This window comes from Acomys russatus, chromosome 15 (assembly GCF_903995435.1).
Source record: "Acomys russatus chromosome 15, mAcoRus1.1, whole genome shotgun sequence".
NCBI classification, from domain to species: Eukaryota; Metazoa; Chordata; class Mammalia; order Rodentia; family Muridae; genus Acomys; species Acomys russatus.
In genome coordinates, this window is record NC_067151.1 from 35,066,254 (window position 1) to 35,138,342 (window position 72,089).

The 72,089-nt window shown below is 38.4% G+C and overlaps 1 protein-coding gene across 4 annotated transcripts; it reads left to right on the top strand.

Moving 5' to 3' along the window:
* The first annotated feature begins 6,533 nt into the window (after positions 1-6,533).
* Tsc22d2 (TSC22 domain family member 2) lies at positions 6,534-54,760 on the top strand. Of its 4 annotated transcripts, XR_007831924.1 has the most exons (5): positions 6,534-9,088; positions 20,545-20,616; positions 29,954-30,112; positions 52,516-52,567; positions 53,203-53,286. XR_007831924.1 is itself a non-coding variant. In XM_051157192.1 (4 exons), the coding sequence occupies exons 1-4, from the start codon at positions 7,155-7,157 to the stop codon at positions 53,461-53,463; spliced, it is 2,319 nt and encodes a 772-aa protein (XP_051013149.1). In that variant the 5' UTR covers positions 6,534-7,154; the 3' UTR covers positions 53,464-54,760. The 4 variants fall into 4 exon arrangements, 2 of the variants coding, with proteins under 2 accessions (XP_051013149.1, XP_051013150.1); XR_007831925.1 differs by lacking the exon at positions 20,545-20,616; XM_051157192.1 differs by lacking the exon at positions 29,954-30,112 and having other exon boundaries at positions 53,203-54,760.
* Positions 54,761-72,089: the final 17,329 nt, after the last annotated feature.

A 72,089-nucleotide genomic window follows, 5' to 3' on the forward strand; every position in this document is an offset into this window, starting at 1 on the left:
TCAGGAGACAGAGCTTCCTTTTCTCTTTTCATCCAGTTTGGACCCCACCCCCTCACATGCTTTCCCCCACCCCCTATACCCCCGTACCCCATCCCCCTCCCAGTCCATGGAACAGGTGCTGCTCCCATGCTGTGTAGGACTTCCTGCCTCACCAACCTAGAGGCTCCTTCCCAGGCACACACAGAGGTATGTCTCCTAGGTGATTCTGAATTCTGTCAAGTTGACAGTATTAACGATCACAGAAGGTAGAATCATTGTATTGATGAAGGCCCGATAAAAAATATGTTTATAATTTAAAATCTAGAATTAGATATATTGTTGAGTAAATTTCCAAAAAAGAAAAATTACTAGTAAAATCTAGAGAAAAATAGATGAGAAGTAAAAAATCACAGTCATTTAAAGACGAAAATATATTTGTTATTTATATCCAGCGATTTAATGACCCAAATTGAATGGATCTGCTAGCCAATTTTCACCTTGACTTTGTATTTGCCTCTAATATCTTCCATTTTGTAATTTCTTTCTCTTCTTTTTGTTTTTTGTTTTTTCGAGACAGGGTCTCTCTGTGTAGCCTTGGCTGTCCTGGACTCTCTTTGTAGACCAGGCTGGCCTCGAACTCACAGCGATCTGCCTGCCTCTGCCTCCCGAGTGCTGGGATTAAAGGCGTGCGCCACCACGTCCGGCTCAACTTCTTTCTCTTCTAAAGATTCCAAGTTAGTAGCAGGTGGGGGAATGAATATTAATTTCCCAATAAACAGGTTATTATTATATGGCCATTTTAAGTAACAAATATGTGATCATGAATCAAGATTTTAATAAATAAGAATATTTTCAATGTAGGATTTTAAGCATTCTAATGTTAAAAAGCTAAAAATGCTTAGTGGCTAAAGAGCTACTTATTTTGTAACTAAAACATAACTAGAAATACAAGGTTCTCAAGGTCTGACCTAAGTGTCTCAGTCTCTGGCTTCTGTCTGCTAAAAGTGGTACAATCAGTCAAGTTTGAATGAGCTTCAGAACATCACTCAAGACCAGCATCCAGGGCTGGAGGCTTGTCTCAGGGTTACAGTGTTTGCCTAGCACGTGCATGGCTCGAGCTCTATCTCGGCATGTAGGAAAACACTTTTTTAAAGGGTAAGGACAACAGCTGAAACATCTTTTATATTAAAGTGCAATTTGTACAAGTTTCTACACTCAAATATATTTTAAAAACAAAACAAACCAACAACAACAAAACAAACAAACAAACAAACAAAAAACCACTGTAATCTGACAACAGTAATACAGGGAGGTAAGCCAGGACTGGAAACTAGGAATGTCTTGTGAATGTTGAAGTTATGAACTTAAAAGTATTTAAGCGGGCCGGGCGGTGGTGGCGCACACCTTTAATCCCAGCACTTGGGAGGCGGAGGCAGGCAGATCACTGTGAGTTCGAGGCCAGCCTGGTCTACAAAGTGAGTCCAGGACAGCCAAGGCTACAGAGAGAAACCTTGTCTCAAAAAACAAAAAACAAACAAACAAACAAACAAAAGTATTTAAGCAACATATACTTATACTTAAACATACACCTAATTCATATATGTATATATAAAGATGATTCAATTTATAAAAAAGACTATTAAATGTTAACAAATAAGCTACCTCATCTATGACAGAATGTGACTCCTTAAAAAAATATATATATATGTAGTAAACTTTTTTCTCTCTCTTTTTTTATGTGCATGAACGTAGATAAATTTGTGCACCCTGTACTTGCAGTGCCGGTGGAGGCCAGAAGGGGGTGTCAGATCACCTGGGACTGGAGTTACAGAAGGTTGTGATTTACCCTGTGGGTGCTGGGAATGGAACCTGGGCCATCTGGAAGAGCAGCAAGTACTCTTAACCACTGAACCACTTTCCCCAGCCCCACTCCTTTCTTCTTCTAGTTCTTACTTTTCTTAATGATATTGGAAATGCCACCGCCAATAGCAGCCTCTGAGGCGCTGTCATTTCTTTCAGTGTGTCAAAGCATTGCCCTGTTTGTCTTATTCCATATAGTCTCTCATCGTTTTCTGTAGTGTAACTCTTTGCTACTAGACTACTTCTCCTCAGAATTGGGAAAGTGAGGGACTAAGGGGTTTGTGAGCAAGAATAAAGGTAATACAGATGTTATTCATGCTATTGCCAGCGGCCGCATATAACAGAAGAATAAAGAACGACAGTTATTCGTAGCCTTCTCTCCTGCTGCTACACTGGAGCATTTAAGCAAAATGGCAGAGCCACAGAACTAACATTTCAGTTCACTAAGATTACGCTTTAAATTCAGTAATGAAATAAGCACGCCATAAGTAGAGCATTACATATATTACTTCAAAATGCTACATTATACCTTAACTTCAAATGTACTTGGGACTCGAGGAGATGTTCATCATTACAAACTGGCATTATTTCAGTGTATCAAATCCTTGGCACGTCTAAATAGTAACTTTCATAAACGTGAAGATCTTAAGCATCCACGCTCAAGTAAGAATTTGTATACTTCAGTAAAACTGAGCTTTGCTTTACAACTAGCCAGGGACTTCCATTAGCCTTAGTCCCTTTTCAGTGTATTTTTTTCCTTCCTTTTTGGATAATTTCACACAATAATTTCACTCTGAGGATTTATTAACGTGATACTGCTTCAGAAATGAAGCACCAGGAAAACCTTAGTAATAAACCAAAGACTGGCTGCTTAGACAACTGTTTCTTTTTAATTGACTCCTTTTAAAAGCTGAAAAACATTTCTCCATTTCATATTTTTCTAATAATCTTATGATTAGAAACATATTTTTTTTTCAAGACAGGGTTTCTCTGTGTAGCCCTGGCTGTCCTGGACTCACTTTATAGACCAGGCTGGCCTTGAACTCACAGAGATCTGCCTGCCTCTGCCTCCCAAGCGGTGGGATTAAAGGTGTGCACCACCACCACCCAGCCCACAAGCTTCTTCTAAAACCCAGAATCCAATGAACAATGCCATTAGTTTGAGTATCACAGTTATTTTCCTTGGCTTAGACAATTCTTTTTTTTTTTTTTTTTTACTTTTATTTATTTATTTTTAAAGGTTTATTTTATTATGTGTACAGTATGCATCAGATCACATTATAGATGGTTGTGAGCCACCATGTGGTTGCTGGGAATTGAACTCAGGACCTCTGGAAGAGCAGTCAGTGCTCTTAACCACTGAGCCATCTCTCCAGCCCCAACTTAGACAATTCTTAATTTCTACTGAAAGTATAATAGTTTTTTCCTGAGTCTTCAATGTGTCACTGTTGACTGGGAGATAGAGATGTCAGGTTTTCTTGAGAACCTGTTGCTCATATTCTACCTTCTGATGATTGTGAAATGATTCAGCAGTGCACTCATTTGTAATAAGAAGTATGCTGTCTGCCAATGACGACAAGCCCATGGTGCAGCCTTGTTTTCTCCTCAGGGAAAGGGGGCCTTAGTTTTTAGGGTTGGTCTTCCCCCTGCACTGTGCTAAGTGTACTTCCATACGCAGCTGAAAACTGAAGTCTCTGCAGAAGTACTGGACATAAGGCAAATGGTCATGTTGGGGGCGAGGAGAGGAGTAACCAAGGGCTCCCACAGCCTTCACTGCATGGTTTGTGGGTGCAGCCATGGAGGCAGGATAAATGCACTAAAGCCTTTGTCTGGCTCTCCAGGATTTCCCCAATTCCAGGGAGCTGGGGCTGCCATGTTACTTCTTAACAACGCTCTACACTCCAGCGATGGGGTTTGTATGCAGACACTGGATTTGGTTGTTGTTATTTGTAGACTTGTAATTCCTTATGGACAATTATACACTTTTTATGGTTCGGGGATAGTTTGTTTTATCCTCTGTACAGTGATTTCAAATTTTCCTACAATAACTAGGATTTTTTTTTTTTCACTTTTCCCCAACGGTCTAAATTAATAAGTTCTCTTCTTTTTTTTTTTTTAAACCTAGGGGTTGCATGTTTGTTAAAAAACAGGGTCTTGATGAGGTAGTAAGGAGCCTGGCCTGACACTCCTGGGCACAAGTGATCCATCTGTCTCAGCTTCATGAGCTTTACTTTTTGGGGGGAGCAGATACACAAAAGTAGGGTCTTTAAATTTTTGGAAAATGCTATTCTAAACAATCATACACACACACACACACACACACACACACACACACACGCACACACACTTTGTGAACCATCTAAATATTTTTAACTTTATAATCCTAAATGTCTTTTAACATCTTCTATCCCTTTGTACCAGAAATATTATTCTCATTTCTTCAAATTAGTTTTATCTTGACTTTCATTTGATAGTAGACCCGTTACCAGCTGCTTAAGAAGGAATGCTTACAATTGCTTTCCCCTTTACCTGTGTGGCTGAAGACGATAATGGCAATATTCACAAAGTTTGTAAAATATGATAATGCAATGTCATGATCAAGCATAAGCTATTTACTTTTCCACAAGTCATATGGTCAACAACAGAAACTGATAACCAGATTTGTTTGTTTGTTTGTTTGGTTGGTTGGTTTTTCAAGACAGGGTTTCTCTGTGTAACTTTGGTTGTCCTGGACTCACTCGTAGACCAGGCTGGCCTTAAACTTACAGTGATCCACCTGCCTCTGCCTCCTAAATGCTGGGATTACAGGCGTGCACCACCACGCTTAGCCTGATAACCAGTTTTAACATCAAAATTAAAATAAGCTATTATAAATTCACATTGGATGGAAAGTGTCTTGAGAAATTAGTAAAATTATAGATTTAGAACTGAAGCAATCCATCAGCTATCTCTGCCACAATACCAATGGAATGTAAGGCTTTGTTTGTATTCTTCTGGCTCCTTAAGAAACCTGGATGTTATTGTGAGGTATTGGTTTATACACTGACCTCTGTTACTTGGGTTTGAAGGGCAGTCTCTACTGAGTATAAAAGATCTCGCTCCATAAACTGTAGCTAAGTGCCTAAAAAATTTCTGTGCAAATTTTAATTATCAATCCATTTTTTAAATAAAAGAGTACTTCTGTTCTTTGAAGATTAGAGAACTGAGTAAACTAATTCAAATAATTCACTCTGACGTGATCTCACAAAAGCTGCAATAAATCTGGCATCTTGATTTACAGCAAAACTTCTTAGATTTTAACTAACTGGCGGTTGTTTTCCTATGTCAGAGTTCAAGAGTGGTCAGTGTTCAAAATAACATCCTTGCCCTGGAAACTTCATAGTGCAGGACCAGCACTTGGGAGGCAGAGGTAGGAAGTTCACTCATTACAAGTTCAAGGCCACTTCGGTTTAAGTAAGTAGCCTGGAGAGGATACACTGGGTTAAAAAAAAATGTCCTCATGATTTTGGGTTGTGAAGTAGATACAAGATGGTAAATTCAGTGGCACTTTCAGAGCTGCTGTCTGACTTGGTACAGGAAGGGGTATTTTCTCACTGTGCATGCTCTAAGCAAACCAAGTAACAGCATGGCTCTAATAAGAGCCTTAGAACAATCACGAACTACAAGTATTTAACACAGGCTTTACATCTTTCTAGCCTGTAAGCTGATTTCATGTTCAACATCTCAAAGGTTTAAATGAATTCTTCCAGCCTTGAACCACGGAAAAACTGGAATATGTTACTAATTCCTAATCTTTTTCCGTAAACTTTTACTCTGGGAAATAATCATCCCTGATGCTGTTGGTGAAGTCAGAATTTCAGCCTGCAAAATAATCTTTCTAACTTAATCTGGCTTGGTGTTCTGTGTTAGTCGCCCTTGTTCCTCTTAAAAATTTCTTACTATGGTACTCAACATATATTTTCAGCGCTTTTAACGTCTCCAGCCACGCACCTCTTGGGCTGCCGGATCGCCCTAGTTTTCTCCCCTAGCGCCCTGGTTCCACTAAGACTATGCTAAACGTTAGACACACAGCACATGACCTCCAGTCATCCAGAATCTCCACACTCCGGTACTAAACCGTCTTGCAATTTAAAACCGTCCTCTGGCTTCTCAACTCCTAATGAACCCGCGGCGTGAAATTTAAATTTGAAAAATTTTAAATAAAGAACTCGCTCCCCTTTCTCTAACCCTTAGCCCCGCCCACGAGCCCCCCCCTCTAGCCTCCACGCGAAGCTGCAGGAAACCGGAGGGGGCGGGGCGGGACGGTGACGTCACGACGCCGGCGCGTCACGGAACGGCGGCGGCTGCGGCGCTGGCGGTGGCTGCGGCAGCGGCGGCATTTTAGTCTGCGGCGGCGGCGGCGGCTGCGGGGCTGCTGCTGCTCCTCCTCCCAGCATCCCTGGCGCGGCCATTTCAGCCCCATCTTGGCCGAGTGGAGGGAGCTGCAGCCGCTGCTTCAGCAGTTTGAATTTCAGTTTGTTTTTTTTTTTTCCCGGGGTCTGCGAGCCGGCCGCGCCGAGGAGAAGCGGAAGACGCCGCCACCGGTCCCCTCACGCCGCCGAGCGCCTGCACTCGCTTGCCGTTCCTTCAGCCGCCGCCGCCGCCCCTCACGCGCCTCAGAGCCGCGAGGAGGCCGGGCCCCGCCGCCGCCGCGGGGTGGCTCCCTGAGGGAGGCCAGACTGCCGGCCTTCCCCGCCCCCGAGCGGGCTTCCGCCCCCGCCGCCGGCATGGCCCCTGGGCTGCGCTCGGGCTAGAGCCCGGGACGGAGGGCTGCCTCTCGCCGCGGACCTCCAGCCCCGTCAGGAAGCGCCGGTCCCGGCCTCGCCGCTCCGCCTTCTTCCTCCGCGTCGCCGCGCGGGAGCAGCCGCGGGCCCCGGCCAGAGGAGCCCGAGCGGGGCAGAACCGCCCCTCACGCCGCCGCCGCCTCCTGCGCCCTGCGCTCCACCCCCAGCCGGGCCTGCTGACCGCGCCGAGCGCTGGGCTGGACTGACCGGGGCGGCTGAACCCCGTGCGAGCAGCCGGCCCGCCCCTGAACCACGCTCCAGCCGTCACTGACGGGTTGACTTGAGGCACCGGCGGCCCCGGGAGGTGAGAAGGAAGGAAGGGAGGAGGATGTCGCGCCGAGACGCCGGCGCCCAGAGCAGACCGTGACTTGCGGCGTGGGCCGTAGACCCAGGCGCGAACTCGGACTTTGTCTTTGGGGACCCGTGCTCGGCCCTTCTCGGTTTCCGGTGGGGGTCCCAGAGGAGCCTCCGTCCCTCCGGCCTTTTTCCACCATGTCGAAGATGCCGGCCAAGAAGAAGAGCTGCTTCCAGATCACCAGTGTCACCACGGCCCAGGTGGCCACCAGCATCACCGAGGACACCGAGAGCCTGGACGACCCGGACGAGTCGCGCACGGAGGACGTGTCCTCCGAGATCTTCGACGTCTCTCGGGCCACGGATTACGGCCCCGAGGAGGTGTGTGAACGCAGCTCCTCCGAAGAGACGCTCAACAATGTCGGGGATGCGGAAACTCCCGGGACCGTGTCCCCCAACCTCATCCTAGATGGGCAGCTGGCAGCCGCCTCAGCTGCGCCCGCCAACGGAGGCAGCGGCGTGTCGGCCCGGAGCGTGGCGGGGGCACTCGCCCAGACGCTGGCGGCGGCCGCCTCTTCGGTGACCGCCCCGGGCCCAGGTAGTACAACTCCGTCCCAGCCCCCCGCCACTTGTAGTTCCCGTTTCCGCGTGATCAAGCTAGACCACGGGAGCGGAGAGCCTTATCGGCGCGGCCGATGGACGTGTATGGAATACTATGAGCGGGATTCAGATAGTAGCGTCCTCACTAGGTCCGGGGATTGCATTAGACACAGCAATACTTTGGAGCAGACTGCGGAGCGGGACAGCGGCCTGGGCGCCACCGGAGGGTCGGTGGTGGTGGTGGTGGCCTCCATGCAGGGGGCGCACGGGCTGGACTCGGGAACTGACAGCTCCTTGACTGCTGTGTCACAGCTACCCCCGTCGGAGAAAATGAGCCAGCCCACTCTCGCCCAGCCGCAGAGTTTCAGCGTTGGACAGCCACAGCCTCCACCGCCCGTAGGTGGGGCTGTGGCTCCAAGTTCGGCGTCGCTACCGCCGTTCCCCGGAGCGGCGACCGGGCCGCAGCCAATGACGGTAGCCGCTCAGCCAACCCAGCTCCAGGGAGCCGTGGCCGGCGGCGCCCTCCCGGGGCCTATTGGCCAGGGCCTGCCACCGATGAATGTAAACCTGGCGCAGCAGCCCGTTGCCCTGGCAGCTCAGCAGGGCCCGGCGGTCGGCTCTTTGCCACAGCATCATCCGCAGCAGTTCGCGTATCCCCAGCCTCAGTTACCACCGGGGCATTTGTTGCCGGTCCAGCTCTCCGGCCAGAGTGAGTACCTGCAGCCCCACGCTGCCCTGCAGCCGCCAAGCCCTGCGCAGCCCTTGTCCACAAGTGCTGGCTCGACCTCTGCTTCTGCGGCGAGCTTTCCTCTGGGGTCTGGCCCGAACGTTTCCTCCTTGGGTGCGCAGATGATGGGAGCCTCTTCCCAGCCCAGTGAAGCTGTGGCTCCAGGTCCGGTTCCCGGCGGCCAGGCTGTTCCCTGTCAACCGGCCGGGGTGGCCCCAGCTGCTATAGGAGGCATGGTGCAGCCAGGCTCTGGGCTTACCGTGGCTGGGCAGCCCCAGTCCATGCAGCCTCCGTCGCAAATGGGTGGCAGTGGTCAGCTGTCAGCCTTGCCTGGTGGTCCTCACACCGTGGTGCCCGGAGTTCCAAACGTGCCTGCAGCGGTACCCTCTCCAAGCGTGCCTAGTGTGCCCACCACTTCTGTTACTATGCCAAATGTACCCGCGCCTCTGGGCCAGTCTCCGCAGCTGAGCAGCCATACGCCAGTCAGCCGGAGCAGCAGCAACGTCATCCAACAAGTTGGGCCGCCCTTAGTGCAAGGCACACACAGTGCACCAACAAGTCTACCACAGTCTGACCTAAGCCAGTTTCAGACTCAGACCCAACCTTTAGTCGGGCAAGTTGACGATACTAGAAGAAAATCAGAACCCCTACCTCAACCACCACTTTCTCTCATTGCTGAAAACAAGCCTGTTGTGAAGCCTCCAGTTGCAGATGCCCTGGCAAACCCCCTTCAGCTAACACCTATGAACAGTTTGGCCACCTCTGTGTTCAGCATCGCTATTCCTGTTGATGGTGATGAAGACAGGTATGGAACCTTTTATTTTAAATATCTTGTAGAATTGCTTGACTCAAACTGCTTAAAATACAGTTGTGGGAGGTTTCCCTCCGCCCCACCACCACCCCCACTGAGGCCTTAGTTTTAATTTTAAAACTTAGTAAAAAATCAATTCAAAATTTTAAAGTAGAGGTGTAAGAAAAAAAAAAATCACTGTGTTTTGTTTTGTTTTAAGCAATTAAATGGATAGTATTTCAGCTTAACAATTTAAAGATGGGAGCTGGCACCCCCTCCCTCCCCATCAATAAGATTGCCCCTTTCTAAGGTATTAATTACTTTTCTGTACTTATGGCAGAGTTTTGCAGAGTTAGTTTTGAAACTCTGTAAGACTGAAAACCAGAAGACCTTCTGTGGTCCGGGAAGCAGAGGAATAGAAGCAATCTTCATCAGCGAGAATGGAGAGAATAGTAAAACCTGAGATCTGTCTTTGACTCTCCTAAGTCAGCTTTTTAACAAAAGGAGTCCATGAAGGTTCCCAGTAACTTCTCAAAGATACTACTTTTGCTTAAAACAAAAAGGACTGTAAAGATAGATATTCTATCATCAGTCTTGAGTACAGGGAAGGGAAGTGTGAAATGCTTAAATAGTAAAAACTATATGAAATGTCTGTAACCAACTCCTGCTACCTAGAGTGTAAGGAATGTCTTTTTAAAAGCTTAGGTAAAAGTTAGTGTATTGCTACACTATTCTATAGCAGTTTATGTTGGTTATGGCCTGCTTAGGAGTTGTAGTGTTCTTTTTAGGAGCTGTCACATAGACTTGACATTACATAATTCCAGCCTTGTTAAAAACTTAATTGCAGTATTTTAACACTACATTGAAAATAACAGAAAAAGAGTGGGGTATCTTCTTACACTGTAGGTTTTAGAGGTTAGCTTAAAGTGCTAAAAGGATCAAACCTTGATATGAACTTCTAAAATCATTGGTATGTAGTAGATTACCTTGAAATACTAAACTTTTCTTCTATATTTTAGTCCCTCACAGTCTTTTGACTTTTGATTATCTCTGTTTTATTTTATATATACTTATGCTAGTTTAAAAATGCTTACTGGCATTCATTCATCTCTGGTTCTGTAATTCAAAGTTCATGATTTTTGTAGCCAAGTTGTGGGAAGTCTTTGTTACACTTGAGAACTCAGTGTCTATAAGTGAGCTAGTCAACTAGCCAGTCACTGAAATATTTAATTTAATATGGGTAGGATTACCAAGTTAAAAAAAACAAAACAAAACTGATTTCATTAGCAACTCAAACAACAACAAAATCCCTCTATTTCTCTAGTTGCTCCTATTTTTAGGGGTAGGGCCACATTTGACAGGCAGATGGAATTTACCTTTCACCTTGGATGGTGGAGAATAGTACTTTACCGTTTCTAGCTAGGCGGAACCTATATTTTCTAAGTTGGTAAATTATCTTTTACTTACCCTCTCTGATCTCTATATACTGCCCTGCATCTTCAGTTAATGACTTTTCCCCAACTTCCTCTTTTACATTTAAAACCTATGAATGAAAAATACATCTTTCCTCTTCACACACTTTGCAGTGTACAGCATCTACAGTTATATTCTTCAGAACTAAAAGAATAATATATTGAAGCATAACTGTTGACAAATGGAAACTCTGAAACATTCCTTTTGAGTATGTTCTACAGATGCATATATTTTTACCTCATTGCAGTAAAAGTAATCTCAGAAATCTTATTTCAAAATGAATATTTTAACTGCATATAGTGCTATATCATTGTTCCTACTGTCATCAGTTGATTCTTTTCAAGGGTTTGATTGTGAGTAATCACATTTTAAATGTGCTACGTCTTTCCTTTACTCCAGTCTTAAATTCTGCATTGCACGTTACCAGTTTTTTCATTGATTTTTTTTTTTTTTAAACATGCTAGTTTCCAATATGTAATCTTACACATTTGATGTTTTGTCACTGGACCAACACACCTGGTGAAGGAATGAATCCATTAATTAGAAATAGGGTTTGGTCTTGTTTGTTTAAAGAATGTCTTTGTAAAAGAGGGCATTCTAAAGCTTTACACTTGAGAAAAATGTTTTTCCAGGAACATGTTTAAATTACTCAGATGAATAACTTTTAAGAAATAGTACTAACTAGAGACATTACTTTAAATAAAATTTGAGGTTACTTAAAATCTGCAGTATCATTTTTAATCCTTCAAATGTAATATAAATTGGAGAGTTCCTGAGGAATTATGTCTTAAACTTTATAAATAGGTTAATACATTTCTATCTTAAGGAGGTACTTGTACATACTCAGTTTTTGTTTAAACTCTAGATTTGGCAAACAGCTTTTAGTTTTTTTTTTTTTAAACAAAAGGAAGGAAGATGGGAGGTTAACAAAAAGTGGGTTTTAGGTTCTTATTGAAAGCCCCATAGTTTTGGTTCCATACTAGGTAGGGCCTATATTGAATCAATTTTGAGATTGTTTATTTTAAACAGCTACTGTAATTGATACCTTTAAAGGGCTGAAGCAAAGGATCCTCAATTATCACTGCCTGCTGACAACATACATTATTAAGCATCAAGTTGTGAGATTTTCCCAACCATTTTGATAATAAAAATTTATTGTTGCACATTACGGCTTCTCACATTGAATTTGTATAAACTGGTGGTTATACTGATGGTTGATAAAGAATTGTGTAGCCACTTTTACAGTGAACATTACAAACTTGACTTAAACTGCCTGTACATTTTACAGACTTTTTTTTTTTTTTTTTTTTTAATATTGTAAATGAGAGGAGATGTAAACTATTACTGGCCCTAAATGGAGCATAGTACAGATTGTCTTCTATAAATAACTGACCAGTTGAACTCTGAAGGTAGCATTCCAGGAACTCATGAATGGCTATAATTGTGAGCTGTCAACTGCTGGACAGTTGAAAACCTGTTTTTTGTAAGGATCCCTTAGTGGCATATATCTCTGTCTTGTTTAATTTGAATAATTTGCTTATGAATAGTAATGCTAACTGGTATGTCCTATAAATACAGATTTGTTCATATATATATTTAATGGATTTCACATACATTTAATGGACTACTCACTTTTTTAACTTGAACTTTTAAATGAGAGGATCTATTTAAATATATACCAGGAACAACACTGTCCTCTTGTCTTTGTATAAAATGTATAGCCCCCTTTTAAGAGCCTTGTTCCAGAAAGGTCTCTCTGTACATAAATTAAAAAATATGAAAGCTCCTTAACTTGAATCTGTTTCTTTTGGACCTTAACCTTTTTAAATCTATTGCATTCTGGAGGTAATTTTGATCTTCCAGCTTTACAATTAATGAGTAAATCAGCAGCAAGATAACTGTCTTATGCCAGTCTAAGACTTTCAGAATGCATTCTTACCTAGGTATTGGTAGTCAAAGTATAAAATCAGATATGTACATGACATTATTTAGTATAAAAACTGATAATAGTACATTGCTTAGAAATATCTAACTGCTAAAATATACATTAGTTGTAACATGGATCTCAATTAAAAAAAAAAACTCTGAATTTACAGAAAGGCTAATGATTTTCCAAAGAAATTTCTATAGGTGTTATCAGTAGGATTTGGCCTTTTCTATTCACAGGGAGACTTTTTTTAAACTGAGAGCTAGTAACTATGATCCAAATGTTTGTTATTTAAAAAAATAAATGCTTATGTGTATGAAACACAGCCTTAGTAACTATTTTATACAGTTGTTTTTCATGTAGGTGAAAGAAGGGTATGGAATCCTAAATCTGATAAATCACCTTTGTGAGAAGTCATTTTACATAGTATTAGAAATAGGGGTAATATGTCACCCTGAGAATAAATACAGTATCAGGCTATTCTTTAAGGCTCTGACAGCATTTATTTAGAAATGGTTTGACACCGGGATTATGTATTTGGTATATGAGTGGAGCCTGCCCCCCCCCTTCTCTCTCTCTCTCTCTCTCTCTCTCTCTCTTTTTTCTTCACTAGAAGAGAGGTTAGCTGCAGATGTCCTCTGATGATCCATTAAGCAAATGTTCCCACCCTTGATCTTCTTCCTATTAGAGGGAATGGATGGTAGGAAGGTAGAAAAGAGTTTTGGTTTTTCATTTCCCATGATGGCCTGAGTCTTAGGGGTAGGAAGTTACTGTATTGAGTGATGGCAGATAACTGAGTTGAAAGAAAATATAGTAGAGTAACATCCAGTTTGGTCTTAGAAAAAAAGAACTTGTCAATAATGGGTATTAATAGTCTAGTTTTTATGACTTTTTTATTTTGGATAATTGTTTCAGACCATTTTGTATTTGCTTTTCTGAAGAAATACTGTTTACTAATTGTATTATTTAATAAATGTAATGAGAAGGGGCTTCATACAGTCTGTCTAGTTAAATGTAGCCTAAATGTAGCCCTTAGTAGATGGTTATGAAAAAAATGTTTTAGAATAAGAAATTTTAATTATTAGTATTTTATGAGGTATTATGCAGCAAAACATGTATTAGAATAAACCTTTAAGTTTTTAGTTTTTTCATTATACTCAACTAGTGGTTTATTATTTTAGATTATCACAGTACTGATGGGTACATCTACAAAGAATGTACATACATATATCATTGATTATCCCATAGCAAGTAAAAGACACACTAATGATTCAATATTTATTATGTTCTTAGCCTGGCATTGCTTAAAACTAAAATTAGGTGCCTTTTTGGGAGGCAGAGGCAGACTGGTCTCTTAAAGTTCAAGGCCAGCCTGGTTTACATAGTGAATTACAGGCTAGCCTGGGCTACATAATGAGACACTCTCTCAAAAATCAAAATGATACACCTCCCATGAAGATTGACCAGTTCGCCTTATCATTCTACGGCACTAACACACTGCAATGTGTTATAGTTCAAGCTGGAATGATAATATTCAAGATACATATATTGGCTTTTTTATTCCTATAAGTAATTGTATAATAAGTTGGATGGATTAAATTTCATGTACATTGCTTGGAATTTTTCAAATTGAAAATTTTTGATTCATTTTACTTTATATGTATTAGTGTTTTGCCTGCATGTATGTATGTGTATCGTGTGTCCGTTTGCTGGAGAACAGAAGAGGGCGTTGAGTCCCCTGGAATTGTAGTAACAAATGGTGTGAGCTGCCATGTAGGTTCTGGGAGTCAACACATGCTCTAATCCTCTGACCCCATCTCTCCAGTTCACTCCCCTTTCAAATTCAAAACTCCAAACACGCTCTCTTCCTCCCCCCCCCACACATGCACACAAACATACGTGTTTATTGGTAAAGTAAAAATCTGCAGATAATTAAGTTACTAATTTTTACTACTATTCCACCAAGAATATTTACCATTTGTCAGACTAGGCAGGGCAAACAAGTGAGATCTGATGGTTAGTTTAAATTACCTCAGTCTCTTTTTCCATAAGAATTCACTAAAATTTGGCTGGAGTTTTACTGTATAGAAGATAAACTTTTTCTGGTGTATGTGTCAGTTATAAAGAACATTGAAATATTTTAAGTCTGTTGAGGACTTTGTTAACAGCTTATATAAACAGGTACGATGTTTAACACGTGATAAAGGATTTCAAAAGCAAAATTTAAAGCCTATTAGCTTCTAAAATAGAGTTACAGTTTTACCACTTGGGAGGTTACGTGTATTAAACCAAACATCCTTTATATAGTTTAACTCTGCCATGGAAACAGGCAAAAATGAAAATGGCTCTTCTTTTGATTAAATAAAATCAACAGTATGCTTGTGTATTAACATATGAATGACCACTACAGAGAGTTAAATCAAATACACCTGAATTAAAATCTACTGTTGCTATGTATTTGGGATAATGGACTTTAAGCCAGTCACTGAGCTCTGCAAAATTTCTGCTTCTTTATGTGAAAAATGAGGATACTGGATACCTACTTTGATGATCTCAGTCCTAATGCTGCGACTCCTTAACACACTTTCTCATGTGTGGTGACCCCCAACCATAAAATTATTTTCTTTACTACTTCATAACTGTAATTTTGCTACTGCTATGAGTAGTAATGTAAATATCCGTTATGCACGGTATCATATGCAGCCCCCTGTGAAAGGGTCATTCAGCCATCCACAGACTGAAAATTGCTGATTTAAAGCATTAAATTTTCTGTAACCTATAACATAAGAAATAGGAATAAATGTTCCCGGCTCCAAACTACTATAGATTATACCCTGAAATGGCACAAATTTTACCAAGAGTCTTCAGTTGGATGTGTGAGTATGAGACTGGTATGGATGGTTGTTTTGCCTACATGTGTGTGCCTGCTAGCATACATGGAAAAGGAGAGTACTGCTTTAGTGGTGATGTAGTAAGAATTAAAGTAAATTGTGTTCTAATCTTGATTCTTTAACTGCTTTGCTTATTTAATCGATCAAGTCGACTAATTCTCCTCAGGTTTTATCACATTGGTAAAATTAGAATTTTGATTTTAGTCATATTTTAAAGTTCTATATAGTCCTGTTGGAGTCCATACTCTATGAGATGAGGCTGGGAAGAACATTCGGTCACAATCCCCCTCTACTTTGCCACTACCATTGTATGATTGATTGGTAGAAATTAAAGCTTACTTTTTTACTTAAATACTCATTTTCGAGAAAAAAAATTGAATGCAAAGTAAACAGCTAAAGGAGCAACACACCAGTCACTCCATTTTGTAGTGTTCTCCGGGTAGTAAATGTTAGAGCACAGAAATAAGATTCTCTTTATTCCAAGGTGGCAGCCTATATGATTAGATTATATTTGATATATTTATTAGGTGCTAATGGAGTAAATAGTAAGTGCTAGTGAGGAATAGTTTTAAGAAATATGATTTCTTAATACAGATTGCTGTTTAGACACTGTCTGTGCGTGCGTATGTATGTATGTATGTATGTATGTATGTATGTATGTATGTATGTATTTCAGAACCTAAAATATCCAAACCAGGATAAATTTAAAACTAATTACCTCTGTTCTCCAGCCACCCAATTTCTATCTTCAGAGTCAACCCATTATTTGTACATTCTCTGAGGCTAACTTTTGAATGAGTTTTAATTTAAAAGGCCATTCACATTAGATCACTGATAACAGGTGATTTGCTAAGCCTAGAGAAGTAGCATCTTGTGAAATGAAATCGAACAGTGAGACTGTCATGCTTGGGAAATTGTATCATTAATTTGACAGGAAGCACAGTAAAGGGCTTGATACCATAGTAAGTTTAGATTCTTACATAACTTTCTAATTGCTATTTAAAAGTATTTCTGGAAGCTTAAAGTAGTGTTTACCTTACGGCTTACTTGAAGACTTAATTCAGTAATTATTATACATTAAAATATAAAGTCACACTGAGTCTCAATAGTCAGAATTGCTATTTGGCAAATATACTAAATAGTTTAATGCACCTGTCTATAAATCTAATTATTCTCTTTGCTTCAACATTACCTTGATTGTAATGAGATACTTGATGCCTGCTAAGATTCTCTACCAAAAGTTGCATTTTGTACAATATAAAATTAAGCTTAATTGTGTCAGACCCTATATAAACATGATTTCACTTGATCTTTTCAGCAAACTGTAAACAAGTGTCTCTTGTGGATTAAGAAAGCAAGCACTTAGGTCTGCTACTCCAAACCCCAGTATTCCTTTGCTTTATTACTTAGTGGGAATAAAGGAGAATTACTGTAACCACTAATAAATGGTTATGTCGTGACGTTTTACCTGAAGGATACTTACAAGTACTAATCCACACATAAGATTGGAATAGCCCTTATTGATTTTTTTTTTTTTTTTTTTTTTTTACTTTCTTTGGTTTCTATTTAAATCTTGAAAGTTTTGACATACAGGAAAGAGAGCATTTTTGCTGAGTTGAGGCTTACATACCTTTTTTCCTTTAAGATTCACCATATGGGAGATGCATATATGTGTTTCTTCTCTCTAGTACAGTTACCCTACAAATAGAGCATCTTGCTAAAGCAAGTGAATATGCTTTATGTGTTTGTCACCTGCTGGTATACTGCTTTCATATACTGGGAAATAAATGTGGATGACTAGTATAATGACACCAGGCAACAGAGAAAGAAAAATCCGTTGTAAATTACCAATGGCACAATTAACAATTAGCTTTGAAATGATAAGAAAACTGAGGGGACTAAAGGCCTAAGGAAAGTTCTGTTAGTAAGATTATCTAAATGCTAAATGAAACTTAATAGCACAGAGATGAAACTGACATATATTCTTTTCTGCAAGAAATTACATTTGAAACTAGTTTCCTAACAACTTCCTTGAAGTGAATATAAACTACTATTCTTAAGAGCCAGTAATGTAATATTAGAAGAATGAGATGTAGTTTATATTGAATTTATTACAGCCATCTAAGTGAAAATGTTCTTTTCTTGTTTGTTTTTCAAAACCACTGAATAAAATAGAACCTTTCCTCCTCTTATTGTACTTTATTTCATAGATTCTTTTTACCTCCTCAGCTTTTCTGTTAACTGTAGATAATTTTTTTAATTTTATCTTTGATTTATAAGAAACGTCATTACATTGAAAAATGGTGACATTTTATAAGTCGTGTGTCTATTTGAAGCCAGTTTGCTTAGCAGGTGAATTTGCTTCAGATTAAATGTAGCTATTTCCAAAGTCAAAATATCTGAAGATCTTTTTTAAAATGTCATCTTTCTGAGTAGATGTAATTTTAAATGTTCTTTATAGGGCTGGAGAGATGGCTCAGAGGTTAAGAGTGCTGGCTGCTCTTCCAGAGGTCCTGAGTTCAATTCCCAGCAATCACATGGTGGCTCACAACCACCTGTAATGAGATTTGGTGCCCTCTTCTGGCATGCAGGTGTATACTCAGATAAAACACTCATCTATATAAAATAAACAAATCTTTTAAAAAATATTAAGAACTTTCTTCATAAAGAAATTTTAATTCCAAATTAGAGACTAACTTCAAAGTTTACTATGCTGTTCTTCCTCTGTCATCTTCTATGCATTATCCCATTAAAGTTGAAGTCTCTAAACAAAATAATAAGGAATATCAAACTAGTTCTCATATTGTTGTGAGCAGACTTGATTTATTTAGTTGGTGGTGGGAGGAGCCAAATTAGGTTTCAGTTCATTGCCATTTATCTTACTTGGCTGACTTGATTTTGAAGGACAGTGGGGGAAAATAGTCTAACAGAAGTTAGAAGATGTTAGAATTCTCTTAAATTTTGTTGTTGGAACATCTAATCTGTGCTTTTGATTGTTTTAGACACAGGTAAGAAAAAGGGTTCAAAGAATAGAAAGGAAATAGAGTTGGAAAAGTAATAAGAGCCACACATTGTTAAAGAGTTCTAATTAATCAAAAGAACTACTTTGGTGATTCTCTGTTACCCAATGTCAATGTGACTTTTCTGGTTTTATCAGAAGTGGTACCTATTGGTTAAAATCTAAAATGCCGTCTAAAAAGTGATTGTGCATATAACACAGCTTGACTCACTTCAGGTTTTGAAGTCACGATTCTGTTTTTAATTTGATAATCATTAATATTTAATTGCTATTGCAGATAACCTTGTAAGTTTTTATTTTATTTTATGTGTATGTGCACGTGTTTGTATGAATGTTTGCTATGTGTCTGCCAGTGCTCATGGAGGCCACACGAGAGTGTTGGATCTCCTAGAGCTGGTGTCACAGTGAGTTTTTGTGACCCACCTGGCTTCTGTGCTAGGAACCGAGAGCCAGATAGACTGCCACCTTCTATGATACTTGGGGAGTTACTTTTGTCTGGTCCACTTCTGATCAGTGAGATGGGAATGGTAAGTCTTAGCCCTGTTAGGTAGGGCTGTTGTGGAAATTGAGTCAATAAATGTAAAGGAGTTTCAGTAGCATCTAATATACAGCAAGTATGTTCTTGGCTGCTGTTCTTATACTATAGCCTGGATCAAAGATTTGGTTTTTTTGTTTTTCCTTGTGGCCTCAGAGAAAAATGATTGATTGATTGATTGATTGGGTGACTGATTTGTCATCATTTCATGGAGCTCGAGTCCCATGCAGTAGAGTGGATCCTAGGAACTGTATTTGGGCTCTTAGCAACCAACAGCACTAGGTGCTCTCAACCACTGAGCCATCTTATTAGCCCCAAGTCAAGGATTTTTAAAGTGATGTGATAGGTACTTGTTAACTCCCTTAAAGTACAGGTAGATGGTGAGGAAGACATTAGAATTATGCTTAATGAGTGCAAACTGTTAGGTTTGTTAAAAGCTTAGCTCCTGGAGAAATTTTTATGACATACAGAGTCAATTATACATACTGGAGTTTGCCTACTTTAGCTTATCAGTTACTTACAGTTCTGTGATGTTTGCCCTAGGGACTGTGTCCCTAGGGATAGTTGGAATGAGTGACATAGTTGATGTGGCAGGATATTTGATCACTCTGTGAGCCCCTAAATTGTGTTGTTTACTGAAAAACCTGTTTCTCATTGTGGTCTGGTCCAGCTCTAGTATACACCTCTATCTAAGAACTTTCTATTTGAATATTTTAAACAGGATTAAATAAAGTCAGCCATAAATCAAGAGGCAGAGCAAGCAACCATTTAACAGGGAATGAGCACAGGAAAAAACCAGAAGAAATCAGGAGGATGGATAGAGAGATGCAGAGGAAGTAGAAGGGAGGGACATTCAGTTTGAGGTTGTTTTGTTTTTGAGAACATGGGGAAGGAGGGTTCTTTCCTTTTGGGACATCAGCAGAGTAGAAGGTCAGTTGGGTGCTTTCTCTGCCTCTCTGAGTTCGCAGGCTTTCACCACAGCATCTGCCTCCCAAGCTTTGATTGGAAAAAGCAAACAATTGAGATTTTGATAAAAACAAGTTTATAAATGTTTAACCTTTAAAGGGGCATTATACTAATATAAGAAATTAGAATGCTTCCATGCAATTGTATTGCTCCCCTGCCCACAACTAGGTCAGAGAAACCACACACAAATAAACTTAAAAGTGGAAATGTATTATGACCAACCCAGGAAGGACTCATATTACTCATCATTAACTCTTCTTTTAACAAATTCTAGGAAGCAATAGCTTAGTGTTATACATGGATACTCTACTGGAAAACAACTTGGCTAAAACTATAGCTGACTGTTAAGGCATCTGATACACCTGGTATTGATAGGCAGGCTCTGAACTGGTCACATTTATGTATATTTGTACACAATTGAATGTTAGTATTTAACTTATCTGTTATTCTTTCTTTTAGAACTTTGATCCTTAATTACTGTGGTTTTTTTTTTTTTTTTTTTTTTAAATCCAAAGTATCATTTTAAACTGTCTTAGCACTTTTTCTTTTTTCAAATTTAAGTGGTTACACTGTGTGGAAATCTAAACTCTTCCAATTTTTGTAAACTGCTTATACTGTACGTTCTCAACTTCATTTCCATTTGATTCTTGGGTCTCACAGGAATCCTTCAACTGCTTTCTACCAAGCGTTCCATTTGAACACGTTTCAGGAATCAAAGAGCCTCTGGGATAGGTATGATTACTTGATATGGAATGCATACATGCAAAAATGTATGCATGAATTGCTTTGCATAAAAGTGATCTTTGCTATTTTAAAAGGGGGCGGAATCACATGGTATCTAGCATGGGACAAAGCAGCAAAATAAACCAAAAAGACTGCCCATAGAATATAATAAGTATGCTTTTTATTTTACTGCATTCTATGCATAGTATTTCTCTATTTTTAAAAGATTTACATACTCCATTTTCTTAAAATAATCACTTCATATATCTTAGTACAAAGTATTTTTTCTATTAAATCAGTCTTAATTTTTATGCTATTTTATAGGATTTATAACAACACACAAAAAAGTTACTTCAAGCTAAAAAAAAAAACTAAAGAGAGACAAGACCTGAATAACAAAACTGTCATTAATTTTGACAAGAAATTGTCACCAAGTTTGCTTGTTCGAATTTCGTAGATCTATATAACAACTTGCTTTTTCACAAAAATACCATTTAGGTCTTATTTTTCACTTTCAAAAACAAGAACAACAGCAACAAAAATAACAACGAAACAAAAACCTCAGATTGCACTTTTGGCAAAAGATACTTTGGTTTATCTTTCTGCTTAACACACATTTTTAAACAGTATATGCTTTCTTCAGTTACCTGGCTGAATATTTATTAACAATTCATCATTCAGTGTTTAATTAATAGGAGTTGAACACAGAGTTTTTTAAATTCCCACAAAGCCTGTTAGATTCCTTTAACTCTGCCTGGCAACGCATTTGTGTCATCTGGCATATTTTTGGATAGCACTCATGGACTCAACTCTCTTTCATTAGAAAAGAGAGTTGCTAAGTGCATGTACATGTCGTATTAAGACATGGTCTGCATTGCCTTAATGGTATAATTTTCTTTTAATTTTTAGGCTTGATTTGTTTGTGTGTATAACTCTAAAGATATTTTCTAAACAAAGTATCTTGTAGTTGGTTTGTTCCTTATTTAACCAGAAGTCATTTTAAACAGTTTTTGAGCAGGAAGTTTAAAAATTTGTAGTACTGTGTTTATATATAATCAAGCTTTAATTAGTTTTGGTCTAGCAGTATAAAATGTTATAAATAAATAAGTAAGTAGACTATGGTATGAAACAGACTTAAGGTTTTAGTCACTCAAATAGTACTTGAGATATACCTTATACTTTTCTTGACTTCAAGGAAATATAGTACTGTTTGAATATAATAAAAGTAGATTGAAATGCAGTTTAAATATTTGTAATATCTAGCTCTCATAAGCTGTCATGTCAGTATGAATGATGTGTTATTTTCATTAATACATTGTCGAAAGGTTTGATCTTTATTTTGTGTAATTTGGATCTAACACTGAAATGGTCCTTTAGTTTCATTATAAGACAGTCAAAGAAGTTTCTTGTTCATAATTGTTGTTACAACTAAATACTTGTTCTCTTCAGTAGATACCAAATACTTTCAGCATATCAGAAATGTGTAAAGTTGTTCTATCTATATCATTTCTCATTGGTTAGAAATTATTTCTGAGCTGGGGAAAAGGCAGTGGACCTGAACTTAGATCCCTGTCACCAAAAAAAGAACCAAATATGGCAGTCCAGACACTAGAAAGTGGCAACAGAACAGTCCCTACATCTCACTGACCTACTGGTCTACACAGTATAGCTAATCAGCAAGGTGCAGACTCAGTGCGAGGCCTTCCCTTGAAAAATAAGATGGGGTAGAGTAAGACAGCTGATGTTGGCCTTTAGTGTTCGTTCTCTCTCTCTCTCTCTCTCTCTCTCTCTCTCTCTCACACACACACACACACACACACACACACACACACACACACACACACACACACACACACAGAGTATTCCCCCCTTTTGGAGCCTGTTATCCAGAACCAAAGAAGTTAATGGATATTTGTACTGTTGCCAGTATAGTCAGAACTTAATATTACAGATATTCTTCACTGTAAACTGGCCTGGTTGGTACCAAGGTAACAAACCAAACACAGTGGAAAACGGTGACTGGTTTCTTTTTAATCTAAAAACTCAGTAATAAAGTAATTGTACACCTGCGCCCCCCACCCCCCCAACACACACACACACGCACGCACGCACGCCAAGTGGGAGTGACTGGCTTTATTAGCTCTAAGAGAACAGTCAATACAACTTTATATGGCATATGCCTATAGACTTGTTAGCTGACACTGTGAAAGAATTGTGGTTCTGCTTATTCATAGCAGATGGGTTAAAGATTTTTGTAAACTAGGCTTAAAATGTTAATTATAACTTTTGCCTTTGTTTTGGATCTCACCAAATAACCTAAATTTGGACTATTGTAGATTTTGAGGTTTGTAATTTTTTTTTACAATTTGCCAGGTAAATATTTTACAAAGGCAATTCTCTTGTTAAATAGAACCCTTCAAGGATTTAGGGCAGCGAACCTTTAATACAGTTCCTCATGCTGTGGTGACCCCCAACCACAACACTATTTTGTTGCTACTTCATAACTGTAGTTCTGCTACTGTTATTAATTGTAATATAAATATCTGATACACAGGTATCTGATATGGGACACCCCACACACACACACAAAGGGGCCACAACCCACAGGTTGAGAGCTGCTGATTTAGGAGGCCACAAAAACTGTATATGATGTATCTGTGTTGTCTACATATTTTGAAGCATAAACCTGCCCATCAATGTCACCTGATACCATGCTTCAGGCTCCTGTTTCTGAAGTCTTGGAATGATATTCAATGGAGATAGCCTTTTTAGCATTTGTTTTTATTGGGGAGAGGTGTGCTACTTGTATGTAGGTACCAATAGGGCCAGAAAACAGCATCAAAGTTGGAGCTGGAGTAACAGATGGTTATGAGCTATCCTGGGTGCTAGGGACCAAACTTGGGTCCTAAAGAGCTGGACGAGCTCTTTACCATGGAGCCACCTCTCCAGTCCTGGGGATAGCTTTCAATAATCATTCCTGAGTATCTGAAGATGCATGCTTGAACCCAATTTTAAGGACTGAAACCTTTTTCTCCTGCCAGGAAACTTTCAATTTATCAAGTATCTTTACAATCAAAATAGGAATAACTTCCCAGCACTTAGGGAGGCAGATCTCTGAGTTCAAAGCCAGCCTGCTGTACAAAGTAAATCCAGGACAGCCAAGGCTACACACAGAAACTGTCTCAAAAACAGAAACAAACAAACAAAAAGGAATAACTAATATGCTATTCTACATTCACTTATTAACTTACTAGTTCTTCTTTGTTTTTTCCTATGTTTAAGTTAGAATTAACAATTTGAGAAGCTTTTAAAAATAGGCTGATTGCCTTTGTCTATATTCAGATCATCTTTTTCTGAGGTACCCAGTGTTTTCCTTGTGTACTGAAATCGAAGCTTCTCTCAAGCAGTTCTTTTCATCGTCTTGTAGGTACCATCATATTCTGTGTTCCTTATTTGTCAGTTTTACAGAGTCCTTGGGGCCAGGTGGTGAAGTATCTACAAATATGAGGAGAGTGATAGCCCAAAAATAATCCAGCCCTTTCTTAAGCCCCGCTCCTTGAAGTTAGTAGTATAGCTTATAAGATTAGCTTTCTAAGAAGTTAAAGCATTGTGAAGTCAATTTTTTTTGTGATATCCTCACATATTAGCATTTTTAGTGATGCTAAATTTTGAATATGTTTTAAAAGTGCTCATTCTTGGCTTTCTTAAATCTATCTGGTTTTTTTAGAATCAGTTTAGAAACCTGCCTCAATAATGACTGGTAATCAAGCATCATTAAGAGGTTTTGTCTATGAAAGTTTGGTGTAAGAATTACAGCAGACAGTTCTTACCATAAAGAAGTGCTAGGGAAAAGAACCTTTAGACTAAAGGGAAGAAATCAGAGTACTTAATTTGCCTTACAGATAAGCAGTTGGAGTGTTTTTGTCTTCATGAAGAAATTGATTAAATTTAGTCAATAAATGATAAGCCACTGCAAGGGATACATTATTCCCTTGAGCTAGCTTGTCTTCATGGTAGCAGCAATCTTTAAATGTAAATTGATGAGGAGAGTGGTTAGATACTATTCATTATTAGACACAAATTTATTGATTCCTATAATAGCAGGAAAAACTAGATTGTAACACTCAGTACCTACTTCTAATAGTTTGTTCTTACTTAGGGAAAAGATAACCAGATACATAATCAAATAATTGAAAACAATGGTCCCTGTATAATAATATCCAAGCAGTTTTCCACTTCACAAGGAAAGTTGGAATCATTGGTCAAAGCTATGTCAAGAGGTAGCTTTCTTAGTTGAAAAGCAGATAGAGTGTGGTATTGCAGAGCTAGAGAACTGAGGGAAAGGAGCAATCCAATTAGAGAAGTTGTATTGTGGATCACTGTGAAGCTTTAGGACTTACATATATGTATTGGGTTAGTATAAGAATGGTTGGATTTGATTTATGAATAATATAAAAACAACAGAGAAGAAAAACTGATTGAACAGAGAAAAATATGATTGTTAGAAATAGGGATCAGTAAGTAATACAACTTATGAATTATAAGCACCCAAACTACTCCAACGTGTCGAAAACCCAGTTGACTGAGGGAGTACTTATATTATAGGATGCATTAGCAAAAGAGTCTAGAAAGAGATAGATATATAGATGAGGTTTATGGATTAATTGGCAGACTGTTAGAGATATCTAGGTATACAACTGGGTAGAGAAATAATGATATTGAAGAATTTTTTCCTCTGTATTTAGAGTCCAAACTTTAGAACAGGCCAGGATTCTAAGGAACAGAGTATGATAAGAGATGAGGATCAAGCCAGAACCATAAGCTGTACCTCCTAACATTTAGAGATCAGAACAGAGATAATATGAAGAGGGTGTGTTAGAAATGGAAACATTTAGGGAATATTGTTTCCTAACCAACAAAGAAAAAAAATGTTTGTATCTGCTTTTAGGCAGATTGTCTGCTTCTGGAAGGGTTTTGCTGTTTGTTTGTTTTGGGTTTTTGAGGCAGGGTTTCTCTTGTAGTGCAGGTTGTCCTCGAACTCACAGATCTGCCTGCCTCTGCCTCCCAAGTCCTGGGATTAAAGGCGTGCGCCACCACACCTGGCTCTGTTACTGAAGTTTTAACCATAATTCTTAAACCTCACTCTTAGCAGTACTGTTTCTTTGGTTCCTAAACATTTCTTCTTTCAGTTTTCCATACTTCATTTAGAACACCTGATAATACTGATAACTTATAACATCTGATGTACTTATACCTATTTTCTACACATTGATATAAGACTTCAGAATTGGCATTGAGAAGTTGTTTAGCTATTCACCAGGTTACATGGTTTCGTTTCTTCCTTTGCAACCTTTCATTGTTGCTTAAATTACTTGACCTCAATCACCCATCCTACTTTCAGAGGTCATGGTAACAGGTCAATTAAGAAGGTATTTATTATTTATATTTCTCACCAAATTTTAAGAAAACCAAAGCCTTAAATAGCAGAAAACTACAAATGCACTAAACTATTTTTACAAAATCTAGGACTTTGTTAGAAAGATTTGTTAGGAAAAATCTCCCATTGATTTGCTCAGACTAAGAGAAAATTTAAGTACACCCAAAAGTCACTGGACTAGAACAAACAGAGCATCTTTTGTTGTTGTTTTGTTTTTCCATTGTATTACTCAACAGTTTAAAATTTTAGGTTTATACTTCAATATGTTTAAACTCATATACAGTTTGTAAGCCTTTTGAGAAAAAATATTAGGTTTTTTTTTTTTTTTTTTTTTTAAAGATTTGGAACAGTGAAAGAGGTATATATGGCTGACATTTAAACTATAGCTGATGTTCTTTATGTGCCTGCACACACATGTTCATACTAAGACTGCAAATAAATTGTTGAACAGTTTGGTTTTGTTTGGTAGCTGTTAAGAGATTTTAAATAAATACTGTAGATTACTAGAAATTAGCTTCAATGTTTGGACTTTTAGTTGGCTACTTCTAAAATATTTGTTATAATATTTAGAAAAAAATATTTTTTGTTTTTGAAGAAATAAATTTTAATAGGCAAAAATAATTACAGTGTTTATTAGCTTTTACTAAATATCTTTTAAAATATTTTTGCTATGACAGTTACCTCTTCAGAATTTGACAGAACGTTATTACAAATACGAAAAGATTTGGAGGATTCTGCGATTCTCCCCTGCCCCCCCCCCCAGCTTTTTAATTCTGTTGTATTTAGACCAGAAATGGTGATGTTTTCAGTATATTAAAATATGTGTGCAGGCAGTATGGCTGTCACTGTCCATAGGTATTTAAGAGTGTATATTGTGTCAGACATGGTGGCTCAGGCCTTTAATAGCAGCATTCAGGAGGCAGAGGCTGGTAGTTCTCGCTAGCTTTGAGGCCAGCCTAGTCTACATAGCAATTTTTAGGGCAGCCAAAGCTATACAGAAGAACTCTGTCTCAAAAATGAATAAATAAATAAGCAACTCAGAGTAAAATGCACACTTTCCTGTTTAGAAAGTATGTAGATTTTTAGTGCATATACTTGAGAAATACATAACTGGACTCCTTTAACTTTATTATTTCATTTTATCTTTTCCCATCTCCGATTTCAATTTTTTATTTTCTGTTACATGCTTTGTAAATTCATAAATTCACATAGTGCTAGGGGATATAAACTTAGTATTAATGCTGATTTTGTGTATAGTATGTGTGGGGCTCTGGACATAAGCCTCAGAACTGAAAAGAAGAAATAAAAGGAGAATGCCCAAGGGAGATGACTCAGTGGGGGCAATTTGCCACACAAGCATGAGGACCTTAGCTTGATTCCCAGCACACACATTTTGAAGGGGGTGGGGGGGGAGCCAGGAACAGCAGCACACACCTGTTCACTTCTAGCACTGGAGTGCATCCCTGGGGCTTAGTGGTCAGCCAATGAGAAGCCCCTATTTCAAAATCTAAGTTGGAGAAGTGATTGAGGAAGGCACTTGATGCAAACTTCTGGTCTCCATATCTGCTCTCCAACACACATTCACATGAACATATGCATGCATGTTCTCACGCAAAAAGACTATGTGTCAGCATGTAGGGTTTTTGTTTTTTGTTTTTTGATGTATCAGTTTAATGATTTTTTGATTCTGTGTTAATTTCTGGGCACATACCGTCTTCCCATGTTTTCACTCTGTCAGGACTATTTGGACTAATTGCTTATCTTTGATATTTCTAAGTCCATATATCTAATTCATAATCTATGAAACAACTATGTAAAAGTGTAGGGAACCTTTTTTGAACAGTGATGAAATTATACCTACATATTCATGGGTAGCCTTTTAGAATTTTGAAAGTATTTTGAAAGAAATATGGTTTATACTTGAAAATCGAATTGTGTATGACTCTAAAGATATGCAGTCAAGTGGCAAACAAAAGGCTAGGGTTATAGTTGTCAGGGGTGAAGCAGTCATCTACTTCAGCCACCTATATTCATTTTAGAGTAAGACTTTTCTACCATTTGGAACTCAATAGTATCTCTTCAACTATGACCCTGTTCTATATAATAACTAATTTTTAAAATGCTTACTAAAGGAAAAAATTAGATAGCGGTATTATACCTCTTAAACATAGTTTTTAAATTCTAGAATTAAATACTTACATAATATGTGTTAATTTGTAATAAGCTTAGCAGAAAAATGACAATTTGCATAGCTGGGAGTGGTGGTGCACACCTGTAATCCCAGCACTCTGGGAGGCATAGGCTGGCAGATCTCTGTGAGTTCGAGGCCAGCCTGTTCTACAGAGTGAGTCCAGGACTGCCAAGGCTACACAGACAAACCTTGTCTCAAAAAAACAAAACTCAATTTGCTCTATATATGGCTAGTTTAATTCTGAAGGCTCCCTAGGCATTTACTGTAACACTGTGTTAGCAGGCAGGCCCTTTAACAAAGAGTCAAGGAGATCGCCCTTTGAGGCCTTCCTGACAAGCAAATTACCAGTGCTATCAACACACATTTCGGAAAGCATTTAGTTAGTTAAACAGGACCATACGTTTTATCTTTTTGTGGGTATCTTCCCATAACAGAGTAAATCATCAAAATTAGCACTTTTAAAATATTGAGTGTTTCAATTGCTAGGATTATGACTATAAAATTTTTCAGAGACATTTGGTGACAATTAATAAAATAATCACAGCTTTGGTTAAATGTGGATTTTTGCCTTCACCAGGTGATTAAATTATAAGCTTATGCGTTCAGGGGAAAAATCCAATTCATAAAATATTAATGAAGTCAAATGTGGTGTGAGATTACATTTGGAAAGATTGTATTTGTAAATAGCCCTGTATAATAGAAATAATCCATTCAAAGGTTAAGATCTGTGCACCTCACACATTTAGGTCAGACACCTTAGATAGCTGCAGAGTTTCCTTTCCCAAACTGCCTGGAGTTTTGAACATACTGATCTTCCTCAATATTGTGCCTCTCTCTTTCTCCCTCCTCTTTGCCTTTCTCCACCCACCCCCACCTTATCCACCCATTAAATCATTTTATTTAGGATGTTAATTGTGTAAAACTGAACCCACAATTATTCCCGTTGCTGTAGACCACTGACAACTAAAAATAAAACTATGTATCCTCAGACAGGAAATGTTTTTAATGATGTTATTCTTCAGGGATTGAAATAGATGCCAAGTAGGAAATTTTCTCGCAAAAAAAAAAAATAATAATAATAATAATTTAAGAAGATACTCTTAAACAATGTAATTTGGACCATTTTTAAATCTTTTCCCAGTTTTCTTTTCCTCCTTACCCCCGGATATTTGCAGGACCACTGTTAAATAATAATTCAGGACATATTATATCTGTACATAAAGCACGTGATAAAGTTTGTTCTTACCAACATGTCTACTTTAAAAATTGGGAGATGTATAGACAGACAGAGATGTTGGAATAAAAGTGGAGTGCTGTCTTAAGTATTGAAATGATCCATGCAGATTCTTACGATTCTGCCAGCTGTACTAGATTAAAAACATACATGGACTTGGACCAGAGAGTAGTGCTCCATTGTCTGTCATTCTGTAGGGCTAAAAACTGTCTATATCAGCTTGTGTGGTGTTATAAATCAGAATTTCTGGATCATGATCTTAAAACTTTTTATTGGTTCCATTTCTATTTGACTCTTCACTGACAAGTATTCTGGTGGCCTGAAAGTCCATGTTGGAATTAAGTTTTAATCCAAATCAAATATTTCAAATTATTTTACATCTAAAAAATATCAGTTGTGTAATCATGGTAAAACATCAACCTTTGCTATAAACGATTTAAAGGCTATTTGATTAAAGCACTTATTTACTTAAACTCTTTGCTAGAATTTTTTTTAGAATTCAGCATCGGAGGAGGAATGTGACATAATAATGATCGAAAGCCGAAAGTTTAAAAGTTGTGATGCCCTCACATGGTTGGAGGGTTATTCTAGCTTCTAAGGACTGAATGTTGTCCACAAGAGTGTCTCATCAGGTCATAAATTGGTAAGACTTAATGGATTAGATTTTATGTATTATACCTGATGTTGTTGTATTGAGATGACTATATGAGCAAAATGAGCACGTTGTGTAATTAATAGTATAAAATATATAAGTTAAGCTTAGGATTTTAAATACTTGAATTTTGTAATCATTTCAAAGTCTCACAAAGCACAAAATCCTGTCTCTGTAGTAGTATTTAATAAATACATCAGCTTAAAAAAGAAAGTGAAATCCTGTGTGTTAGTGGCATTAAATATTTATGTTGCATCTGTTATAGATGCTTACAGTATAGTGGAAAGCCCAAAATATTTTGCAGCTTTTTTCCAGGAAATGTTTGAGAAGTAACTTCTTTTTTAAAAAAGGAATATACCCATTTTCTTCATAAAATTCTGAATAAAAATTTTATTTTCTTTTGGAGGATTTTACTTTCTTCATAAAGGCCATCTTTAATTGTTTCTAAACACAGCCAATTTCCCCCAGTTTTTATGTTGAAAATACTTAAAATGCCAGTGTCAAGAAAGCAGCATTAGATGTTAGTATACATTTTTGTATATCCTGAAAATTAATTTCTCTTCATTCTCTGCTTAGAAAACAACTTGTTTTGAGTACTTTCTTTGGTTTGTTTTCTAAAGCTGTATTTTAATGAAGTGGGCTCTTAGTAATATTTAGTTCAGGATAAGATTTTAATTTTTTTTTAATCCAAAATTCATTTTGAAAATCAAAGAAAAAAGTATGGGCTAAGTTATATGTCCATAATTATATAGTTATAGAATTAATGCTCTTATTAAGGTATGGGACAAATACACTAAAAGCTATTAATTAAATAGAACTATTTGGAGTTACTTTCTAAGAAAGGTAAAAGGAATGGGTTGATACTGACTAAGCAAGCCACTGTAGCCTTTTCTACTTTATCCTCAAGCAGACAAAGATCTTTGTCCACTATCTCCTTGGCCACATTCACACTGTGTCCTCTCAGTAATATCCTCAGTTGTTTCTAGTGTGGTTTTTCAAAACTACTCTGTAAACTTAAGTTCCTTCAAATAGTAATTGTGAGTCTGGAAAGAAATAAAACATATTCTATATACTTCCTGTTTCTTTCTTTTTCTAAAAACAAATCTGTATAACTCATCAAGAAATGTCTAATTTTTCCAGTGTATGTTTAATAGTTAAAGGCGTCAGAAAATGGTAAATTTTAGCAATTTAAGGTAATATTGTTTGTGCAGTCTTATATAAAAAGTTGAGCATTTATGAGATCTTCAGGAATAGTTAATATCAATATTGAATGTTTTGGCTGGCTTGGTGGCACATGTCTTTAATCCTAGCACTCCAGAGGCAGAGCTAGGAGCATCTCTGTGAGTTCAAGGCCACCCTGGTCTACATTAACAAGTTCCAGCACAGCTGGCACTAACTACATAGTCAGACCCCCTCTGAAAAACAGCAAGCAAAGAAAGAGAGTGTCATTTGCTTTAAAAGGCAAGCCTTTTTAGTCAACCAAATGTATGATTTATGAGAGGAATTTTTAACAAGTGCATTGATCTACTGATTTTTCACTAATAATTGACCTTCACAGAGTAATGAAACAAATCAGAGCCCAGCTGCTTTAGGTTAACAGTTCTCAGATTTCCAGGTGCCTTTAATCCCAGCACTTGAGAAGCTAAGACATGCAGATCTCTACTTTAAGGCCAGCCTGCTCTGTGGATCAAGTTTCAGAACAGCCAGGATGACATAGAGAAACCCAGTATTTGGTGGGGGAAGGGGAAGGAAACTCATACTGTCAATCCTTGTTTTGCAAAGAATAATACTGAAGCATAGATTACATAATTTGTTACATAGCCATTAAATGGTGGCACTAGGAATCATGTTTAGCTCTCATTAGAATGCATACATGCTCTCAGTTGCAGTATGCTGGCATGGAGAATAGCCCTAGATAACTTGGTAGATAAGTTTTATATGAATACATGAATTTAATTTATAGTCAACTTGAATTTAGCATGTCATTCTCTATTAGATAATTACTGTTTCCAAAACACATGTTGTGAGTTATAGAGTGCCCAAAATTATTCCTTTCATTAGGAAACATTCTATTCAAGTTTAATGCCTATGATTATAAGCAAATAAATGTTATTATGATACTTTTTTTTTTTAACTTTTGACCCCACTGGTAAGTTCAGGGGGTAAAGATGCTTGACACCAAGCCCAGTGACCTGAGTTCAGTCCCAACGATCCATGTAAAAGTGGAAGGAGAGAGCCAACTCCCACAGGTTGTTCTCTGACCTCCGTGTGCACACCATGATATGTGTATGTGAGCACATACACAAACACACACTAAGTTAAGTAATGTAAAACATTAAAATCTTAATACCTATTAGAATAGTACTAAGTGAAAATTTAAGAAAGTCATCTTTTAATCAAATTTTATAAATAGCAACAATAAGGATGCTGTTTTAAAAGCTCTAATTGTATATATTTCCTAGGATAGTAAGAAATATATGTAAAACTCACTACTGAATTCTTCGTAGGAATTTTTCACTTTGTGAATTTTCACTTTGTTAAAGTCCATGGAGAAATCTATTTTATTTATACTTTTTAAAACTTACTGATGAAAATTTCTTTCAGGTACCTAAACCTTTCATCCTTGTATGTGCTTTGCATATTTCTTTTGGGTTTTGATTTTACATCTCATTGAGCTCCAAGCCTTATAACCTTTTTTTCTTATATTTTAAATATAGACTATCAAACATTTTCAAGTTCTGTGTGTCTGAATATGACTTAAAGCCATTGTGGTACATACCTTTAGTCCTAGTACTTAGAAAGTAGAGGCAGGAGGCTTGAAGAGTTAGAGGATAGTCAGATTTGATAATGAGAACCTAGTTCAAACACCAGAGCTGTTGATACAGCTTCTTGGTGTATTGATTGCCTAAAATGTGCAAAGTTTTGGGTTTACTCTACAGTACCACATAATAAATGGAAAGAGAGAGGGAAGATAAAGTTAAATCTAAAATTATGCTGTTTAAAAACAAGTTCGAGTTAAAATCATTAGAGTTTGCTTACTCTTCATTTAAATTGACATTGTTTGCCCATAAAGGCAAACTTTATTCAATGTCATGATAAAAGTATACAGAAAACTTGGTATATAAGAAAATGAAAATCTTATTTTTGAAGTGTTAGTTTTGAGAATACATTTATGCCTCATCTTCTTTAGTAATACATTTATGTTCTCAAAAATAAAACTATAGAAATTTTAGACCCCCCTCCAAAAAAATAAACAAATAAACAAAAGACAGTCATACCTAAAGTAACTTTCTAGCAAAACTACGGTCCCAGTCCTTATATATTCCCCTTCAGACTTTTGAATTACATGCATACATACACACAGAGGCGTGTGTGTTAAATAGTGGTAGCTATATAGCTTTTCTGTACTTTTAAGCTAAAGTCTAAACTAAAACAAAACCGGTATGTAATAGTAAATTTCTTTTTGCTGCTGTGACAGAATACTTGAAAGTTATTTAAGGTAGGGTTTATTTTGACTGACAGTTTCAGGGATCTTAATCCAAGTTTACTTGTGGTTTTGGATATAGTGTGGATGTAGTAAGGTAGACCATCATAGTGGAAGTGTGTAATAGAGGAAAGTAGCTCACCTTGTGTCATCAAGGAAGCAGTGAGGCTGTAAGAAAAGGACAAATGGAACGGTCTTGGAGACAAAGCATACTCATCAAAAGCATATCCCTGTGACCTAATTCTTTCTTGTACAAGGATTCTGCTTCGTACAAGCCCATTAGTACCCTTATGATGTACTTACCTCTCAGCTGGGGCCAAGCTTTTGGCAGACACTTCATATCCAAATCACATTACTCTGGCCTCAACCTCCAAAAACTTAAGCTGTCTCTAATGCAGAGTACATTTAGTTAACACCAAAAGTTCCAAAATTGTTCCACATGGAAAGTCCCTCCGAAACTCCAGGCAAACCCAACCTATCAGCCCTCATTAAAAGCAACAAGTTACATACTTCCAGTTTGCCCAAATGACAAACATTCCAAGGGTGAAGGAGACATAGTCGTGAAGAATTGAACCAAAACAAAACCAAGCCCTGGTGGGGCAGAAATAAAATCCTCTGGCTCCTTGTCTGGCATCTGCTGCATACAATGGTATGATGTTAACTCCAAAACACTTAGCTAGCCCGACCCCTATGTCCTTGCTGGCTGCAGCACGCATGATCTGTCTATCAGGCTGGCTCTGTTCATTGCCTATGGCTTTCCTTGGCAAATATCCCATGTTTCTGTCATCTCTGACTTTCTGGAATCTCCATGTCAGCTTGAGGATGACTCTTACAGCTTCACATAATTGCCCTTTCACAGTCTTCCCTCAGGGATTCTAATCTTGTCATACAACACCTGGCTTTCCAGTCCTTCCTTTGGCTATCACTGGAAGTTTCCATGGCCCCTTAATGGTTAAGTTCTGCATGGCTACAAAGCCAGCATCTCTTAGGTGATACCAAAAAGATGATTACTATCACATAGCACATATTAAAGAATATTAGCTGCCCTTAAAATTCTGTGAAAATAAGAAGGTACATTGTCTAGTTAGCTGTATCTATAGCTGTCCTAATTATAAATAGAGGCGTTAGTTCGTGGTCATGTAAGTTAAAGTACTAATATAAACATAGCTCTGAAGTGGTAAGGAGGTATTGCCTAAAAGCAATCATAATTTTAATCTTAGAAATCACAAGGATGTCTTCTTTTTGTAGTTGTTAATTGTATTTATAGTTCAAGGACCTCTTAGGGTTATCTGTGCAAAAAGAGTAAAGTGTCTTGGAATTTCTTCACACTCTGAAAGCTCATTTACTAAGAACTCCCACTTGTTTACAAGCCATTCTTAAAGCATTGTGGTTCATCTTTATCTCATCTAAGTAAATCTTTAAAACTTTGTCCTGCTCTCCTCACCTTCAGAATAATTTTTGGTTTCTTTAACTTCCTCTTAGAATCATTCCTGATTGAATTATTAAAGGGATTGAGCTTTGGGAGAACTCATGGATATGTATTTATGAAACATGGTTATGAAATTAAGGTTTGACACTAGATTGACCTCTGAACCTATGGTTATTATGTGAAAAAAATCTTTGCCAAAGTTTTCTCCAAAAGTTTAGGAGTTGAGAAAGTCCACCATGTTTTCCAGTGATATTGTATTAATTTTATTCTGTTAAATATCAGTGAAACTCTGACAATCTAAAAATTACTTAGGGTTCTTTTTTTTTTAATGTTTAGTGTATACAAGTACTGTGTTACATAAGCATCAATGTGAATTTTAATCTCCAGTTAATTTTATTGGTATATATTTTGGAATTGTATGAAGTCTTAACATTTGACTATTAGAATACAAAAAAAAAAATCAAAGTAAGCCTAGTAGGCTATAATTAGGATTGCTTAAAATTCTTTGGGATAATAGTAAAACATGTTTTTAATAACTAATAATAATTAATTTTGCAATGCTTCATTGCCTCAGGAGCTTAGTTCTTAATTTGTAGTTTAAGAAAGTTGACCTAAGCAGGTCCACAGTGGCACACGCCTATTATCCCACATGCAGAGGCATACAGATTTGAGTTTAAGGCCAGCCTGGTCTACAAAGTGACTCTAGGACAGCCAAGGCTACACAGAGAAACCCTGTCTCAAAAAAAAAAAAAAAAAAAAAAAAAAAAAGAGAAAGAAAGTAAACCTTACAGTGTCAGTAGTACAAGGTAATTCTTTCAAACAGTGGATTGAACTAATTGAAGTTTGTGTTTTCTATCGTAAGTCCCCTTGGCAGCCTTCCTTTAAGATAGTACAGCAGTGAACCACACTTTACAAATGTGGCTGGCTGTATAGTATGTTTACTCTCTAGGAGCCACCCCTCTAGTAGATGGGTAGAATTTAGATGTTAAAAAACAACTGGAGGCTAAAACAGGAGGATCCTGTGTTTGAAGCCAACCTGGCTTATGTAGCAAGATTCTATCTTGAATGGAAAAAACAAAACAAAACAAAACAAAACTTGTCTAATTCAAAAGTCCATGCTCGTAAAACTAATATTCTTTTAGAATTCAATTTTCTATTTAGACAACAGATGAGAGGTAAGCTGTTTTACCTCCCAGAGAGGTTCCCCTACCATAAAACAGAGAGCAAAGGGGACTTTTGTAGTAGGGAAAGGATGACCTAAACAGCATTATGCTTAATCTGTGCTTTTTATTTGTTGACGGTCTTTGTTTGCTCAGACTTACAGACTTAGAATTAACTAATACTATGTAATTTGTAAACATCTCTACTGTAAAACATTGATTGGTAGGCCGGGCATGGTGGCGCACGCCTTTAATCCCAGCACTCGGGAGGCAGAGGCAGGCGGATTGCTGTGAGTTCGAGGCCAGCCTGGTCTACAAAGTAAACTCTGTAATCGAAAAACAAAAAACAAAAACAAAAAAATTGGTTTATTAAAACCCAGAAAGGAACAGTCTGTTGGTAAACACCCTAAATCAGACACTCAAGAGGCAGAAGGGGTAGGATTTCTAGTTTGAGGCCAGCCCAGGCTACATGAAGAAATCCTAAGCAAAATAAAGAGAGCAGATATTCCCCCCATAAAGAATACTGTTCATTTCCTTAAGGAATAATGACTTTGGTGTTTTCCTTTTAATCAAAACAAGAATTAAGTAATTACATATTCAGAAACCTCAAGATATTCTCGTATTCTTCTGGGTTTAATCCAGATTTAAAACAATCCCTTCACAACCCCTGGACCTTGGGGGTAAGAAGTAGTAACAAAGACAAATTAGTAACCTAAGAACATGTTTTAGTTGTGGGATCTTAGTGGTTAATCTCAAAACTTACTTTATCATTTGTATTATTCATAGAGTTAAAAGTTTTTCTAGAAACTCTTCTGTCAAGAAGTGGGCATAAATGAAAATAGTAGCTGTAAAATGAGCATCATGTTGCTATTATTTGAATTTTACTTTAGTTTACAAAGAAATAGTTTGATTTTGTTCAAACCTTATAAAAAATGGGATTGAGAAAATCTGTTCAAAAATAGCTGTTTAGCTGGAAGAAACGTTATTAGGATCTTGAGAAGGAGGGGACAGTTTGAGACTATTGAATAAATAATATTCCTAAAAACTGTATATGCTTTCTCAAGCCCATCTTACTCTATAGCTTTCTATGTCTTCTGCAGCGTGTTTCCCATTTTATCTAACTTTAAGCGTGCTCACTTTCTCCCACGGGTTGAGCTAGCCATCCTATTCCTACAACTCTGAGATAGAGAGCTCTTGGCCCGAGACTCTTGGATTCTAGACTATCTTCCATAGTCTTCTTTCTACATTTCACTGCCAGGACCCACATTTCAAATGAAACCTAAACTCATTTCTCCTTTCCTACTTTACTTACAGATCTAGCTGCAGTATGGCACACTACCGTTGTCCAGTTCCAGACTGTCTTAGGCCAGTGTCATGTTTTGCATTTCTTCACAGTAGAGCCCCTTTCTCTCTTCACCTATTTGCTCTCCTGACAGTCTCTATGCTTCAGTTGTTTTGCAGTTTCTCTTTTTAATCTTAAATACACAGTATTGTTTCATACCTATGAATATCGCTCTTATCTGCTCCGGTCTTAGTACCAGTTCTTACACAAAGAAGGAAGGAAAGAATATTTACATGGCTACACTATTTGATAAAATTCTGTAAATAGGGCTAGAGAGATGGCTCAGAGGTTGAGAGCACTAACAGCTCTTCCGGAGGTCCTGAGTTCAATGCCCACATGGTGCCTCACAACCATCTATAATGTGATCTGACGCCATCTTCTGGCCTGCAGGTGTACATGCAGGTAGAGCATTGTATACATAATAAATAAATAAATCTTTTTTTAAATTCTGAAAATAGTTGATAAAGGGATCTATGTCTGATAAGAATAATTTGCCAAAAGACAAATGACTTGAGGTGAAGCCAAGCTACACTGTAAATTTACTAATTGCATTTGTCTAGTGATCCTGTTAACCTTGGATGCTGCTAAACTTTTCTTCTAACCAGTGTTCATTGGCTGGCATCCTTGGAATAGGAAAGTGGAGTATGTAAGTGTTAAGATGATAATGCTGAGGTGAGGCTTTATAGAAAATAAGAAGTGGCATTTGTTCAGGATTTATAACTTGTTCTTCCAATGGGTTTTAATTATATAATGTTATATAAGTTTATGTATTGGATATTTGACTGTCAGAACATAAGATGGGCTGCCTAAACGGCTCACTGGTTTTTGAAGGTACTTACTGCCAAGCCTGACAACTTGAGCTGGATCCCTGAACCTTCATGGTGGAAAGAGAAGACTGATGCCCAAAAGTTATCTTCTCACCTTGACCATAATCCATTATGTTTTCCTCACAGGCAGAAAATAAATAATCTATGTAATTGAAGATTTTTAAAAATATTTTTACTTGTTATATTATGTGTATGGATGTTTTGCTTTCATGCCTTTATGTGCACCATATGCATACCTGATACATCAAATCACCTGGAGTTACAGACAGTTGTGAGCTGCTGTGTGGGTGCTGGGACTCAAACCTAAGTCCTCTACATGAGCAGCAAGTGCTTTAACCACTGAGCCGTTTCTCTAGGCACCCCCCTTAAGATTTACTTATTTTTATTTTGTGTTGATGAGTGTCTGTGTGCATGTTTACATGAAATCAATTTATTATTTTTTTATGGCAAGCTTCAAACTAAAAATGGGATTAAGGAGTGGTAGTATTGTTGACATCCACCACCTGGGAAGAATTACCATAATGAAAGTTATGCAGTAAATTCAGAAGATGACTTGAGCGATAATAAATCTTATACATTAAGAGGCCTCAAAATCAACACAGCGACCCAGGAGTCAAGTTTACTATTTTGTTATGGTTAAAGAAGCCTTTACAGAAGAGAAAACTTGATCTGAGCAGTAAAAGAGTAATGACATTATAGCAGAAGTACTTGGGGAGCAAGATAAGCAAGAGCAGGAGTTGTGGAGAAAGAGCTCTATAATAGAACGCTTGCCGGGCATGCAAGAAATGGTTGCAGCCTGGGGATGAGGGGAAGGAGTAAAGAAACCTTGGAGGGTTTAATGAAATTTAAGACTTCCCATTTAAGATTTGAAGTGGGTTAAGGAAGGAACATAAGGACTACATATGGTAGTTCATTCCTGTATTCCTGGCGCACTAGAAGTAGAAGCAGGAGGAGCAAGAGAATTCAAATCTGGGGACTGGAGAGAGAGCAGCACCCTGGGAAAGAGCAGTGGGTGCTCTTCCAAGGGATTAGGCTTCAGTTGCCCGCACCCACATGTTGACTCATAACCATCTCTAGCTCTGGTTCCAGGGGGTCTAGCCCCTTCTTCTGGCCTCCTTGGGCACTGCATGTGTGTGATGCAGACATACATGTTGGCAAAACATCCATACACATAAAATGTTAAAGTTCAAAGCTAGGATGATGAGAAGGTTCACCAGGAAAAGACCAAGCCAGGTGACCTGAGTTCTATATCCTGGAATTACATAGTAGAAGGGGAGAATCAGCATCCACAAGTTGTCCTTTTGACCTCCACCTGAACATAAATGAGGTGCAAGCCAGCCTAGATAGTGAGCTGCTACCTCAAAAACAAGGTATAAAAAGTTACTATTTGAAATTAATGTAGAGAGTTTCCATTAGTAGCCTAGTTCCCTTTGCAGCAAGAGGAGGCATCTTTTGTTACGGCCGAGAATACCCAAATTAACGTTAAATGGAGATAGCTATTTTCAATATTGTTTTTATGTCCTGTGATGGATTAAAATTGTATTCTGTTTCTGGTTTCTAAAATGTAAAATGTATCTTAATGAACTTTGCATTTGTCTACAGACACTCTTTACTGCCATGGTTTTTCTTAGATTGTATTTATTTTCACAGATTTTTACCATGAAAACTGTCCATGAACCTCATAGGTAATAAAAAATGTATCGTTTCCTCTTAGTTAAGAAAAAAATATGCTGTTAACCTATAAAGGAAGGTTAATCTTTACTATAAAATGCCTGGTTCTTCATATTTATTCCTTTCCTGACCCAGCTGAAATTTGTTAACTCATTAGGTGTTTTGCATACGTAAGAATTTTTGCTATTGGGCTTACGCCTTTTTAAAATTAGAATTAGTACCTTTGAGAAAATGGAAAATCTTGAACTATGTGAGTTTTGTTTGGTTTTGCTTTTAAGGTTTACTGAAAGTCTTAGAAGCTGGCTGATCACCAACTTCTATCATAGTAAACTAAACAATAGTTTTAGAATACAGAGTGTGAATATATAAAAGTCTCCACTTTATTCCTTTTCAATGTAATTGGATTATTTCAAGTTTTATCTGATGTTAGGAACTGTTGATTTAAATTCCTTTTTAACTGTCTGCTCTTTTTTTCACTACTAGCTACTATTGTATAGTAAGTGTACCCAGTTGTCAGTCATATACTTTTCCCCCCATCTCCAGGAAATAATTAAGTACTCAGGACTATAGTGTCAATTTTTTATTTGAATTTAAGCCCCTTGGTATATATTGTTCACTTCTCTATAATATACCATCAGATTACCTAGTTGCTGTTGGGCGAACAGCAAACGGAAATCAAGAAACGCCCCACACACGCACACTGTTTTTTAAAAAGGGGTTGGATTTGTTGTTGTTTGTTGCTTAGTTGTTTTGTTTTTTGAAACAAGGTTTCTTTCTCTGTGTAATCTTGTCTGACCTGAACTTACTTTGTAGACCAGACTGGCCTTGAACTCACAGTGATCTGCCTGCCTCTGCCTCCCTGAGTACTGGGATTATAGACATGGGCCACTGTGCCCAGCCAAGAAAGCCTCCAGCATTAGTAAAACTGCCACTATCCTCCTACCCCTTTCTCAACACCGTTCCTTGTTTTAGTCTGACTTAGAAGTAAGAAATGATCTTTAAATCTTGCCAAATCGTGCCTTATGTTTGTGGGATAAGAAGCAAGTAGATACATGTGCTTGTTGTGTGCTGGAGCATCTTCTGGGTATATTCCAAGGAGTGGAGTAGCTGGGTCTTGAGGAAGCCCTATTCCCAGTTTTCTGAGATAGCACCAGATAGATTTCCAAAGTGGTTGTACTAGTTTGGATTCCCACCAGCAATGAAGGAGCGTTCCTCTTTCTCTACAACCTCGCCAGCATGTGGTGTCGCTTGAGTTTTTGATCTTAGCCATTCTGATGGGTGTAAGATTGGAATCTCAGAGTCGTTTTGATTTGCATTTCTCTGATGATGAAAGACTTTGAGCATTTCTTTAAGTGTTGCTCAGCCATTCGATATTCCTCTGTTGAGAATTCTCTGTTTAGTTCTGAGCCCCATTTCTCAATTGGGTTATTTGGTTTGGTGGTGTTTAATTTATTGAGTTCTTTATATATTTTGGATATTAGACTTTTGTCAGATGTACGGTTGATGAAGCTCTTTTCCCAGTCTGTAGGCTGTCACTTTGTTCTGTTGACAGTGTCTCCTGCTTTACAGAAGCTTCTCAGCCTCATGAGGTCCCATTTATTAATTGTTGATCTTGCTCAACCATGTTCATAGTGGCCTTATTCACAATAGCCAGAACATGGAAACAGCCTAAGAGTCCCTCAGTAGAAGAATGGATAAAGAAACTGTGGTACATTTACACTATGGAATACTACTCAGCTATTAAAAACAAGGGATTCCCGAAATTTGTGGACAAATGGATTGAACTAGAAATAATCATAATGAGTGAGTTAAGCCAGAAGCAGAAAGACTCAAATGGTATATACTCACTTATAACTAGACACTAGCCCAAGGGACATGTCCCATGAAAGTCTTCACCTACCAGGAAAGTGGGATAGATGAGGGGACATTCTTTTGGGACTCTAGGTGAGAGAAATATGGGAGAATGGGGAAACAGAAGGATCCAGAGGGTCCTAGAAACCTACAAGTAGAACATTATGACGGGCAGATCTGGGCCCAGGGGTCCTGCTCAAACTATGACACCAACCAAGGGCAATACGTGCAGTAAACATTGAACCCCTACCCAGATCTAGCCAACGGACAGGTCATTCTCTACAGATGAGTGAAGAGTAGGGACTGACTTTAACATGAACTCTGATGCCCCATATTTGACCATGTCCCCTTGATGGGAGGCCCGGTGGCACTCAGAGGAAGGATAGCAGGCTACCAAGAATAGACTTGATACCCTATGAGCATATACAGGGGGAGGAGACCCCCCTCAGTCACAGTCATAGGGGAGGGGAATAGGGTGAAAGCAGGAGGGAGGGAGGAATGGGAGAATAGAAGGGATGGAATAACAATTGAGATGTAATATGAATGAATTAATAAATAAATATTTTTAAATGCCTAAAAAAAACAAAAGAAGCAAATAGATGGCTAGGGAAGTGGTTCATTTGGTAGCGTACTCACTGGAGCTCTGAGCTTAGCCCCTGGTACGACATGAAACTGTTATGATAGTGCAGGCCATGTAATCCTTGCATCTAGCGGGTGGAGGCAAGAGGACTGGGAATTCAGAGCCATCCTCAGCTAGGCACGGGAACAAAGGAAGGGAGATAGGGAGTATGTTAGCAAATAACGTCATTTATCTTGAGTAGATTTTATTATCTCAAGTAATAGGATATTAACCCTACTCACTTTTTTGAAATATTTGGAGACAGTACTATACTCGTTTCACTTTGTATCCACCTTCAATTTTACTGAGCAAAATTCATACATATACTTATTTTCAGCATTTTAATAGAAAAAGTTTAGTTCCACTAGTTAGTCTGTTGGTTTATATTTATTTGTTTTGTGTGTGCATGCACATGTGCCATGGTACACCTGTGGAGGTCAGAGAACAGTTTATAACAGCTGATCCTACCCTTTCATCTAGGGGGATGAAGTAGCTTCACAGAAGAACTATATCAGAATTTTACTGACAGGTAATAGGATGTCTCCCTGAACCCCAAATATAATATGGAAATAGAGAAAAATACCAAAATAGAAGATACTGTTAATCTTGGTTTTATCTTCTTTGCAATTCAGCTCTTACCTTATTTTTGTTGTTTAAATAGTCTAAGCAGACAGCACTAACAGTGATAAACGATATTCTTAAGTAGGTTAAACTCTTCCTAAACTAAGGAGCTAAGTTTTGTAAATTACACAGCTAGTAAGTTCTAGTTCATATATTTAATAAAGTGTCTTATTCTGGAATATCAAGATGACTCAGTGGGTGCAAGTGTTTGCCATGTAAGCCTGACAACTTCAGTCCATCCCTATAACCTGCTCAGGGGGAGGAGATTCTCAGAAGCTGTCTTCTGCCTCCACATGCAGCTGTAGCACATGTGTGCCTGCACTTAGACACACAATAATACCATTTTAAATGCCTGATGGCAATGACTCGGTGGATAAAGGTGGTGCTGCCAAACCTAAGAACCTGAATTTGATCCCTGAGAACCACATGGCAGAACCTACTCTCTCAAGCTGCCTCTGACTGGCATACAGATGGTATGGCATGTGCACATAGACACTTTTTTTTAATTGGAAAAGTAAAAAGAAAGGCTCTATTATGCAGGACATACTAATCTCTAGAGACAATTGAGGCAGTAGCTCTTTGTTTCCCTTTGTTTCCTTCTATGTTTTCCCATTAGTTTTTTTCTGCAGCCATAGGCTCATGTCTTGAGGATATGATACCCCTAGAAATAACTTGTCTTTTCAGAATGTTTTTCCTATATTCTTCAACATATAGTAAAACTAGTCATCTATCTCTATTCTCCATTTGCCCACCTTTCCAGGTAGCCACCTTCTCTCTACCCTGCCCGCCCCCCCGTGTGTGTATTTGGTTTCTTTGTACACATACAGAAGCATAAGTGATAATATATTGTGCACACAGTGTGTCTTTAGTTTTAAAGATGTTCTGTGCTTTGTTCCCTCCCCAGAAAATAGAAAAAGCACCCCCCACCCCAGAGATATGTACTGTTAAGTTAAATAAATTATAGCTACTCCATGAGAAAAACTGTTTTCCTATTGTGTTTTTTTAGAGATATATACCATTCGATTAAATAGCTAGCCGTGCTATGATTTAACCAGTTTTCCATCGCTAGAATCCTTGTTGTTGAAACTGCTTAGTGGCTAGAGAGGTGGCACAGCCATTGAGATCACTGGCCTCTCTTCCAGGAGACCCTTGTTTCATTCCCAGAACCCAAATGGCAGCTCATAATGTCTGTAACTCCTGTCCCTGGGATTTGGCACCTTCTTTGGACCTCCATGGGCACTGCACACACATAGTGCACAGACATACCTTCAGGAAAAAATACCTTTACATATAAAATAAAAGCACACACACACAGAGAATACTGTAATGAGTAGCCTTGTAAATACGGAATTCTGTGAGTGTATACATGAGATATAAATCCTCAGATACAGGGTTGCTAGTTCAAAGAGTGAATAAATAAAGGAGAGGGGAAATTGGGTGGAGAGTCTGAATTAAAAGTTTTTATTATAGTTTTCATTTATATGTTATGCTTAAAATAATAAAAAAAAATTTATGTCTTCTGGTTTGTGTGTGTGTATGTTTTGTTCTTTGCTTTGTTTGGGGGAAATGTCTCACTGTGTAGACCAGTCTGGTCTTTTAAAATATTTTGTGAGCTCTTAGTATGAATTCTTCTGTTTTTCTATTGGGTTCAGAGTATTTTGGATATCTAAACGTACTTTATACATAGACCTTTTTTTTTTCTTTTCTATATATTTCAAACAGCATTAGACCATTCTCATTCTTAGAGATATTTTTGTTTGTTTAATTTTTGGTTTTGAGACGGGGTTTCTCTATATAGCCCTGGCTGTCCTAGAACTTACTCTATAGACCAGTCTGTCCTTGGACTCAGAGAGAGCTGCCTGTGCTTCTGCCTCCCAAGTTCTAGGATTAAAGGTGTGTGTGTGTTTGTTTGTTTTTTCCCTCGAGACAGGGTCTCTCTGTGTAGCCTTGGCTGTCCTGGACTCGCTTTGTAGACCAGGCTGGCCTCAAACTCACAGGCATCCATCTGCCTCTGCCTCCCAAGTGCTGGTATTAAAGGCATGAGGTTTTGTTTGTTTTTTTTTTTTAAACCCCTTAATGTAAATTACATGGTTGACTTTAGACAAAGCAGGGCTAAGTTAGGAAAGGAACATTGAATTGATTGCATATACCTTGAATTAATTTTCTTACTTGTGAATATACCTTTTAATTTTTTAGTGCAAGAAATTTCACATAAACACAGACACATATATAAATAGAGGACTTATAAACTCATCAGTGTCTCCATGGATAATCTTCTGTCACTTAATATCTAAACTAGGACCCTGACATACAATCCACTTGTGTCCTTTTTAAAATTTGTTCTCCTGGCCAGGGATTTGACTTAAAATTAGCTGATGAATTTTCTAAAAAATATTGAGGGATTGGCGAACAGTTTTCATAGAAAATGCTAACAGCCAATATCAATTTTTGCCTAAATATTTATCTTAGTTTTCCATTGTTCCCTGTGAAGTTACACCTTTGTAACTCTGGTTACTTAAGAAAATAATAACATGTAAATTTTCTAATAGCCTTTGTGTCTGTTGCTCAAGATACATAATAGCTATAAAAATCGCTTACTGTGATCCAGGCATGGAAACACGTGCTTGTAATCCCAGTATTTATAGGACTGAGGGAAGAAGATCATAAGTTTGAAGTAAGTTTGGGATGTATAGTGAGACCTTGTCAAACCCCCTACCCCATTACTTATTTTAAGTTACTACTAATGAAAATCTCCATTGCGCATTTTTCTGGGAAATTTTTAATTATTAAATTAAGCACATTATTTGCTTTTATTAGCAGAATTTTTGGTCCATTAACAGAGCAAAATAAATAAAATTTTGAGTGTTTTTTAACTTAATTTACCTTTGTGTGTATGTGTCTGTGTGTCTGTCTGTCTCATTTTCCTAGGGATAGAACCAGGGAATTCACATAGGCTAGACAAGCACTGTAATCACATAGCCATAATCTTTTCTTCTTAACCTGACAGATTTAGATTTGCATTTGCCTAAAGATTAATTTTGTGGATTTTATTTCTTTGAACTCCTTTCGGGGGAGAATGAATTGCTCTTAACTGTTAAACTATAAGTATTTTGGGCCCCTGTGAGCTAGAGAAATAGTCTTCCCCAGGGGAGACCACACCAATTAATTACCCATCATCAAATAGCCTTAAAAACATGGATCCAAATAAAACTATATGGACGATGCAGGTTGTACTTAGGAGTATGTATATACGTGCGTGCTTGTATGTAACAACAGTAATTTTTTAAAAAGGCTATGATTAACCTGGGCATGGTGGCTCATGCCTTTTATTCCAGCACTCAGGAGGCAGAGGCAGGTGGAAGACAGCCAGGGCTACACAAAGAAACCCTGTCTTGAAAAGCAACAGCAACAACAATAAAAGTAAAATGATAAAAATGAGGCCATGAATTTGAAAGAGAGCAAGAAGAGATGGGGAAAGGGGGCTTTGGAGAGAGGAAAAGGAAGGAGTAAATGGTGTAATTATAATTTTAAGAAAAAATTTTTAAATTGGTCGATTTAAGCATATTTAACCTTCAGTTTTGCTGAAGTGTATGTTAAGTAGATTTACTCTTCTGCAGTCAGCAACTTATAATTGTATTTTCTCTTTTAAAACATAATTGCATTTCTTAGAAAAATGCTACCTGGATTTGACTTAATGTTTAGTAATAATTGAGAAATGGTAGGAATAAAGTTGGTAAAGGATTTACTGTAAGTGACATATGACTTCTGAGTGGTATAGGACTTATCTCCTGACAGGCAGCCTCCTCTATATAGTTTTCTATTTACAGATACATAGAATTTTAGCATATTGACTCTGACAGACAACAATTTAGTTCTTAGCTAATAGGCAGACTATGCTGGCTGTCCAAAGATCACTGAGCAAATACTTTTTCTGAGAAGTTGCCTCCCTTATTCTGAGAGCGGAACTACTACTGGGAATGTGCTAGATAAGATAGATAGCAGGTTACACACACTGCTAAGTCTTTGGATCCATGTTCAGTTTACAGCTAGCATTTGGTGCTTATTTAAAGCACTCTTTAACACATACAGCTCAGGCTTTATTTAGGTCACTATATATAGGTGCTTTCTTTCAGTCTTTCTCATAGGAAAAAAAAGAGTTGTGCATTTTAATGTTAGGTCTAGGTTTGAATTCTACCATTGTAAGCTAATTGGCCTCAGTTTTCTCATTTGTAGAATAAGGGTGGTGTTGCCTAGGCTTATAAATTATAGGCTTGCCATAAACTCTTCTTCCTCTGCTTTATCCTTATGATTTATATAGAGAAAAGATAGGAGACTGGAAAATAAAACTATGTTACACTTGGAGATGTTCGATTGCACTGTTCTATTCTTTCTATTCTTATTTTAGACAGGTAACTATTCCATCCTTGCCAATCTAGTATATTTATAGGTAAAGCAAAGGTTACTTTCCATGGCATTTAAAAAGTGAAATCAGCCAGGAATAGCGGTGCACGCCTTTAATTCCCAGCACTTGGGAGGCAGAGGCAGGCGGATAGCTGTGAGTTCAAGGCCAGCGTGGTCTACAAAACGGGTCCAGGACAGCCAAGGCTACACAGAGAAACCCTGTCTGGGGGGGGGGGGAGGGCCGTAAAATCAAGTTAGATGAGCTTCTCTTTACTGATTTCACTTGTAAAGTCCAGGTTCTTTCTGCCCTCTTCTTAGTGAAGCTACACATACTTATCACGGCCACTTGATAAAGAACAAAAACAGCTGGGAAGAAAAGCAGCTGGTAGGAGCCAACTTAGATGAAGTAGACCAGCATGAAAAGCCATACTACCTATGCTAGCATGGTTACTTTTAGTGACTTCTGCTTTTTCTGTGACTAGAATTGTAATTAACTTTTTGAACTCTAAATTCAGGGCTAATCATGTAGCTCAGTAGCTCTTATCTTTCAACAGTCCTATATTTTTGCTCATTGCTTCTGTGCCTAGAACTTTTAACTTGTTAATAAATGGTAATCAAGATTTTTTTCCCTAAAAGATTTGTACATAACTAAAAATATTCTTTGGCTTTATTTCGCATTTGTAGTTTATACTAATAGCTTAAGCAGGAAAATTCTGAGCTCTTCATTGTCTCTATATTTCTGATAATAATTATGGCACTTGGATTAAAACGGACTTACTTCAGTTTGAGAGTGTGTATTTTTGCATGCACCACTCTCTAATCTTTGAGAAGCTTAAATTTTTAAATAGATCAGAATATGATATGGTAGATAATACCATAAGTAATAAAAGTAATTTAAAAAGTATAAATCAACATTAGATGAAGAAAATTTGAAGGGAGAGATACTCTGCTTCATTCATCAGTATCATTTTAAAGTAACCTGGATCTCTGGGCTGAGTACCATAGAAAACACTACCTTCTTTGAAACTGCACTTAAGACAACAGTATTAGTATCTTCATTATAAATCTACCTGTTTAAGCAGTAGTTCCCAATACTTAAGTTTCCATCAGAATCACCTGAAGCGATTATTTTTTTTATTAATTTATTCTTGTTACATCTCAATGGTTATGCTGAAGGGATTATTAAAATATATTCACTGTCCTCATTCCAGAAGTGTCTAATTCAGGAGTTCAGGGAAGATTCAGATATATCCATTTCTAGCAAGTTCCCAGGTAGTGTTGATGCATTTGGTTAAAAGGGACTTCACTTTGAAAACTAGTTTGTCTGAATTCAAAGAATTTTAATGGCCTCCTAATATGAGCCATTAGTGTTTGAAATCAGGTTACTGTCATCTCTCATTACTGTCAGAATGCATTTGAACTCTTATGTGTCAAGGCATTGCTTACCTCTCTTAAGGTAATGGAACTTCTTCAAGAATCTCAATCTGGAGAACAACAGTAGTTCTATTAGGATAGTGAAATAATCACTACCTTGCATTGATTGTTCATTGTGCCAGGAGCTATGCCAAATAGTATTTAAGCTCATTTAATCCCCAGAGGAGTAGGACCTAAAATGCTTATTTGAAGTGAAAAAAATGTCTATAAACTAATTTCCCATATTTCACAGTGAGTATATAAAGGAGCAAGAATTTGCTATCGTGCTGTAGTACCTTTTTAAACTAAAGTTAAAGTGTGCATATTGCTGGACCAGAGAAGGGAGAGAATAGTTGACTGTACTCTTAGAATAGCAAAAGGTATGACAGATGAAATGGTCCTGAGCAACTACTAAACTGGGTATTATAATAATAATAATAATAAATATATTGATATATTGCCTCAGTAGAAGTCTTACTGCAGTTGATATGCCAAAGCTTGTTGGTATCCATAGGAGCCCTCCCCTTTCTGAAGTGAAGGGGAGGAGAAGAGGATTGGGGGAAGAGGTGAGAGGGAGTGGTGGAGTTGGGGGGCTGCAATTGAGATGAAAAGTAAGTAAATTTTTTTAGAAGGAAAAAAGAGATGGCTCTGATCACCTTAAAGAACAAGTGAAAGCCATATAAACTGGAACTACAGATATATCCATCTGGAGAAGCAGTTTCTGCAAAGCTGAGAAAACACATATAACAGATTACAAATATCGCATTAAGACTATAATAACATAAAAAGAATAAGAGGCCATCTACAACAAAGGTCAAAGTCATGAAAATTTTCATATGCTAAGTCTTTTTCTTTTTCTTTTTTTGGTTTTTTCAAGACAGGGTTTCTCTGTGTTGCCTTGGCCATCCTGGACTCACTTTGTAGACCAGGCTGGCCTCGAACTCACAGCGATCCGCCTGCCTCTGCCTCCCGAGTGCTGGGATTAAAGGCGTGCGCCACCACGCCCGGCTGCTAAGTCTTTTTCAAAGTAGGATTGATTGCTGTATATGATGGTGTATACCTTTGATAACGCTGGGCAGCCAGAGACAGATAAACCTCTTGAGTTTGGGGCCAGCCTGGTCCACATATTTTAAGGCCAGCTAGGGTTACATAGTAAGACCCCATATAAACCCCACCCTATCCCCCACCCAAAAAAAAAGAGGATTAGGGCTTTGATTGGTTGATGTTGTTGTTTTTGTTTGTTTGTTTAGTCTTTCTCCTGTAACCTTGATTCACTTTGAGCCAGTGGGTCTCAAAACAGGATTAGACCGCAGAATCAGCATTTCTGGGAACTTGTTAGAAGTGCAGTTTAGAGCCCAGCAAATCTGTTTTTGCTAAACCTCTAGATGACTGGTGCATACTAGTTTGAGAGTACTATAATTGGTATTGAATTGTTGAGTAATACCAAAATAGTAGTAATTGTATCTGCAACTGATTTAATTTTTTAGAGGTATAGTGCTCAACAGAATTGAAAGGTTGACACTTAACTGAAAACTTTTCTTCAACATCTTCCTACAGCTTGTGAATCCATTCTTTTTTGCTACAGAGAGGTCAGAATCAGGACAAAAGTTTGTGAGGTCAACATTCAAAGTATAGCATCTCATTATTCCTTAACTGTAGTAATGACTTAGTGTTAGACTACAGGCAATTATACTAGCTTCTTCTCAGGGACCTAGCAACAACTTCATCATTACCTGCCGCTATGGCCTTGTGTGCCAGCTGTGTGCTGCATATAAAAGGACTGCCTCCTCACCCAAGCCCTCTCTTGCTGCTCTCATGCCTGCCTGCCTGACTACATGTCTACTCTGCCTCTTGCCCAGGCTGGCATTCTTCTCCCCTCCCTTAATAAACCGTATTCGTGCAAAATAATTCAGGGGCACACCTTGGCATGGGACTGCCCGAGGTACCCCCTCACTGCTTTATATTTCATAACACTTTGGATTACTGACTCATTTTAATTAACAAGAAAAGGAAGTAATAAAGTCCTTTTGTAGTTTTTAAACTGTTAATGTATAAAACTGGTATTATAGTTAACATTTTAAAGTATTCTGTTTTAAGCCACGTGTATCAAAGGAATAAGATGTGTTCACACCATGAAATAAACAGTGTTTCTTGGTAGAACAGTACAGAAAGTATAAACTAGAATTCTCAAGCAAGTGCTAGCTTAAATGCCTGTCACCATCTTTATTTGTGGTGGTGCTTTTATTTTTATTTTTTAACACTAAAAGCCTTATAGAGTATAAAGTTGGTCAGTAATTTAGTTACATATAATCTTACTTTACTTTACATTTCTCTCTCCAGGAACTGAAAGCCCAGCTTATAGACAGTTTTGATTAGTGGATATCCTTTCAAAATCTTAAGTATACAGAGCGTCAGCAAAAAATTTAACTAATATACTGTGACCAATATTGTTAGTGCTCAAATAGACAGCATTTTCTGTGTGTTGTCTGCAAGTCCATTGAGGCTTAGGCACTACTCCCATTCATTTTGCAGATGGGGAAACTGAGGTCCAGGGACATTAAATAATGAGTGAATGAGTAGCAGAACCTGGCATGATAGCTAGGCCTACTTGGATTGTGATCTAAAAGGTACAACTACGTGGAAAAGAATGTTTCTACGCATCAACCTGGCATAATAGTAATAATCCATACCATTCAAAGTAAAGTAGTCTTCAGATATTTTAAATACCAAATTCTTTTCAGATATAGTCCACTTTGTAAGTATTACTTAATAATGTTTTATTCAAAAGTTACTTTTAAAGACCTTCTAGTGTTGATTCAAAGAAGTATTTGATTTTCTTTTACAAGGCTAGCTTAAAACAAAAAGTTTAAACTAGTTCTGTCCTTCGGAAATCTATAAAAATACAAGAGTGTATAGATTTTTGCTAGTTTCACTGCTTTAATGGATGGAAGAATATAAACCATAGAGAACAATTACTTCATCTCCTATGTCATTATATACATGCTCAGGCAACATTTGAACTTAGGATGTGTACTTTAGTAGCCAGATAACTTTGAATTATTTTCAAGAAAAACACATTCTTAAGTGATTTCTGCCAGCAAGAAACCCATAGCCAAAGTATGCAGGTCTACCAGAATATTGAGTTAAATTTTTAACCAGCTTTTCCAAAATTGTCTTGAATTCTTTTTAGAAGCCCTTCCTACACTTAAAAAACAGATGTTAAAATATAAAATTGATAGAAAAAGGTCATCTGAATTGTAATGTGTTAAGACCAACAAAGAGAAAACTCCTAATTAAAATTGGAAGTAAGTTTTAAAGTGGCAAATGTTTGTCATGGACAAATTATAAATATTGGAACTATAAAGGATTTTTTAGAAGTCAGCCATATACCAAGATCCTCATGTTAAAAAGTTAAACTTTTGAGTATTGAATTGCAAAAATATACTTTATAAGTTATTTAATTTTATCACATTTGGTAGTGGATAAACTACAAATGTTTTTTTACATTATCTTAAGAATTGGAAGGATGGTTTAAGTTTTGAGTATAATTTAATGAAATACTCTGATTTTTTCCAGTGCATCTGGGGGCGGTGTTGTAGCCATTGACAACAAAATAGAACAAGCAATGGTAAGTAGGTTCACAGTTGTCCTTTCATTTCATTGTTGGCCAGACTGACTGTTCAGATCTTCTCAAGTCCAGATAACAGAAACCTAATGTCTTTAAGCCAAAAGTTACATGTTTTGGTATCAAAATTTAGAAGATGCCAGAACATTGAAAGTTTCTAATCCAGACATCCTGAGTAAATAGCCCTTTCTAATCACACCAGACTTTGTTCAATACTGTGGGTCAGGACCGTAAGATAGCAACATTCATAATTCAGTACAGTGTGTTCATCTGAAAAGCATCAGCCTTTTTTTTTTTTTTTTTTTTTAATTTAAAGTGGAGGCTGCATGGTGCTTCAGTCTCCAAAATACTCCTGTGACATTTATTATGAGACAGCTTTCCATTGGAATATTGTCTTTATCTGTTGTCTTTATCCAATATCTTAAAATGCCCATTCTAAACTTTGGGAGGAAAGTGCACTTTCTATACTAGTTGGAAAAGAGACTTTTCCACCCCATCTCCCACTGGCCCTGTCAAGATATAGCAGAAACATTAAAAGCAAAAGGAGAAAAGTGCTTTTTAAAAAATTATGAGCCAAGAACTAAGTAGCTCCTTGTTTCTCATAACTTTTTTGACATTCCTAATTTTGTTCTTCACAGGATCTGGTGAAAAGCCATTTGATGTATGCAGTAAGAGAAGAAGTGGAAGTTCTAAAGGAGCAAATAAAAGAATTAGTGGAAAGAAACTCTTTACTTGAACGAGAAAATGCACTGTTAAAATCTCTTTCAAACAATGATCAGTTGTCCCAACTCCCAGCCCAACAGGCCAATCCTGGTAGCACTTCTCAACAACAAGCAATGATAGCACAGCCTCCTCAGCCAACGCAACCTCCACAGCAGCCGAATGTCTCCTCAGCATAAAGCTTTCTTAAGCCTCGTTAAGGAAAAAACTGAGAGCAATCTTTCCTTGTGTGCCACTGGTGTTCTTTCCACTTTATAGAAAGCAAGTAGCCATGCTTCGGCTGTGTGCTTGGCCTTTTCAGTATTAGACAATCGTTCTCCAGGAGCTTTCCCTCTAAGATGTCATGCAGCACTGTTGATGTCCACTTGTGTGTCATCAGTACACGAGGAGAATAATAGATGGGGTTTACTAAAGCAAGCAGAGTCAGCGCTCTACATGTGCGCATGAGTGGGATCTTTAAAAGTTTTGGTGGCTCTCCCATGTTTCTTACCAACTGTGGATTTACCTTGAGCCTTTCTGTCACATTATAAATAACAGTTCAGCTAAAGAGCCACTTTTCTTTCAATATCAATAACATTTGCCTACGTAAGTTTTCATTTATTTTGTGTTTTATTTATTACAGGGCTGCTATTTTCATAATGTACATGAACAATGTCACAGAACTTTTTAAATTTTTTTGGATAATTATAAGTATCAGTAAAAGAATTGAAAGACAGGATTACATTTAATAAATAAACCGTTTAGGCAATAATTGAACAAAAGAATCCTGGCACATTTCTAACACTAATGGCAATTTACCGTTGGTATTTATTTTCAATAGTAAAGATCCAGCTTGAATGTAAATTTTGTATAGTTGTAAGTATGAAAAACACAGTGCACCTGTACAGGTAGTCACCAGTTATTGTGATATAATAAATAATTGGGCTATTTTCATGAAGAAAACTTTGTTCATTTGTTTCTACTTTCTAATAGAAATTGCCACGATTTCTCTGCTTTTCAACATTTCGTATGACTCTTTTTTTTTTTTTTTTTTTTTTTTTGGGTGGGAATAAAAAAGCTGTGAAATTGTTCAACCTACTTTGTAACCAAAGAAGCAAAGCTGTGTAATGGAGTTTTGTTTTGTTTTATAATGCACATTCTTTATGTATTTTTATTTAGTGTTTTCTTGGTCACAATTTTCTTTGCTGTCTAGCATGATCTGCATGGCCTGTAATCTTTGAACCACTTTCGTACCTCATGTTTTATCCAGCACTCTTATTGTACTGTGTACTAGTCTGTGAACAATGTCAAATAAAAAAGAACGAGCAGGTCGTATGGTGGAGCTGAGCTAGTGTACAATGCACCAGTTGTACAAAAACAAAAATGAAGTGAGCCATCTTTTGTTCATTTAAAATGGTGTTTTGAATTTCATATGCAGAAAACGTTTTGTTACATTGCAGATTTTAATGTATTTAATAAATGCAACATGCAGATTAAGTGCAGTGTATACTGAGTATTTAAATTAAAATGTACATTTCATAACTACAGTTTCAAGAGAAAGCATCATTTTGTGTATACTAACACATTAAGTGTATGTCAGAAATTGATGTAAAAATATATATTTTAACACATTTTCTGAAATTAAACTACAGTTTTGTTCAAATATTTGGCTCTATATGTGTTCAGAATTTGACTAGATTTGTTTTTTCACAGTTTAAAATACTCCTTAAATGAAAACCCATGTTATTAATGACAATGATAGTTCTAAATTTTCAAAGTAAAATAATTTAAAGAACACAAGAATGGTTAGCAATATTTGTACTCAATATTCATATTATGTTAACAATATCAATAAGAAATCCTCGTCTACCAAAACTTTTACTTGAATTCAGAAAGGTGCCTGTAGAAATTAACATGTCCTGTATGGGTAGCCCACTAGCTAATTAAGTCTTAAAAAGAAACTGTAGTTAGCGCTCCATGTTAGAAGAGGTTAAATGTTGCCTATTTGAAACTCGAAATAGCTTCAAATGAAAGGCATAAAATTGAAACATGAGATAACCAAACGTTTTATATTCTAGTTGTGCTACAGAAATAATGTTCAGTAAGCAAAATTTTCATGTTAATTAGTAATATTTGAAACACTTAAAAGAACTAGATAAGTATGTCGACTTGTATGTAATGACCCTAAGGATTCAGAGTGAGAGTCTAGTAGAGCCACCATGGGCAAGAGAGGAAGACTACTGTTGGAATGTGAACCTGAAGAGTCTCTCGGTCCCCTTCTAGTGCAAATACAAAGAAAAACTAACACTAGAAAAGGGTTGCAGGAGGAGACAGTTAAAAGGCAGACAGCTGCCTAAGAAGGCACAATATCTTCTATTTGATGCCTAGCACTGAAAAGAAAATGATTTTTATATAATAGTAGTCACCAAGGAAATAATATTTTAAGGTTAAAAATGGTGACAGCAATTGCTACTCCCGTTTATAAAAGGGAGAAAGTCCTAGAAAATCGTTAACAAAAAAAAATGAAATTGGTTCCAAAAGGATTGACCTCTGGTAAACTAAGAAACGCAAGTTATATTAATCGATTATTATATTTTTTAAATAGCAGAAGTTAATGTAGTATGGTGGGCTTTTCTGTGTTCTCCAGAATGAAATTTGGCAGTGCATATGAAGAGCTTTAAATATTACTAAACTAGCTCAGTGGTATGATGCTTAATTTGAGGTGCAGTGTTCAAAAAATGCAAGCGTGTGCCTGCTCTATATATCCACTTCCCTAGGATTCAGAAGTTTTGTTGATTGCCTGTGCTGTGTGCTACCTAAAGTTATATAATGAAGTTTACATCTGAATCTTTCCATGAGACAAGCTGAACTCCCAAGTCAGGGACAAAGGTAGGCCAGGTATTGTGCTTTTATTTGGAAGTATTTGAATTTGAGTCATTTCTCCCTAAATGGTTTGTTTAGGATTTTCTTTTAGATACTCATTGGGGTTAGAGTCTCCAAATACCTAGAGTATCAACTAGTTGAAATTCCAGTTTGGGGGACAAGTCTTATGGGAATGTCATCTACCTTTAATTTTCTCAATCTCAGCCTAATAGACCAGGTGCTACTATATAAGCTTTGTGTTGGTTTAATTTTCTGATATGGTAATGTATGTACAATTGAAACCTAACTTTGCCCAAAGAAAATTATTAGGTAATCTTAATGTATTCTTGAGATGCATCCAACAAAACAAAGAAGTGTAGGGAGTTGGAGAACTAAGCTTTCAGCTCTTGTAACTGTTAAATGAAGCTATTCGGCCCTGGGGACAGATCCTCTATGATGAATGTCTTTCAGTTCTTGAGTGATTCTGTTGAAAGACGAGCTCAAGAGTTCAGGGCTCAATAGAATTGAGACTACACAGACCAATACAGGGAAACAAGAAATAGACTCAAGGATGGATGTCTCAGTGGGTTCCTAAAAGGTGACATCTAATTCTTGAAGGTCGTAAGAGCCAAGAGGAAGAGGGTGTCCCAAACACAAGGAAAGCTTGCTTAAAAGCTCTTAAAGCAAACGGCTCCTAAACTGCAAAGGATTTTTTCGGGGAGAAGACAAATAACTGCCCCATCAATGTTAGTAGTTTGGCATTAACAAACAAGAATGACTCATTGGATGATGGCTAGTGAGATGAGCTCAGTTCAGTTCATTGGCAGAAAGGCAGGTGAAAGCTAGAGGACATATGTTAGAATAATCCAGAAAAGTGGTGAGCTGGCATTCCATGGAACAAGTTGAAGTTCATTGAAGACGTTGGGGATTCCTACTCTTTTTTCAATGACTATTCCACTTCCAGTATCAGCACTTTGTTCTGTGGTTTCTTTGAGGAAGAAACACCTCAGCAAGGTTGATCAGTCGAGCCATGCATCTCTACAAAAGTAACGTTTTTGTTTCCTATTGAAGGAACTGCAAGAATCTGACAGAAGAGTGGTGCAAACAGGAACTGTGTCACTGCCTCTGCAGACTTGGGCCAATGGTAGTCAATTGTATCTTCCTCTGGTAACTGTGGTCACCATAATTCCACAGCCCTTCCAGTCCTTGCGCCCTGAAGAGGTAGTACAGATTCTGACTGGGGTGCAAGTACTGACATCTAAGAATAGGTTTGCCCTTCATTCTCTTAACATAGGTCAGCCCAGCAGCCTTCTCTTCTATACTCTGTTCATGCAACAACACACCTCACCTGCCCCTGCTTTAAGCCCCTAATAACTCATGCTTCTATTTTCTAATGCTAATTACTTCTGGTGTTTATTTGGCCTTCCAGGGTACATCCCTGCCTCATAATCCTATAACAGGTTACAGATCACCCCATCTATATCTCTTTCAGTGCACGTCTTCCTTATATAGGTGAAGGATTATTATACAAGTATCCCCTTAGTGGGCTATCATTAGTCTGACATGTTCAAATGTAGGAATTGCTAGGTGAGTACTATAGAAAGCAAGTTAAAGTTCACAGACCTGAACTTTTTAATGGAATTGTCCAAAACAAAACAAAAAAGTTACTTTCAGTGATTGGTGATGGCAAGATAAGCTGTTCTTTGAGCTGGCACAGTCCACTTGGGCACTGAGTTTGTTCAACACGATTGGATAATGAATTAGCTTTATTTTTCTTTTCTTGCCAAGGAAACTGATAAATTGGGCAGTTCGGAGTGTTTTCTTACTGCCTTCCATGGATCCAGGGTCCCTACGTTTACAAACTGGGGCCTGCCCATAGAAGCCATAATGTTCCTCTTGAAGAAAGGAAAAAGATCTGCTTAACTTTAGAAAAATCATTGAAGTTTAAGACAAGCCAAATGACACACTTCACCTTTTTTTATAATGAAAGTTAAGGCCACTTGCAGTTCCAACTGTTTGCATGCTTTCATTGTTTCCATAAAAAACCCTAAAGTGCTCTTGCCCACTACAATCCGAAACGTCTTCCAGATCAGTTTCTACTGTCATTTCACAAGCAATCAGCCCATTTATAGATAGATAAACCTGAAGAAGACTGCAGACAAGGGAGTATCTCCAAAACATGGCATACATTAATACTAGGCCAGTGTCTAGTTCTAGACCACTGAAAAATGAAAAAAAAAAGAAAATTTGTCTTGCATAGACAAATATACATGCTGACATTTTGGGAAGTAATTGGAGCTTTATTTTTTATTTCTTAGAAACATCGTTGAAAAGCAATCTGGTTCTATCCCAACTGAGGTGCTGAATGTTTGAGAACAGAAAGCTGTTTAGGACATGATCTGTGCCCCCTCCCCCCAGGAGCTCATCATCCAATGAGAAATTAGAAGCTGAAGTACCATGTTGCTTATCCAGAATACAGTTTATAGACCTTGTATTGTTTGTTAGATGGGATATTCTATAAATCAGTAGTAATTTGCTGTGGCATGTGAAACCTTTTGCCATTGCCAAGAAATTACTGAATTACCAAAAAGCTTTTGCATCAAATAATCCTTCTGGAAAGAGGAGACCAGGCAAAAGAAAACTTTTCACACCTATACTGAGCCTAGGAGGTGCCCCCTAAAACAGAACTAATCTGAGAGAAAAGTTTACACATTTTTAATACTCTGAGTTTGTAGATAGTTGATCTAATTTAACCTAACTTGACTAGAATTTACATGTCATGAATTACATTGTCTCGTCTCTTAAGCAACATGCATCTTGGCTGTCACAATCAGCTATCATTCAGTGAATGAAGTTTATAACTCAGGTACCTGATGCCAAAAATAAGTCTCTTAATAGGACTGAGAATTCTGAAGTAAGTACAAGGCTGTGTGAGGTACATGGTAAGCCTTCCATTTCAGATCAGTGGGGAAAGAATGGTTTAGTCAACAGGCAGTATTGAGACGTAACATTTGAGGGGGAAAAAGTAAGCTTAGCTCTCTCACAAAAATCAAAAATTCCAGCTACACTAGAGGTGAGACTTCTACGCTGTGAAATTCAAAGCCTTGATAGTGCGTGAAAGTGAATGATTTTACAAGTGAGTTCTGAAGAGATGCACAGCCTCAGCAAAGCAAAGTGCACACAAAACATACATGATCTCAGATCCACCTGGTGAACATTAGACACAAGTTTGCACGGCCACTTTTAAAGGCAGCTGAGTAATGTCCAGTGAAATTGAAATTTTAGATGTCCTGTGACCTAACAGTTCCAATTTTGAATATTTACCCTAAAGAGACACACATGTTCACAAGGCAGCTTGTAAGAGTATAAAATTGGAAAAATCAAAATCCACCATGATAATGGAATAAGCTAGATGCTATGAAATATTAGGTATCAGTGAAGAAGAATGAAGAAGGAATGTATGCTGACAGTAAATCTCTAGAATGTGGTGTTAAATTTGTTCAAAGTTGGGAGAGGAGATACATGTAATACACATGATACTGTTGATGTTTTTTAAAAAAAAATATGCCATACACAATACTGTATAGTATACTTCTGCAAATACCTATATGTGTACAATATAAATAAAGTTTGGAAGGATACTAACCAAGCTATTTACAGTAGTTTGGTGATGTGTGTTAGCTTAAACTGTAATATTTGATGTTTTTGAATTTGCATTCATGTACTGTTTATGTAATGGCACTAATAAATTAGAAATGAAATGAAGTAGTGTTTTCTTCTTGTCTACTGCTAATCTTTCCCCCAGTGTCCTAGGTCTCATCTTCAGCCTCCGTGCTTGACTGCTGTCTCAGGAATGTTTTTCCACCCACCCTCACCTCTTGTATATCACTCTTCGCCTCTGGATTATTCATGTAAGTATATAATAAATGACAAATAAGTAACACACCTCCCTAATAAAGTCTGTTGCTCCTCCCACCCCCCCACCAGCTCCCGTTTTTTTCCTTCCATGCTCTCCTGGACTGTAATGGCAATGCCAACTGGCCTTGGCCCTTCAGCACAACTGGAGCAGCCAATGCTCCCTTGATGCTAAGTCAACTACAATGCTCCTGCTGGAGTGCTATGCCTAGTTTCAGATTATCATATAATTGATGTGGGATATCATTTTCCATTTTTTCACTTTTAATTTTCCTCATGTGTTGTTTGCTTTTCTATTTTTAGGAGTGTATCTTTTAAAGCATATAGCTGATTTTTTAAAAATGATTTTAGCCCAATCTGTCTTTTAACAAACGAATTTAATCCATTTCCATGTATCGCCATCGCTGGATGTCCAGAGTATTTCTGCTGTCGATGTTTGTCTTTTCTCCTTAAAATAATTTCTGGGACCTTCCTTGTTCCCCCTTCTCTTTGTTCATTCAACTGGTAGTTTTTGTTCATTTCTCACCCCTTTATTGTTGGAAAGTTACACACCCTATGTTCACTCACCCTAGTATGTATTTTTACCATTCTGTTTATCACTAAGTTGTGGGAATCTTCAGTCATTGCAGAAGTAGTCTTGCCGATACCCAGGTACCCACTGCTCAGTTTAAACTCTATGGGCTCATGGCCAATCTTATATTGCTAACATTTCTATCTACCCCTACAACCCTCTAAAATATTTTAAAGAGAGCCTAACATGTCCTAGACTTCACATTTACTTCAGACAGAGATTCTTTTTGTAACCGTGCCATTGCGCCACCTCAAAATGAGCAATCTGTTTGTCTCATAGGAAATCTAGTTGGTGTTCACTGGCTGTCACATTTCCATGTGTGTGTGTGTGTGTGTGCGCGCGCGCACGTGCACGTGCATCTGCACGTGTGTGTTTTATTTGTTTGAATCTGGACCAAAGGAAGGATCAAAGACATGATTGCAGGTCTTAAATGGCCATCGTGCCTCTAGATCTCTTCATCTAGAGGGTCCGTGTTTCCCTCTTTTCCCCCTTGGAGTACTCTAGTAATCTCTGTTATTTTCCTATGGCTACTCCTGGAGCTTGAGTTTCCCTGGTTGCATTTTTGTAGAGTTCTCTTTCCCCTGATTTTTTAAATCAGATCTTGAAGCTTAAACAGATTCAAATTTATATTTTGTTAGAATTGATTCAAATGTAATGCTTGCTATTTGGTTATGTCTCTGCTCTGTGATTTGGGCATCTTTGATAGCTATTCATGTACCTATGAATCTGTTATACTTTCTCTCACACTAGTGGGACACTCCTCTAAAGAGGAAGTTGTCCTGGTCAACTGGTCAGTCACTTGTTATATGGCAGGGGCTTTATTCCTTCCTTTTATTTCCAGTTTTAAAATAATATCTTGAGTTCTACAAGTGAATCAAAATAAATATGCAGGAAAACATATATTGTTGTATGGGAAAATGAAGTGAGCTCATTTGGGAGTCCAACCCTTAGGTGCTTTGTAGGGAGAAGCCAGGAAGTAACCAAAGAAGAGAAAAGGCTGGTGACTGAAAACAACTGGCCTATACTGCGGATGCGGGGAATAACTTCTGAGTCAAGGGCATTTTTGAAACAGGAAGATTGCCATGAGTTGAAGGCCAGCCCAGGTTACAGAACGGGCTCTATCTCAAAGTGGGGAAAAAAAGTTATATTGAGGGGTAGGGATGTGTGGTGGTTTGAATGGGATGTCCCCCATAAGCCCTGGCATTCAACTACTTAGTCTCCAGTTTGTGGCGCTATTCAGGGAGGCTTAAGAAGTGTGGCCTTGCTGGAGGAAAGTGGGGCTGCCCAGGCTTGCTGTTTGTGGTTCTGAGACACAAGCTCTCAGCTATCCCTGCCCACCTGCTGCCACATTTTCCTGCTCTCGTGATGATGGGCTCTCATCCCTCCTGAACATTAATCCCAAATGAAGCAGTTTTCTCCCTTCTGTGAGTGCCTTACTCGGGGTGTTTTGTCACAGCAATAGAGAAGTAACTAAGACAGGATGGGAAGCCCCTACCCAGACACAACTAGCACTCCTTGGAGAGCAACAGCAGCAGCCAGAAGCAGAGCAGTGGAAGCAGGGCACGGAGCCAGGGAGTCACTACACAGGCACTTACAAGTGCTCAGCATCTCCCATGTGGTTACTGAGCATTACACTTTCATGAGTCAGAAAGCTTACTGAGAAAGAGCATTGGGTGAATGACTTTTGGCATATGCAAACTATCCCTAATCTGGGCAATTCTTTCTTGATCAGCAACATTGGTACCCACGGGCTCTGTTGTGTTACTTAAGCATGCCTCCACAAAGACCAATTTGTCATCCTTTTGCACTTTCTCCAGACACAAGGAAAGGACTCAGCATTGAGGCATTAGCTTAATCATCTAGATAGTACAAGAACCTAGTTCTGTGTGGTCCTCCTCTCACCTACCTTCCTTAGTTGCCCTTGCCTTCCTTTTCCTCAACTCATCCATCCTGCCCCTAATGGGCAACTATTGCTAAAACAATCACTGAGAAAATATGAAAAGGAGTCTGATTTTAGAATGAAAACGGACTCCTAAAAGACTGCCCTGCCTTATTCTCTAGAGAGAGTGAACAAGTGGAGTTCCAAGCCTATGAGTCTTGGCTTTTTCACTACTGACTTAACTTCCAGAACCTACCCCAGTTCAGCTTTCAATAATGGCTGTGATGCCAGCTGACTCATCTAGAAACAGAGTTTCCTGGAAACGTTCTCTCCTCAGATCATCCCACCCTCAAACAAGCTTCTATTCCTTGGCTCCTGACTGCCAGCCCGGGGGGGGGGGGGGGGGGGGGGGAAGGCACAAGCACAGAAGACTTGGCGTCATGCCTGAGACCCACAGATAATTTAAAATGAACAGCTCCGAGCTGTGTTCCCCGAGAGCAGGAATTCCACTCTCATATTTACAGTTGTGTATTCTGGCACCGGTTACTCATTAATGAAGGAGTAAATAAAGATTCACAGGAACCTTATATATTTTATAATTCTTAAGTTTTCTGATCAAGTATTGTGGTGATAACTAAGTCACAGGCTTTAGCAGGACACCTGGCCATGATCTTTTCCTTCATTATTTTATTTTATTTTATTAACCAGTGGCTCTGGATAAAGGCTGGGAAGTTTACAACCCTTTTGACAAAATCTTTCTTCCTTACCATTTTAGAACCACACACTATACCACATGGCTTGGTACAGCAAGTGTTTGCTCATTTGACAAATATGGAGACATTTTTAGAAAGCTAGAGAGCTTGTCATCTGGAACAAAATAAGCTGAAGATACACCTGGCTTGTTCCTCGTCATGACATCTGTAATCTTGGGGTCTGAATGTAACAGCTGACCTTACAGGATGAGAAGAATACAGATAACACAGCAACACACCCTCCACCCAAGCAGACTTCAATTAGTTCTCTGAAATCAGTCAGTGCCCGCTGCTTATTTGTCAGGAATGTGGATTTTCAGGCCAAGTGTGGCAACTCCTGCCTCTCAGCACTTGGGATCCTGAGGCAGGAGTACAGGTTGAAGCCAGGCTGGTCAATCTAGTAAGCCTATGCCAGCCTGGGCTACATAGTAAAAAACAAAGCAAAACAAAACAAAAAAAATATTTAGGTTTTTAAAAAGTAGTTCTCTCTCTCTCTCTCTCTCTCTCTCTCTCTCTCTCTCTCTCTCTCTCTCTCTCTCTCTCCTCTCTCCTCTCTTCTCTGTCTCCATCAAGACAGACTTTTTTTGGTTTTTGTGTGTGTGTGTTTGAGACAGGGTTTCTCTGTGTAGCCTTGGCTGTCCTGGACTCACTTTGTAGACCAGGCTGGCCTCGAACTCACAGAGATCCACCTGCCTCTGCCTCCCGAGTGCTGGGATTAAAGGTGTGTGCCACCACGTCCGGCCAGTTTCTTTACTTGTAGAGACTCATCATTACACAAATAACAGAAAACAGGCTCTTACACCCTACCCGTCAGTGATTTTGATAATATGATAAATGAAGTGATCTACACAGCACATGCAAGGCTGGTGTTACAAAGAACAATTCAGTTCTACTTACTCATTCTTCCTTCAAGGAACTGTATGGGGTTTTATACTAGAGCTAAGAAAGAAAATTGCTTCATGTTGCTGAGCTAAAAAAAAAAAAAAATAGCAAAATAGACATGATATATTCATTAAGTTGCTAGGAAATCTGCAACAGAACAATGAAATCTTTAGATATGAGCAAGTCTGTGCTACTCAACAAAGATGAAGGGACCCGCTGTAACATACAGAAATCATCTCATGCCTTTCCTAAGCACACACTTGCCAGGCCTGGTGCCACAGGTCTGCAATCCAGCTACTGAAGAGCCTAGGACAGGAGGTTCATGGCTTTCAAGGCCTGCTTGGGCTAGAGAGAGTTCAAAGCCAGCCTGAACATGTTAGCCAGACCCTATATCAAGATTTAAAAAAGCAAAAAGAGAGCTCAGAGTATACCTCAGTAGCACAGCCTAGCATGAGTGAGCCCTTGGGTTTTATGCTGGGGTAACACACATACACACACACACACACACACACACACACACACACACACACACACACACACACACTCCTTGGTGCCTTCTACAGAACAGATTCACCAAGCATCCCTCTTCTATTTATGCTGTGGCCCTCTGCCAGATGTCACACATAAAGAATAAGAGGGACTGAACGCTTCCTCCCTGTTCTGCAGAGGTGTGTCTGCAGGGTAACCACCTTGGACTTACTGCCGAGGAGTCTCAGGGCCACAGCTTCCCGCCTTCCACTCTTCCTCCCTCTGCAGCTGGTTCTGTTCTATCTCAGCCCCAGACTAGCTTGCCTCCTCCTCAGGCTCTTCTGCTTGGCCTCAAGCAACAGCTAGACACCCACAAGCACTGGCTGGTGGAGTGTGTGTCCATTCATTATATCTAGTATGGGGAGGAGTAGCTACTCAGAATTCGGAGAAATATATCAAATTATTTTACATCTTCCTTTTTTGTTGTTGTTGTTGTTGTTTTTGTTTTTTGAGACAGAGTTTCTCTGTGTAGCCTTGGCTGTCCTGGACTCACTTTGTAGACCAGGCTGGCCTCAAACTCACGGAGATCCACCTGCCTGTGCCTCCCGAGTAAGAGTACTGGGATTAAAGGCATGCGCCAACACCGCCTGGCACACCTTCCTTTCTTATCTACATGTATTTAGCTAATTAATGAATGCTACTTTCTTTATCACACTGATGAGAACCTTTTGTAGAATATTGACTAAAAGAGAAAGGGTATGTTTTATTGCCTTATTTAGTCTCTCGCCATTCAGCGTCTTGTTAGCTACGGGCTTCTACTTGAGAAACCCTTTATTACAGAGGGTAAGTAAGTTCCCTTCTATTTCTGGTCAAGAGCTATGGAACACCTAACAAGAAGCTAAAAGAAGCAGGAAATAAAGATTGCCTCCAGTCTTAGAGGAGATACACCTCTTCTCATACCTTGACTTGGGCTCTTAGAACTAAGGTAGGACCATCCGTGGGAACTAATAGGCCATCATTTTACTTTACTTACTTACTAACTTATTGTCAAGGAAAGCCCAGCTTCCCAACCCAAATGTTACTCTCCCCTAACCCTTTCTCTCTCTTCCTATTCCTCCGTGTTTGTTCGAGCTAAAGACTTGCTATGTATCCCAAACTGACCTCAAATTCCCCTCAATCATCCTGTCTCAGCCTCCCAAGTGTTAGGTCTACAACATAACCACCATGCTCCACTTTACTTAAGCTTGTCATCTCCCACTCGTCCTCTATAACCTATAAGTAGGAGTTCCTTTTAGAGGCTTCCTGAAACTCTAATTCTATCTAGCCAGAAGAGTTCAACATGGTGCTTGAGGCCTTGCCCTATTTCACAGCAATACCAGACTGTTGTTTATCCATGACTGCTAAGGCCTACCTTGAAAATGAATTACTTAATCCTCTCTGAAATGCAATTTCCTTTTTACATTTTCTTTATTTTGTATGGACATGGGCTGGGTGCTTGCTATCACTACAGTGTGCTCATGGAGGTTAGAGGTTTTGCCTAGGAAAAGGATTTGTTACCCACACCTGAGCTGGTGTTTTCAACCATCCATGTGCTTGAGCCCCAGACATTTTTATACCTCAGGGCAAAGCTGCACAGTAACATCAGGATGGGGGGGGTGTGTGTGAGGAAGTTTGCAGTCTGGTGCAGACGTGTATCAAGAAGACCTAGAGGCTTTCTCTGTAAGAGGATCCTTGCCTGGTTCCCTTTGTAAAGTCCTTCCTTGCATTTTAAATACCAGAAATATAAAATTAACTCTATGTGAAATACAAAAACGAAAAATGAGTCTATTTTAAAAAGGTATCTTGACTCCTGCCAAGGAAGCAGGTAGGCTGACTGACTCCAGACGGTGACCTCCTCTACTCCTCCCCGGGTCTTCAGCAGAACACTCACTGTGGTCTCCCTTCCGTCTCTGATCCCAGAACCAACGAATCACAAAGATCATCTCCTCCAACCTTCCTTCTCCCAACTCATCCCAGGATCCCAGCTCCAACAGCAGCAGGCATTCCCTGGGAACACAGCAGCTGAGCAGGCCACATAAACAGGTGAGCTAACTGAGGACCTTCACCTCTCTCTCCTCTCCTCCAAATCCAATCCTTCAGTCACCTCTGCAACATCCCTAGCTGCTGTACCCTTCCCTTCCCCACTGCCCACATCTCCTGTGGATCCCTGGAGGGAGGTTATGTGGAGACCTTCCCCCATCATAACATCCCTCCGCCTATTCATTGCTTTATCCCAGCCCCCAACTCCAGCAAGCACTCCCTGCTCACCCAAAGGCCACTTCTGCCCGGGAAGTAGGCAGGTTGACTGAAGCTCTTTGCTTTTGTGCCTCCAGATCCAATCCCCTGGGCTCATCCCAAGCTCTATGGCAGATCTTCTGCAATGATCTCTCTTCATTCTTTGTACCAATTTCATGGAGACAAAGTAGTAGATTCTGATTGAACACTCTGCTTCCCTCCTTCCTGTGAACCCTGTCAGAACCACAGCTTATGCCCATCCCTAAGTGTCAGCTCCCAGTACCCAGACCATACCTATCTGATCCACAGAAGAATTTCCTACCAGGTAACACATACCCACTACACTCTTCTAAAACCCAGAGAGGAAACAGAAACTAAGGAACAAAACACCCAACGAACAAAGGCAAACCTAGATATCAGCACCTAGATCTATGATCTTCCCAATCCCAGATGCCTAGACACAAAAGTAAAATCACAATTAATAACAGCTAGGACAAAATGCCTCTACTAGAGCCCAGAAAACCTTTCTAGTAGGGTCTGAATATGGCAACATAACTGAAGCACAAGAAAAAGACCTTAAAGCAGGCTTTGTGAATATGATAGAGGTCCTTAAAAAGGAAATGTATGAATCCCATGAAGAAATTTATAAAAACACAAACAGTGGAAGAAAATGAATAAAACTGTTTAAGACTTGAAAACAGAAATACAATCTATAAAGAAAACATAAACTGAAGGAATTTTGGAAATAAAAAATTGGGGAATTCAAACAGGAACTACAAAGACAAGTTTCAACCAACAAAATACAAGATGGACGAGAAAATCTCAAACATTGAAGGCACAAGAGACCAGATGGATATATCAGTCAAAGAAAATATTAAACTAAAAATCTCCTGGCACAAAAACACCCAGAAAATTTGGGCTACTATGAAGATCAAATATGAGGGGGGGGGGGGGGAAGATTAGAGGAAAGATAAGAAACAGATCAAAGGCACAGGAAATATTTTCAATGAAATTATAGCGAAAAGTTTCCTAACCTGAAATAGGAGATGCCTATAAAGTTGCAAGGCACATACAGAACACCAAATAGATTGAGCAAGAAAAGAAAGTCCCCTCAGTGCATAATGATCAAAACGCTAAATATCAGAACAAATAAAGAATAACAAAAGCTGTGAGGGAAAAAGATCAACTAACATACAGAAGCAGATCTTTTAGAATTAAACCTGACTTAGTGGAGATTCTAAAAGCCAGAATAGCCTAGACAAACATGTTGCCAACTTTAAGAGAAAAAAATGCCATCCCAGACTACTACACTTTGAAAAACTTTCAATCATCATGGACAAAATAAAACACTCCATAAGAGAATCAAATTTAAGCAATATCTACAAATCCACCCTACAGAAGATGCTAAAAGGAAAACTTCAACCAAAAAAGGTTAACTAACCATGAAAAAAGAGGGAATAAATAATCTCAGACAATCAAAGTCAAGAGAAAGGAAATACACACACACACACAGACACACAGACACACACACGATAGCTAAAACAACCCTAAATAATAAAAGAAATGCTGAAGGTATTGCCATTCTTGATTCCAAGTTGTGCTAGAAAGCTACAGTAAAAAACAAACAAACAAACAAAAAGAAGTTATTGTCGTAAAATCAGACATGTTGACCAACGGGGTCAAATCGAAGACCCAGACATAAATCTACACACCTAATGACACCTAATTTTTGATAAAGAATCAAGAAACACTGGATAGAGGACAGCATATTCAACAAATGGTGCTGCTCAAACTGGAGGTCTGCATATAGGAAAATGCAAATGGGTCCACACCCTGCACAAAACTCGACTTCAAATGGATCAAAGACCCCATCATAAAGCCAGATACATTCAACCTGATAGGAGATAAAGAGGGAAATAGGCTGGAACTTGTTGGCACAGTAACAGATCTTCTGAACAGACCACTGTTAGCACAGGCAGTAAGATCAACAATTAAGAAATGAGACCTCATGAACTGAGAAGCTTCTCCATGGCAAAGGACACCATCGCTCAGAAAAAGTGGAAGCATACAGAATACAAAAAGATTTTTTTATCAACTTTACACGCAATAGAGAATTGCTATCCAAATATATATAAAGAACTCAGGAGGCTAAATATCAAAAGACCAAATAATCCAATTAAAAATGGGGTACAAATCTAAAAAGAGAATTTTCTACAGGGAAAATTCAAATGATTGAGAATCACTTATATAAATATTCAACATCCTTAGCCATTAGGGAAATGCAAATCAAATTCCATCTTATACTTGTCATAATGGCTAAGATCAACAATATAAGGGACAGCTCATGCTGACAAGGGTGTGAAATAACAGGAACACTCATCCATTGCTGGTGAGAGTGCAAACTTGCAGAGCCACTGAGGAAATAAATGTGGTGGCTTCTCAGAAATGTGGGAATCGTCCACCTCTAGATCCAGTATACCACTCTTGGGCATATAGCCAAAGGATACTACTTCTACCACAAGCTCAACCAACTCATCACTGCTCTATTTATAATAGTCAGGAATTGAAAGCAATCTAGATGTCCCTCATCAGAAGAATGGATAAAGAAAATGTGGTACATTTACATGATGGAGTATTATTCAGCTGTTAAAAAAATTACATCATAAAATTAGCAGGCACATTGATGAAACTAGCCAAAAAAAAAAAAAATCCTAAGTGAGGTAATCCAGACCCAGAAAGATAAAAATATATTCACTTATATGTGGATATTAGCATTCAAATAAGTGATAGCAAAGCTACAATCTGTAGAGTCAGAGAGGTTAGGTATAGAAAAAAGGACTAGGAAAAAAAAGAAAAAGAAAAAAGGACTAGGAGAGGGCACTGGATCCCCCTGGGAGGGGAAATAGAATTGATTTTATGGGTGGACTGGTAGCAGGGTGCTGGTGGTCTGGAATGAGGGGATCAGGCAGTGAGGGGAGAGAAGGTTGATGGAGGGAATTCAGGAGAAACAGCTAGAATTGAAGGGCATTTGAGGGGTAGTGTAGAAACCTCTTTCAGTGGAAACATACTAGCTTATGAAGGCAATCCTAAGAAAGTCCCCAAATAATGAGGGAGAAGAAATCCCAACTGGCCATCTCTTGTCACCGAATGAAGCTTCCCGTACTGGGACTGGGTTATATCCAATTGAGTTGCTGGCCAATGGGTCTCATGGAAATGCCTGAACAATCCAGGCTATTGCTCTCCACAAACTTTTGTCAGCAAGGCCCCATTGCTGAAGACAACACACATACAACTCATTGAGCTGGTGCCTACATGGAACCTTCACCCCTATGTTCTGGTGTCTTTGGTACAGTTATGTACTTTGTAGACTACCAAAAGAGAAACATAAATAGCAACCCAGCCTTTGATCTACCCTGCTGTCCTGCCTGCAAAATATGCTAGGGCAATGGTGGCACAAAGCTTGTGGGAGTAACAACCAAGCACTGTCTGATTTGGTTTAAGTCCGTTACAGACATGGAACTCATATCTGACACTGCTTGGGTGACCAAAAACCAGAGACTAGATATCCCAGAGACTAGGGTAACACCAAATGCTACTGGTGTTTTTTTTAAAAAAAAAAAAAAAAAAAAAGTAGTGATAAAACAACTCCTAATAATATTCTACTGTACTCAGATCTGTGCCTTATTCAGCCACCGTCAGAAAAGCTTCCTCCTGGAGCAGATGGAAACAAAACCAGAAATCCACAGAGAAGCATTATGTAGAGAGAGGATGAAAATGAAATGAGAGAGAGAGAGAGAGAGAGAGAGAGAGAGAGAGAGAGAGAGAGAGAGAGAGAAACCCTTGGATCACTCAGCTCTAAATGGGATGTCTCCTTCCCTCAGAGCTCAGGGAACCCTACAGAAGAGGAGGCACAGAGCGCAGGAGCCAAAGGGGATCGCATTCACCAGGAGAGCAAGCTTCTCTATCAACGGAGCAAAGCTCATATGATGAACTCACAAAGACTGAAGCAGCAAGCACAGATCCTACATCGGGCCGTGGCTGTGCATATTATGGCTTTCACTTTAGCGTCTTTATCAGATTCTTGAGTGTAAGAACAAGTGGGTCTCTCACTCTTGTGCCTCCTCTTTAGTTCTTTTCTTTTGTTTGTTTTACCCAATTTTGATGTGTTAGACTTTGTTTTACGTTATGATGTGATATGACCCCATAGAAACCTGTCTTTGTAATGAGAGACAGAAAGAGACTGGACAAAAAGTGGATGGGAGGAAAAGAGGGAGGGGACTGGGAGGAGTAGAGGGAGCGAAACTTTAGTCACAATATATTGTATGAGAGAAGAGTCTATTTTCAACAAAAGAGAGGAAGCAAATTTGCACAGATTTTTAAAAATAGTAAAATTCAGTTTAGATTCTAAAACTTAGGAAAAATTATTTATTTTTATTGTATGTGTATGTATGAACATCTAGTGTTTGTGTGTGCAACAAATGAATGGCTGGTACCTTTGGAGGCTAGATTACATTGAGTCCCACAGAACTAGAGTTACAGATGGTTGTGAGCCTCCATGTAGGTTTTGGGAACTGAACTTTGGCCTTCTGAAAGAACTGCAAGTGCTCTTAGCCACTGAGCCATACTTTCTTCTTTTTATTCAGTGTGAGACCCCACCCCAAGGAATGGAGCTACCCATAATTAGGGTGGATCTTTCTACCTCGATCAACCCAATCTGGAACCTCCCTTAGACACAAGCTGAGAAGCTTGTCTCCAGGTGATCTCAGAGCCTGTCAAGCTGACAGTCAATAGTAACCAACTACAAGGCCTAACCAGGCTTTCCACTCTGACCCAGTTCATCCAAGGGAGCTATGCTTCTAAGGACCTGTAAAATCCATTATTCAAGTAGCCAGCTTTAGACAACTTACAAAGGAACCCCTGGGAATCCTTGGACAATTGGTACATATTCGTAGGTAATGTCTGAGTTGGTTTCCTGCTCTGGCTCTTTTCTGCCTCATAGAAGCTTCTGGGATAGGCTTTTGCCTTCATGCTGTCTTCTCTAATGGGTAAACTTTTCTCCTTATGCCAGGCCTGCTATTTTCTCCTTACAGCTCAAAGTCTAAAACTCACAAACCAAATGGCCCAAGAACTTCTGAAAGCCTAAGAATAGGTGAGTTAATCAACAGTAATTTCTGCTTCAAGGCCCCAGGTTTGTTATTGATTTTTAGGTCATTTTCATTTGGA

What these genes read in the sequence shown, in the direction of transcription:
- Tsc22d2 (XM_051157192.1), top strand. Translation starts at nt 7,155, where the DNA reads ATGTCGAAGATGCCGGCCAAGAAGAAGAGCTGCTTCCAGATCACCAGT. An exon ending in GTTGATGGTGATGAAGACAG is followed by an intron (nt 9,089 to 20,544) that starts GTATGGAACCTT and finishes TGGGTCTCACAG; the next exon opens with GAATCCTTCAACTGCTTTCT. An exon ending in ACAAAATAGAACAAGCAATG is followed by an intron (nt 52,568 to 53,202) that starts GTAAGTAGGTTC and finishes TGTTCTTCACAG; the next exon opens with GATCTGGTGAAAAGCCATTT.